This window comes from Schistocerca serialis, chromosome 4 (genome assembly GCF_023864345.2).
Source record: "Schistocerca serialis cubense isolate TAMUIC-IGC-003099 chromosome 4, iqSchSeri2.2, whole genome shotgun sequence".
In the NCBI taxonomy this organism is placed as follows: domain Eukaryota; kingdom Metazoa; phylum Arthropoda; class Insecta; order Orthoptera; family Acrididae; genus Schistocerca; species Schistocerca serialis.
The window spans coordinates 385050276-385122364 of record NC_064641.1 but is presented as its reverse complement, the minus strand read 5'-3'; the positions used below and the strand labels follow the sequence as shown (position 1 = coordinate 385122364).

The window sequence follows — 72089 nt, the reverse complement described above, 5'->3', positions numbered from 1 at the left end:
AGTGTTTTTGAGAACAGACAAAAATGTTCAAATCAGACTCCATCTGCATGTATTAGGCAGCATCATGAGGACATTAAAGTTGCCCCAGTTTGACGTACCTACAATAATTGCTTGTATATTATCAGGAAGGAGTATTCCATTCTTCTTCCTCTTCAGGTCTTCTTTTGCGTCTTCATAGGACCAGTCACCGACAACAAAGTCCTTGTGATGTTTTACCCACCCTCCCATGACACTGACTGCATCAGGTACTGACAAGCAGTTGGCGTATATAGAAAGATACACTTGTAAGGATGGTAATAGTATGTGTAGCCACTGTTGCTCCATCACCTAACCAACTGAGCTATATTGTCTACACAGAGAAATCATCTATATATTTTACTCATGAAGAGTAACTTTGTCATTCATTTTGTCAGTGACTGGTGAGGAGATGTTTGTGGCAATTGTCTGCTGCTGCATCATTATAGGTGTAGCATTGAAAATAATGATATTAATAAGTGTAATACTTGGACTACAATGAGAGAGGTATGAAATAAAACATAAACATAGTTTTAGATTATATATACATACATTATACATCAGATACAGTATCAGACTCATTCTATATCTTCTTCTTTGCTCCTGTACAGCGTTTCCCAAGCAAAGTTTTTGATATGCAATGAATTCAGCACGTACCTCCTTCAAACGAATGAGTGCCTCACAATACTCAGGTTTTTCACACACACGTTTAACCTGTTGCTCTTTTGATTCTGGGTTCGTGTGCAAACAAATGTACTGCTCCAAATCATCAACATGTACACTATGCACACGTAAGAAGTTTACAGAATCTTTGTATGCTGAGTCTATGTTGGGCAACCAATGACTTAGTCTCTCCAATGCAAGGTGTAGCACAGTAACCAGATCTTATAAATTCATAACTGAGGCATGCCCGATTTCACATCTAGTGCAGAGACATCATACCCTGTTGTAATAGGTAGTGTCACACCAGTAAGACGAATGCCTGGAGGGGCGGGGGGGGGGGGTATGAGTTGCATATTACTTTGTAATCATCTGCTGATTGATGTAGCACTCTGCACGATATATTTTGTCCCAGTCAAACTCAGAAATAGGCACTTTATTTCGATTCATTTTCACAGGCAAGTCCCAGTCATGATGTGCTTCTACACCCAAATGTACACGTTTCGTTCCACTGGGAGTTAATTTGTACATAGAACTGGATACCTTCTTATCCACAGCAACTGCATTCTGTGCCTGCACTAGCACAGGGATGTACTGCTAGGATGGATCATATGTCAGTGACCAGTATTGTCCTCCATCTTGCTGGCCAGTGGAGGTAGCACAATTGACCTATTTTCACGCCAAAATTTGAACTTCACACCATGGTGTCATTGTGGCATTACCACATCTATGGCCGCCATCTTGGATCCTCCATCTTGGCTAGATATGGCAACATAGTGGGCTGGTGCATCCCTTGTCCCACTATTGACAGCCTGTTCACTGCTGTTGCTGACTCATGCCAGTGTGAACTATCGTTTATTCTAACGCTGAGAGTCAATGACCTGGTATACCAACCAAGAATGTGGTCTTTACATATGGTTAGGCAAATGACAAAGTGTGAGTGGCAGCATAACAGTACTAAGAAAAGTATTCTTGCTGACAGCTACCGCACCGTAAACTATTTGCAACTCCTTAGAATATTACTCTTTTATCAGTACTAGGTAGATAGCCCAGCAGCATGGGGAGATCCAGATGACCACATGCACCATTCTTCATGACAACTACCACTATCTATATCATTTATAATTCATGCAGGCCTTATTACCTATGGACTCGCATCTGCAGTGACGGTTTTGTCGCTAGTTTGTCAGACATGCCACCTCAGTGCTGGGATTTCTGTCTCTTAAAACGCGTTTAAAATTTTTAAATAACAATGGAAAGCAATTTTGTGAAACCTGATAGACGAAACCTTCCTAAACTTCATGTATTTACGACTTACGCCCACATCATTTGGCAACAAAATCAGCCTGCGTCTCTCTTGATTGGAATTATGTGAATAAATCGCTGAATGCATGTTGGTTGTAACAGCCAAGCAGTAGGCATTTAGCCGTGACATTGCTCGGACGCACAGTCCACTGAGCAGCACTCTGTATGTGTGTTTGTTTACTTGCTGTGCGAGGTTCTACATTCGTTCTTGTGATTTAGAGCTCTCATTAGATATGCCGTTCTCTTACTGCCAGGCAATGGTGAAACTCACATTCGATAATTCCTACACAGGTCCAAAGGCTTATGAAATCAAACAGTCTTTGAGAGACAATATGAATGTCGATCCCCATGAGCTGATAGGCATCCATCTCTCTATCACTTCCAGTCCAGTCTGTCTCAAGATGAAGAACTAAGAAGCATGTGACAACCTAGTCCAACGTTCCACCAACAGCTACTGGTTTCACCATAGAGATGGTAAAGTCAGCATGGTAACCATGGACAACGTGGGTATGGGAGTGGGTGCTGTGTGCATATTCGAACTGCCATTTGAAGTCCTGGTCGCGCTTGTCACTGACATGTTATGGCCATATGGCATGGTTCTAAGCTAAATGGAAGAGAAGTGGAACACCTTGAAACCTATCGCATTTTCAATGGCGTCAGACAGGTATGCATCGAACTCTGCAAACACATGCCAGTGTCCATGTTCATCGGCAGTTGCCGAGCCATCATTATTTATGACAGACAGCCATGGACATGTGCCAGCTGTTTACAAGAAGGCCATGTCCAATAAAACAACCTCCAGCGCCACCTTGTCCAGCTGCCACGTCCAGAGCCAGTATAGACAGCAGTACTGCCCGCATTACCGATTATGTACATGGAAACGGTGCAGCCAGTGTGCATGGGGGCTGCACCCATGCTGCAGAGTCCCATGTGACGGCTGCCGGCGACGTCACTTTAACAGGGGTGCCACATGACAAGATTCCCTTGAAGGACATAACGCCTGCCACCACCACCACCACCATTGTCAAACCAGAAGCGTCAGTCCAGATGCCAGCTTCATGGCCAAAGGCACTGACCCCAGCACTTCGACGGGGTGGACATATGGATGTGGAAATAAAGGTTGCCAAAGCGCCATAAGAAACGCCACCTCTTGACAGAGGACGACCAGCGGGGTGGAGACAGGGAGCAAGCTGCTGACACTATCTCTGATGCATCATTGCCAATGGACCCTACTAGTATCACCCTATGGCAGGCATCTGACACGACAGACAGGACGGTGGCGTTGCACATCCCATATGTCCCCATGACTGAAGCCCTTCAGGCCAAAGACCCCTCCCCACTTGGTGACTGGGCTGCTGAAATAGAGGTAGAAGATGCACCAGACGCCATTGACACTCCAGCGTCACATTTGCCGGTGCCTCACTTGGCGAGAGCCTAACACCTGCAGAAGGGTCACATTAAACGTCCCTGCCGCCAGGATGGGTAGCCAAGTGGCCCCATTACACTGAGAGACCGCCATTTGCATCTACATACTCCACATTAAGATATCCCAATCTCACCATGTGGGTACAGATTATATTAATGGCATACACTCTGTCATCAAATTGCGAATGTTCCATAATATGCCCCAGGCCACTGACCTCAATATCACCCTCCTTCAAGAAGTCCATCTGGAGCTGCAATTGAGCATTTATGAATACACAGCTTACAGCATCCCATCAATCGACGGTGCTGGCGGAACCACCACCCTATTACACGACGGCATTGAGGCAGCAGACATCATGTATCTGACATCTGCCATCATGGTGGGGGCAGTCCATATTGTCAATGTATAGGTGCCCTCTGGGATATCATACCATAATGAAAGTGCCACCTTTTATTCTGACAAAACTGCTGTACACCTGAATGGAAATACGAAACACAACATCACTGGTGGCGACTTTAGTAGTGTCTTGGACCCATCAGACCAAACACCGCGCTGCACCACATGCTTGGCACTAAGGGCACTCGTGCGAGTTCTGGCGCTAAGAGACATGTGTCATCTCCTTTTTGGAGACCACTGTGCTATACACTTCACCGACCACTCTGCAGCTGCCTCGACTAGATATACGTCTCCAAAAGACTTTGAGCTGCTATAACAAGGGACACAGAACTGTGGCCCACAGCCTTCATCGACCATTAGTCTTTCATCTGCTCGATCACACTCCCTCAACAACTCACATACACTAGCCACGATCCATAGACGCTGAACGTTTCTTACCTGTACAAGGAAACACGTCGCCGAGAGATCACTGCTATGTGGGACCGTTGCCTCCGGAGTTTGCATTCTTCCACCTTACATTGGTGCCTCGACCATGCCAAGTCGGCCCTCCGCTTACCTGACGAAGATTCGAAATGAGAAGACCTAAGGCTGCCTCTACACTCCCAGTTTTCCACAAAAGTCCATATTAACTTTTCTCCTCCACTTGAAAAGCCAGAATTGATATTTCCCTATGCAATTTTAAGAAACAGAACTCTAATATCGCACCTAGTTGATATTTTTAAGCTACTCAAGTGAGTGCTTGGAGAGAAAGAATTCTGTTGTTTGTGTGGTTTTGCATTTGGATAACGCTAGTCCTCCCCCACAAAGAGAAGGAAAATATTAACAATAACTGCCCCATAGCTTTCCGAAGCGAAGATCGTCACTTCGCTATCTCTGGCCGAGTAAGAAACCCCCAGCTTTCTTGGAAGGTCTTTCGGCGAAAATGAGCCATCTAAATATTCTTTTAACGGAGGCAGCAGCTTGTAAAACAGTTTTCCTTGCACTAGTCCAGTGTGCTGCACTATTCTCAAAACCAAGTTCCTTAGAAAATGACCACAAGCAGTTTCCGATTCCAAAAACTTATAAAAATTACATGACCTCATGACACCATTGCACACAAAGCAGTGTGGCTACAGATTCTGCGAGGTGGCCAGCACTCAGGTTGCTACTCTCTACCATAGGCAGCCTCCCTTTAGAAATCAGTCCATCCCTTGGGCTGCCTCTGGTGCCTGTAAATGGATTCCCACACCACCTGGTATATTTCTCCACCACTTCCTCTACGGAGATTTGCAACTCATTAAATCAAGAACATGCAACTTAATACATGGGTCAGGAATCAATCAATTATCATCATTACTATACATCAACTACGTAAAAGAGAAATATGAAACATATTAACCCAACATTTGGCTGATACATTTCATCACCTGTGACACTGGGATAAAATAATTGTGTACCTCATGTCGCACATAGGATGATCCTGGCAGGACAAATCATGCATTTTTTTCTGTTGTAGGAGGCTATTGAAAAACTGGGAATGTGGCACACCAATACATCACTTGTTTAACAACACCTGATTCACTTAACCCTATTGCCACCAGTATTCATACATAATGCTGGTGTGTAAACCTCTAGGTTTTATTCCTGTTAACAAAAAAAGAAAACCAGCTTGCACATCTCTTCACTCCTTTAAAGAAACTTTACAGTGATTGTTACTTTAATTCACGGCCACTCTTTGATTCTTTACAATCATGAAAATTTATATCCCACAATCACTCTTTCAAACACTCTCATGATGGCTTCAGTGACTTCCAGACTATTCTATTTTTGTTGTGACAAGCCAAAATAGATCCAATTCGTTCATTGATTATACAATTTGACTTCTTTCTCAAGCAGGTTCAAATGGCTTTGAGCACTATGGGACTTAACATCTGAGGTCATCAGTCCCCTAGAACTTAGAAATACTTAAACTTAACTAACCTAAGGACATCACACACATCCATGCCCGAGGCAGGATTCGAACCTGCGACCGTAGCGGTCGTGCGGTTCCAGACTGTAGCGCCTAGAACCGCACGGCCACTCCAGCTGGCTTTCTCAAGCAGGCACATCCACAGTTGCACTTGAGCAGACCAATTCACTCCTTAGTTAACAATGCACCATTAGAAATTCTTCTCATTAAAACATTTAAAAAATTTTAAACATAGTCAAAGTAATTGGCATATACTTCATAAAAAGTATCTATTGTCTTTTACCTTTAATTTTCTAAAGAAGGTAGCAAACACAAACAAACAAGGCAAAGATCAAAGTTTTCAAAATTCGCTCAAAAAACTTGTGTTTAAACAGGAAACATGCTTATAGTCACACATTCTTTTTATTGAACACTGCACATAACATTTGAACATACTAATTGAATTTAAGTATTATTTCTTGTACAGAGATGCACATCTTCAGGATTTGATCTTCAAGAAACCTTTATGTATGTAAACTATAAGTCCATCTCCTATAGTGGAGAAACACGATTAGTGATGAAATGGATCACAAAAGTTTTCCTACATGCATCATCAAAAAGATATGTAACATTTAATCAGTGTTTTATTACCAATAAATGTAAATTCTTATTAGACATGCCAGAAGTTTTACAAAACAAGTTTAAAAACCTAACTAATAAAAGGTATACATGCACATGTGAAACATATTTCTGCATCACGAATTTTTGTCTGTCCAGCAGAAAGAGTAAAAGCAAGTCTAACATTTCCTTACACTCTACCTACAACCAAATAAAGGCTTTCAATGTTCTTCAACCAAATTTCGACACTTAACCATAGTCTACTAGCACAGACAGATGAACTACGGCAGGTAGTTCAGTTCAAAAGGTTTTATATCACAATTACCTCTTCTTGAATTAGAAGATTTGCATCAAGAGGTTGGTATCAAAGTTCAAGTTCATGGCAAGGTCCTCCGAGAGGGGAAGAAGAATCTTGTCGCTGTATTTCCAACAACGAGATTGGGGTTACTGGCACTGTCACCATAATAAGACATAATAAGAAGGGCCTCTGTGACCGGTATGACAGTGGTTGGACGCTCATAATTCTCAACAAGAGAGAAGTGTCATGTATGGTGTAACACTACTATGTGTAGTAGGCTGTACAACACCACTGATAGAAGGGAAAGGCTTCTGTGTCCTTTCATTAGTGGTTAGAAGCTCGTAATTCCCAAGAAGAGAAAAACATCATGTACAGTATAACTTTACCATGTGCAATAGGTAGTAAAAAGCGTTGATAGAAAAGAAAGGATGCTCAGATGATACATGACACAGCCATCATCCACATTACATTTATCTGCAGTGACATAGTTTAATGTACCTGCTCTCTGTTGCCAAGGTGGCTCAGGACAAGGGACCTTGACGTCTGCAGCACGCACCTCAATGCGTCTAAAGGGGTTGCAGTCCCCATAGGTGTAGCTCACCAATCCCTCATGAGCACACACTCCAGTTGCGACATGTTGCTCGTTGCAGTGAACGGGTTGCCATGTTCTCGTCCATTCAAAGAATCCACCAACAGAGGATCGCCTCCCCTTTGTGACTCTGCTCCTAATCCAGACTGGATGGCCCATGGATCGCTAAGCCCTTCTGAAGAAAAGTGAGAGTGCACATTATCGAATTCTTAGTGTGGCCAGTTTCTATCTCTGTGAACGCAAAGCAGTGGCCCTAGACCCGTTTGAAGAACTGATCTATTCATCATGATAGCTAGATCATTAATACAGAGTGAGTCAAAAAGAAAGGTACATGCTTTGAGGAGTGATAATATTGGTGACTTTGAACGAAAAACTTCATATGGGCATCTGGCCTACTTGGAAAGATTTTTGAGACAGAAAATGTTTAAGGCAGTATACTGCCATTGTTTACAAGGTACCACAGTATTATACAGGAACTCGAGATAGACAATATGATATGGAATACTTGTGGTCCATCAAGCTGGGAAACTACCTCAAACTTGTCTACAAAAACTACCTACGCTATAGCGCTCGCACGTCGCTCGAGATTTTCAGTACTCTCTCGTTTTCTTCATGCAAGCTATTACCATGAGAGAAAAAATGAATAAGACATTTCTTGTAGGAAGTCTAATGTAGCTAAATATTGCATGCTGCAACGTGTTCGCTAGAGGCCAAGGGTTTCTAGTTACACACGAAAAACATACAAAACTGATATTAAAGATGTTCTATCTTGGAAACCATTTGGAATTGGACGTATGCTCATATAAGGTTACTTGTTCAGAGACACCAGTACTATCAGCCCTAAAACCATACATCTTTCCTCCTGACTCACACGGTATACATATATACATAGAACTTCTAAAGGAAAAGGAAAAGCTACATTCTTGGCACTAATTACGGTGGCTTATCTGTATATGTACATCATATTAGCAAGCAACATAGTTGTCATGACAGTGACGTGACTGATGGCTTGACAGGAGTCTCAAAAAGCGTTTGGATTACAAACACATGTTCGTCATTCACAAAAAAATAAAAATTGAGTTCGTTAGCCACTCTGTTACCGAACTACTTTCTCCAGATTCAAGCCCCACACAACATATTTTAATATTTACAAATCTAAGCAGGATGATACTCAAGCTACAAAGGAAATTCTACATCCAAACCATATTCAAATCACGTCCATTGCTTCCATCTGATTCCCTACTTTCGTTCTCCTTCCTTGATTGCCCTTCTCTGTTACTTTTCCTAAAAAAAATGATCAAATGTGTGTGACTTCCTAATGCACCAAACTGCTGAGGTCATCGGTTCCTAGACTTGCACACTACTTAAACTAACTTATGCTAAGAATAACACACACACCCATGCCAGAGGCAGGACTCGAACCTCTGGCGGGAGGGGGAGCACAATACGTGACATGGCCCCTCAAACCGTGCGGCCACTCTGCGTAGCTACCTTACCTCACATGTGTCAATTCAGTCACCTCTCGTTTTTTCTGTTCCTCCTTTCGCTTTCTATCTACACTCCTTTCCGCCCCTCGGAGTCCCCCCTTGCGTTGGACGGTAGTGTCACCTTAGGCCAGTTTCGAATAATATTCTTAGGAAAAACAAGATACAAGATTTCGATGGTTTTTTACATTTAGTAGTAAATACGCCTGCTAATGACACTGAAAATTCTGATACTATTGTTTCAGTACAGGACGTACTAACCTCTTCGTGCTGTCGATCCCATGGCCCCTCTCGCTGGAGGTTCGAGTCCTCCCTCGGGCATGGGTTTGTGTGTGTTTTTCTTAGCATAGATTAGTTTAAGTTAGTTTAAGTAGTGTGTAAGTCTAGGGACCGATGACCTCTGCACTTTGGTCCCTTAAGAACTCACACACATTTGAAAATTTCTGTCGGTCCACAAATGTGGACCTTTGGTCATTATTTTTTTTTCTCCAACAATAGACGTGTTTTTCCACGTATAGGCCGATGGGCAGCGAGCATGGATCTTCTTCATTTTAAAACGAGAGCGCAGCACCATGCAAGGAACGACTCGTATGTTAGTTTACATTTTGGTGTGCACTGAAAATGACTGTTTCTACAAATAAGAAACGTATGTAAATAATTGTTATGCCCAAATATTAGACGCATAATCTGTATTTTTTCCTAAAGTGTGGTAAGTGTTCTATATGTTGAAAATTAGTTCGGATCTGAACAAATTTTGTTTGTTATTTATGAAATAACACATTGTATGAGAGTCCTCGTACACGGACCTGAGTTCATAATGCATATGTGCTAATTACAATTTGGTCTTCATAATGTAATACTCACATATAATACTGAAGTAACAGTCATTTTTATACTTTACAGAAATGCGTGAAATCTTAACGTCTGCCAGTACGATCCATGAAGTGGAAGAAGAAACAAAAGACCGCATATGAATCCTTGTGGGAGTAAAATTCATCTTACAGATTATCAAGAAGAGAAAGGAATTTTTGAATCTATCCTAGAATACGTTCCACCGTCATTCTAGGAAGAACATGCCCTACAAACAAATTTAAATTCGATTCAGAAACGAGAGCTTAGAAGAAATTTAGCTGGGATACATTTTGTAATGGGAGTTCTGGGTTATGCACAAAGTAAGCTTTACCGGCACATGGTACTCAGTTCTAGCTATTGCTAAGTGTATGACAAGAGTCAGATTCTACGAACTGAGTAACTACATGCATTCTGTGGATAACACCACTGAGCATCACGAGAAGCTTTGAAAGGTAAAACCTTTTCTCGATTGTGTGAAGAAGAAGTGCTTGGCCCTTCCGAAATATCATCATCTTTCCATTGATGAACAGATGGTGCCATTTTCTGGGAAGTGCGGCTTTCTGACTTATTTACCATCTAAACCTAAACTGTTAGGTTTAAAATGTCTTATTTTGGTTGCACCTGATGGTCTTGTGTTGGATTCCATGTTTATACTGTAGCAGCTACTGTGTCAACTGAAGATCAGAAAGAATATGGTCTTGGTGTAGCAGTTGTTAAGATGATGACTGAAAGTGTTCCTAGAGACAAGCAGCATTGTGTATACACTGCCAGATTTTTCACAAGCACAAAATCTGTAGACATTTTATTGGAGAGAAACATTTATCAGAGAGGTACAGTCATGAAGAACATGGTGGGCCAATTGTGAAGAAACTGAAAAAGACAGACTATCTCATCAGAGGGAATCAGAAGAATGTGCTAGTGAAGCTTACAAAATTTGTCTTATTAAGAGGAAAGATAGTAAAAGTGTGCTGCATTTTCATCATGCCTTTGGAAGCAGCCCTTCTACAACATGTAAGAGTTGGTCAAGAGAAGAGAAAAAAAATTAGATGTTCCACAACCAATGGCAGTGAAACTCTATAATGAAAATATGGGTGGTGTTGATCTCTGTGACAGATTTATGTCATATGACAGATGCTACATTCGCACAGGAAAGTGGCCTTTAAGCATGTTCAGTCATTTCATAGACCTTGTGACTGTCAATTGTTGGGTGATGTACTGCAGATAGTGTTCAAGCAATCAAATACCGAAACAACAGAGTATGTCACTGATGGATTACAATATTCATGTTGGCAAAGCTATGATTAATTACAAATCTGTTGTATCAGTGGCTAGAAGAAGAGGACACCCTTGTACAGTGAATTCCTCTGACAGTGAAGATGTAGATAAAGCAGAAAATGTAAACAAAACGCCAAGAAGAGCTCTGTCACAACCAATTGCAGAATGCATCAAAGTGCTGGAAACCTGGCTGCAATTCCAAGACAAGAGTCATGTGGATCAAATGAGAAATTTACTTATGTGTTGAGAAAAATAATTGTTTTGAAGCCTATCATAAAAATTAAAGATGTGTTCAGTGTCAGTACAAAATTATTACTTACCAGAAATTATTGTATGATTTTTATTTTCTTGCATTTATGGAATTGTTACAAAGGATCAACAAATATCTGATTAAAACCCTATTTTTCAAAAAATTAGTATTAATATACACATTTTCCATTTACATTAGCATATGTAGTTAATTGTTAAACATAAAATAAATATTTTGCTGAAAAAAGCTTTTGTTGAAGAAAGGGGAGAAAAAATACAAAGCAAGGACTAGTATGTTTTCACACATGTGAACCTCCATTTATGCACTAGAGAATAATCAAACAATATTTCTTTTGCATTTTTGTCATGCTTGTGTATTTGCTTTTTGGAAAAATTTCCTCTGAATTTTTTTTATGTCAAGAGTGAAGAGCCTAGTAAAAGAAGAAAGCACTTTAGAATATAGCGTAGTTACAAATGAAGAAACTGTTATGGTATATACCAACCAAATGGAATATTTGCTAGAGGAACTACAAGCCATTGTGGTGCCATCTGGTAGAGTTACAAAACAAATCATAATGAACATTTAGTAGATAAGCCACTTTTTTCTATTAACACAGGTAAGCTACGATGGTCAGTTACTGTTCACAAATTGTTAATTTATTTTCTTTCATATAACTTGCTAGTATCTGTAGTTAATAAGAGTGTGCCAGCTTCTGTCACTTTTGAAATTTTATCATCATCAGTTTCAAATGAAATGTTGCTACTTTCTTTTACTATTAAGAATTTATCAGTTCCCTGACTACTAAGAATTTACATGCATTCGCTATTATTAATAAGTTACTATCTTCAGTTATTACTGACAGTTTCTCTTTGTTTACCGTTAGTAATAACTTACGGCCAACAGAATGTGCTATCAAAATACCGTGTTATCCTATGAGAGTAACAACTACAATTCTTGACTTCATACTAATAATGACATCTTACATTAATGATATCTATGATAGTAGCTGAGGTTGATAGCTCATTAATTAGTGATAGAAATAAAGAAAGTAACAACAGACTATGAAGATCTTGACACTTACTTCACCTTTGATAATGTTATGTGTGAATTAAATACACAGATAACTTATATTTGAACATAACATTATTATAATAGATTGTGATTAGTAACATGAAGAAAATAAATGAGAACATTTAGTATATGACAGAAAATAAATATTTGTACCAGAGATGAATATCATATTTTGTACTTAATCAGATCACAGGCACTTTAGAATTTTTTGGTCCATACCCTTCTGGCCAGATGGTCTGACAATTGTGAAATTTTCTGTGTGATCTGCGGTTACTGGAAGGGATAGAAAAATTGTTGACTGCTAAGTGCGAGAAAAATAATTTAATAATTTTGAAAATCAAATATGCCCACAGTTTGAGGATGTTTCTCGATGGAATCGTTAGTCACAGCACACAAAAGGGATTTACATTAGCGACAGAGATACGAATAGGTTATTTCCTAATGCCCCATTTCATGATCATGGTTAGTTTCATGATCCAGAAAAGAATACCTGTCTCGTTTTAGATTGGCATGCAGGAGGCAGCGGGCTAACCTGGAAAAAACTGTTATTACTCTTATGTTTTGACCATGAAATTGGAAAGTTAAAGATTGTAAACTTTTGAAAAGGATGAGAATTATACTCGCTTGATTTTTATTCACCACTCAGGTGCCCATTTTGACACAGTTCATGCCAGGGAGGATTAATCCATTTTCACTTACCTCCTTTAAGAGCGTCGAAGAACAGCTAAACTTCATCGCCTTCTCTACAGTGAAAAGTGTCTCAGGGCAATAATTGTGTACACCGACTTCTTCACTTTAATTGTTATTATTAAATAATGAACAGCATACTCCCATCAGCCCAAGCTCTAGTCAACGCTAAAAAGGTAATGATACAAGAATACGACAAAACGAGATCAACCTTAATGTACGTACTGTTTTTCTGCAGAGATCATAATATTCCAAAAAAATGGTTCAAATGGCTCTGAGCACTATGGGACTTAACTTCTAAGGTCATCAGTCCCCTAGAACTTAGAACTCCTTAAGCCTAACTAACCTAAGGACATCACACACATCCATGCCCGAGGCAGGATTCGAACCTGCGACCATAGCAGTCGCGCGGTTCCAGACTGTAGCGCCTTTAACCGCTTGGCCACCACGGCCGGCCATAATATTCCACCTGGCACTGAGATTATTTATTGTAACGCTTCACAGCCCCATTGGGCGAAGTCTATACAGTTCACACTCATCGGCTGAGCCCAAAGATTCACTTCACAAAATGTTTGAAATGTTTGTTATATACTGTCTCTCACTTGTGCCAGAGTGTTCTCAAGGACTTTATAATCTTAGTATTCATTATTGTTCATGCTGCTTTGAGGTTCAATGACCCTACACGAGGTTCTTTCACATTCTGCCATCCCAGTGACAATTGCGTCATAAAGACATTTAAAACAAACAAACAAACAAACAAAAACTTGGAACGAGAAATGCAATGTACATGAACCTTATGCGTTTCACCGATCGCATTGGTGGCGTAAAATATCCATGTTTTATCATAAAAATTAAATCTAATCGTAGTATGAAGGAGTAAACTCTTATGTAATAACTTCTATGATATTAATAAGGGAGAGAAACGCTCCTAGATTGTTCCTCTCTTCCTCTTCCTTTGCTTGTTTCTGGTGTTAAGAAGCAGACATCTTCTAGCATGAAAGGAATTTAAGCTTTTATGCTATTAACCTTGTTAATATTGTATGTTAAAGTTCATGTGTGTATTATTTCGATGTACAGTGAGCTCTCTGTCATGTTCCTTGCATTGGTTTAATTTTTCTTAAGATGTTTACAACTCCACAATTACAGCAGCTACTGCTTCAAACGGACGCCATTACGTGTCAATCTAAAAAGCGAAATCATAGCGGAAGCGCAGATTGTGCCCGCTTTAACATTTAACAAACATTTTGTCACAGCTGTGAGCTGTAGCTGAGAGCAGCATTAGTTTTAAGATTTTACTTTCCAGCTTACACTGAGAGCCAGCATTCGACTACCAAACCGAATATGATGGTAAGAGGAGTATTCATCAAGTGTTGTGTAGGTTCACCATAACTTCAATATTTGAGTCCATGTTCTTTAAAGTACAAATACGCTGAGGCTAATTATCACTCTGTTATATTTTCATTCTCACGTAACATTCTTCGAAGTAAAAATCAGTTAACAATTTTTTCATATTGGACCACACAATTACATTTATGAGTGTTTTTAACAACATCGAACAAATAAATAAATAAAATAAATAAATAAAAATGCTCCTCTAGAACAGCCACTTCAACATATCAGTTTTTCCATTAATATGGTCTTTCGTTCTGGTCTTTCAACTGTAGTAACACACACAGTATTGTCTTTATATATAAAAACTCATTCTAACTTATCTAATTACATAGCATAACTTATCTCTTATCACATTAGCTTCATTACAAGATGATTTCTCTCTTTATCTTACACGTCTCTATCTTACACGTTCATATTTCAATAACACAGTAAAACAAATGTTAATTAAAATCCTTTGTAAATGTGACGGAAAAAAATACAAGACAAGATTCACACATGGATGTATGGTCTCTTCAGATGACTTATAGTGGATGTTAAAGTCGTAGGATGAATCAGGAATGGGTTGGGTATTTGGACTGTCCTTTGAGCCATCCATGAAAATGCCTTCAAAGCATACTTTTTTGGTACAAGAGACGCCCCACGGTACCCAGTGTTTTTGAGGAATGTCCACCTATTTCTCAAATGATATTCACATGAAACAGGAATTAGATAACATCTTATACTATGCATATATATACATATACATAAAAATACTATGTTCTCCTTTATTACATCATCATTTCATTTATGGTAATCTTAGGTGTGGAGTGTCCCTAGATTCCTCCTTTCGTGTCAATGTATGAGCTATTAGTGAGGATATATTTATCCCTTTCTCTCCAAATTACCTCAATATGTACATACATAAGTTTCTTTGTGAAGTTCACTTCTTATTTTTAAATTCACATTGTCTGTTCAACGACAAGAATGCTGGTGCATACATGAGTGCATATGCAACAATCAGTACAGTACTTCACTACAGCATGGCAACTGGTCTTCTTATCCACCACAGTTGAGCAGTGTTTGGCACACTTTATAACTATACATGTGTTACGAGCGGGGGTTGCCGAGTGCTTTCTTTCATTGTGATTTTATGTGCACAGGGCTTCATCAGAGAAGAGTATCAGGGTCTTTATTATTTACAAGACAATTTTTTGAGGTATTGCTCCTTCTCAGTATTATTCAGGGCGTAAGGAAAAATGTATTACACGAGACATCCTTGTGTTTCCAGCATACCGAAAGGTGAATCACATGTATATGCAAGTCATATGCAAAGCACGCCTTGTAAAATTGCAGTGCTCATTTTCCTCATCGTAAACGCGCTTTGCTTAATTGTTTGGTTACTTTCACATCAAAATTTCGGAGCTCCGTCAAGTGGTCAGAATCGTCTGAAATTTGAGACGTGAATGACTGTTTTTGCCGTGAATTAACAGTAGCGGCGGCGGGGGAGGGGGGGGGGAGGGGGGGACCACTGTATCTATATTCACACTGACCATGTTGTTTCAGTTATGTTTGTGATTCATGTCCCTTTCATTGTGTCTTTTACTTAGCGTTATGATAACTCGATGTCTTTGACTTGCAGCATGGCTCTTACTGTTCTGTAGGTTGGAAATTGTTTTTCTTTCCAGTTCCAAATTTTGAACCTGAGCACTCTTACAATTCTCCTAAAAATAAAGGTAAAATTGAACTCTTCTACACTATGTCGAATCCTGCTTACCCATCAAATATGGGATGCCTAGGAAACCTGCTGTCTCGGATCGCTAGGCAACAATTCAAGCAAATCGTATTAGTGAGATTTATTGCAAAAGGTAATCGTAGAATACTTAACTTTGTGTCAAACAGATGTGTCACAAGCGAAGCGCGACAGACAAAATAAACAATGTTCTTTGGTATATATAATTCGTAAGTCGCTGGTCTTGAAGTGCGTAATCTCGATGCTTCTGTAGAAGTGGGCCACAACCAGTTGGCGCGACGCTTATGTCCTCTTCACATAGAGGTCGCGTTGTCATTCTGGAGAGGGGTCGGTCAGCGTGCAGTTGGCGACGTCTTCTTCACAGCCCTCTCTACTCCCACGTTTCCTACTGGCTTGCTGGCACTTGGCTTTGCGCCCTAACATACTACAATCCAACATCATTTGTCACGTAAATGTACCAGTAGCAATTTTTTGTTTTACTTAAGTACTATGAGCACTAGTATGTTTGTGTTGTGATTTTGTTCTTTAAGCTTGTGCTTCGATCTGTAGCGTTATTTTCTTCTTATTATTTTTTGGTCTTAGTATTATCTACACAAACACTGTCTCTGATGTTAGTTTTCTTTACGTTTTCCTACTGGAAGTCCTTCTTCAGGTGCGATGTGTATACAAACATTTTTCGAGTAAATAGCTCCCATTGTGCGGTATTTGCGCAATAAAAAAAAGACCAGCATACATTAATTGCCATTTCTTTTTTTCCTTTGTAACAATGATGGTTTATAGTGTTTCTTTAGCAGTACACTTACCCACCAGAGAACTGATTAGCCCCACATCGCTGCTTGACATAATGAATCCATCACACCTTGGCACTTTCTATTAAAGATATTAATACTTGCCTTACCTCTTCCTCCCAAGGCATACTGGAGGCAGTGTATCCCACTTGTTCTTTTCCAAGTGTTTGTGCATTACATCTGATGATGAATTATTCAATGGAATGTTGTTAATGATTTTCTCAAAAACGCTAAGAAACTCCACTCATTTAATCTGTTTGTTGGTTGCGTGCATTCTCATGAATCTACTGAATTTGCGAAAAATTCTCGAGATAGCGTTGGACTGTGGACTAAATTTTGGGATTAAAATTTCCTCAACTTGCTGGTGCCTCAAAAACTCCCTCCATGTCTTGCTGGTAACATTTGATGCGATATCTGATAGCATAACCACAGGCTAACCGCCCCTTGGGGGTAGTAATCACTTGCAATGCACTTTATTGTGGATGCAGCAGCAGCAGATTTTGTAGCCAATAATTTAACAAATTAGAAAATACGTTATATCATTCAACTATTTCACTTTTCTCTGTGCAAATGCTAGGAATCCAGTTATGTCAATACATAATAGATCCAAGGGGTTTCTTGGGATGATTGGATGTAGCATTTTTTACAGTTCTGATTTGATGGCTTAGCATTCTGACAACTGATGCAGGTTTTTAATTTTTGCAATGTATGCCAAAACATGTTTGGGAAGTAACACCAAACACTAATTTTCTGCAGCATTTACGGGCACCCTAGTGTCCCCAGGTGTCATGTGTGTGGCAGATTAGTTTATTCTTGCAATATGCCTGTGTACATACACACCAAAGATTGTTAGTTGGGTTCTTTCTACAAAACAATACATCTCAATATAGTGCAAAGTGTAGTGAAATTTTTGCGTGATTCTTCTCATTCAAGCTCGATCTCATACTGTATTCTTCCATCAGGGATCCTCTGCTTGCAGATGAACCATGTTCCTACACATGCCTAAAAAATATTGTCTGTGCTTTGTGTCTTCCACTAACCTAATTCTAAATTCTGATGTTTGTTCTTCCAATTCCTTGAATAAGGTATCCTTCGTGGCGTGTGTGACAATGGATCAGCTACAACAATATCTTTGATTCTCACATGAATTATTTCAAAATCGTGATTGTAGTCCAACATGTCTACCAGCTGTGTAACAGTTGGCACAATAATAAGAAAATTATGCCCTGATGGTAACAGCATACCTTATTGTGTTTTCCAAATAAATAATAATTAAATTTCTTGAATGCCCAGAGAATGGCTAATGCTTCAAGTTCAGTTGTGGAACAACCTCTTTCACATTTCACAGTGTTCTACTTACGAAATTAATAATTCTATTATCTTTCACGCCCTCTCCTTATGGAGTTGGAAAATGCATGTACCTAGTCCAGAAAATGAAGTGTCAGACGGCACACAAAAAGCTTCTATCTTACCAGGGTGTTCCTACGGGCACCAGAGCATATTCTGTATTGTCAAAATTTCTCTAGCACTGTGGTGACCAAAACCACTGTTTGTCCTTTTTCAGTAACCACTATAGTGCTTCACTGCTTAACAGCTGGTCTGGGATGAGCTTTTGAAAAAATGAGCATAATGCCAAGAAACCCTTTAATTTTTTCTTGTACATGGGACTGGAAAGTTACTAACTGCAATTTGCTTTTCCAGATGAGTTGTTATACCCTCTCTCGAGATAACATGTCCAAGAAATTTTATTTCATCCTTTACAAATTTTGATTTTGCTAAATTAGCTGTTACACCTTTTGATGAAAATTTTCCCAGCGTCCTATCCAGAAATTCTGCATGTTCTAGCCAAGCAGACACAGCTACTAAGATATCATCTACATATAGTGGGATACTGCCAAAGTAGATTTGCGCCAAATATTGTGGCGAGAGCACTTGTTTCTTTACACCACTGATGACGCTCAAGCCAAATGGTAGAACACAGTATTAATAGAATCTTTCAGAGAAAATAAGGGGGTACATTTCCTACATTGTTTTGTCAGAGTTATTTACCAATGGGATGCTTGGTGGTCTGTAGTAGACATGTACTGTACTCGATACAATATTTGCAATTGTTCTTCTAGATTGTCCACCTATGTCCAACCGGTACTATCATTTTGTTAATCTCTCGTGAATCGAGCACAAAGTGTACTGTTCCATCTGCTTTAAGTACAGCTAGCAGTGGAGTATAGTGTGGAGCTAGTAATGTCTCCATAACGTTTCATGCTAACATACATTTAATCTCTTTACTTATTGCCTCCTGTTTTTCCTGTGGAATTGAGTATGTGCTCCTACAATTTGTTTCACAGGGTTTAGCCTCCATGTGATATTGATATGTTTTATTACTCCTGATTTCCTATCAAAGACCTATTTGTCCTTCAAAAGTAGTTCCCTTACCTCACACTTCTATTGTTAAATTTCTGTGCATTTGTATATCCTATCATCACTATCATTAGTGGTTATTTCTCCACAAAATTGTTCAGGTGCCTCATCAAGGTTCAGTTGCTTTGCTTTTACACACTTTGCTTGCATACTACGACAGAGTTTCCCATGTATTGCCTTTAACTTGATCATATCCTGCTAAAATCTAAATGGCATCTTCCTGTCTGTAGGTTAATCTTTGTGTTCTTTTCTCACTAAAGTTCGTATCTGTATATATAATTTTCAGTTAATCCTTCTACTACTCACAAAATACATTCAAATATCATTCCTTGCAATTGAACTTCAACTGGAGTCTGAATTTTAATCTGCTTTGATTTCCCTCCTATTGCTCCTACCACACAACAATTCTGTACCAGATATGTAAGCAACCATTTAATTTCATTAATTTCTTTGAACAAGTAGTGTGAGATCACATTCACAATCACTCCTGTGTCAACCAATTTGGCTATGGTTAGAATCCCTACTATTGCTTTAACACTAACTTGCAGAATCCCCTTTGACTTCATTGGACACTCACAATACTCCTTTGTCAACTCCTCTCTAGTATCAGCATCATTGTTATACCTTAACAGGTTAATATTGACATATGGAGGGTCCCTACTCCCTTCCATGGTCAGCATCAGAGGATGTAATGTCACCAATTCTAGTTTGACACATTTGTAGCCACTGAATGTGTATTATCAGCGACCTCGATTATATTCACTGCTGGACTTGGATTTCCCCATTGCAGCTCTTGGTTTCAATTTGGGGCTGGTTTCGATTGCTGGTAAGCGTGCATGGTTTCCTTCGTGGTATAGCCACTGTGGATTCTGAAAATACCGGTCTGTACAGCACTATAGGTGACTATTTGGTGGAGGTCCCCACTGACTTCTATTGTTCTGATCATTCCAGTCATCATTCTTACATCTTCTTTTACGATTTGAAGAGCTGCCGCCAGCTGGACCAGGCACTGACATCAGGCAGCTTGCTGTGTGTTAACGAATGTAGGATATTCGTCAAGTACTCACCCACGATTGTTGCCGTTATACTGCAGCCGGGTGGGGATAGCTTATCCTCCGCCACCACCATTACAATACCCATTCTGGTTGTTATTGTTACTACTAGTCTTCATATCTCCGTTTATAAGGTCAGTAGAACCGAGTAGAGAAAAAAATTTACTATGTTAGTTTATGGGACCTGCAGCAGGTTTCCTGTAATGCGAAATGGAAGGTTTCCTTTCAAAACGTGTAGAACATCACTAAGAGCCATGGATTCATCCCAGAAACGAGTCTTATTTCTGTTCTTCTCGAAATATATTCTTAATGTTCTCTGTAGTGCTTGACACAGTCACGTCGATTAAATATTTGGGCGTAACATTGCAGAGCGATATGAAGTGGGACAAGCATGTAATGGCAGTTGTGGGGAATACAGATAGTCGTCTTCGGTTCATTGGTAGAATTTTGGAAGATGTGGTTAATCTGTAAAGGAGACCACTTATAAAACACTAATACGACCTATTCTTGAGTACTGCTGCAGCGTTTGGGATCCCTATCAGGTCGGATTGAGGGAGGACATAGAAGCAATTCAGAGGCGGGCTGCTAGATTTGTTACTGGTAGGTTTGATCATCATGCGAGTGTTACGGAAATGCTTCAGGAACTCAGGTGGGAGTCTCTAGAGGAAAGGAGGCGTTCTTTTCGTGAATCGCTACTGAGGAAATTTAGAGAACCAGCATTTGAGGCTGACTGCAGTACAATTTTACTGCCGCCAACTTACATTTCGAGGAAACACCACAAAGATAAGAGAGATTAGGGCTCGTAGGCTCGTACAGAGGCATATAGGCAGTCATTTTTCTCTCGTTCTGTTTGGGAGTGGAACAGGGAGAGAAGATGTTAGTTGTGGTACGAGGTACCCTCCGCCACGCACCGTATGGTGGATTGCGGAGTATGTATGTAGATGTAGATGTATATGTAGATGTAGGTGCCTGGTGATCTATGACTCTGTACTAAATACTTCTTTTATTAGTCTTTCCTGCACACTGCGTGACCAATATTTTGCAAGAAATGCATTTTCAACTTGTGCTAATGTGACAGCTCTCTGCCATCTCAAATGCTCAAACTGCGGCCTCATCTTGTATAAAGCTTGATACGTACTGTATCTGTAGTTGTTCTTGCCAAGCTTCAGGCAATGCAGTTCTAAAAGCAGTATGAAAATAAGTGGATGAACACATTTCGTTTCTGTGATGGACACCTGGAATTATTGGTTTCTTAGAAGACTTTCTTCTATAAGTCTACCCAACATTTCATGTAATAGCGTTTGGTGGTACTATGTTTGTGCTAGTTACTTCTGCACACACATTTGCATAAGAAATTGGATTGTGGCATTCATCATAACTTTTACCTGCATAGCTACTACCATTCTTTGCTTGCTCCTTAATGGTATTCCATTCTCCTTCAAATTTCTCCAATTGTGTTCCTTTTTGAGTCTGCACATGGACCTTCCACTTACGTAGATCCTGTATAAACGTTCTTTGTATCTGACCCAACTTAATTTATATCCTTAATGCTGACGTATTCTGCTCTCTGTACACATTGGCAATCGTTTGCTCAGCAGCCTGCTGTAGCTCTGTCACAACCTGTTATGAGTTAAAGTCTCTTTCTTTCGTAAAAAATCATCAACTTGTTTTTCATGTTTTATTGCTATGTGATTCACTTGTTTGAGTAAATTTTCAAATGTGGACTGTAGTGTTGTATGTTTTAACTGCATTCTATCAAAATAGTTTGTCGGATTTTTAATGTGTTTTCTGGTATGTCTCTTGCTATAATTTTCAGTGTTGAAATGCCATTAGTTATTCCTTTATGTTTTCAAAGTTTTCAGCGTCTGAGTAAGATTACTAACATCATTAGTCAAAGCCTATAATTTTGCTGAAGTGTAGTGGTGTAGCTTTGATTGTTTTCGTCAAATCTTTTATCAAGTTTTTCATTGTTTTCATCAAATTTTTGATTGAAAACAGCGTCTATCCTTTGATATAACTGTACCAAAGGGTCAGGTTTGGGATTTGCTTGTCTGGAACTAGTACTGCTCACCTTCTGTGATGTTGTATCACTTGGTGGTGAGGCAACATCAATACTGCAACGATCGACATTTTCAATATTACTCTCAGGTATAGTATCTAAAGTGTTCTCTTCCTCTGAACTTTCCATGATTGTTGTTTCAAACAGTTTTAACCATAACAATGTGTATGACTTTCCTAAATTACATAACCTTCCCTTTTTTATTCGTCTTATGTTCACTATGTAAGCAGTCCAGAGATGATGTTTAGCTGTAACTCACTTCTGCTACTGAAAAATATTTCTTTCCAGAATACTTGTGTAACACTAAGCATGTTTGCATCTTACTGCAAGAATGTTTCCGCTATCTTGTGAAACTTTACACCAAAAATAATAAATTTCGAAACTACTAAAAAGAAACCAAATTCTGTGTATAGCACACAGTGGGCCTCGTAAAAAACAATTCTACCCTCCACATTAAACTTTAAGGAGAGCTACGAATGACTACTGATGTTTTCTACCTGATGTGCTGCTTTGCTATTGTTTGTAAAATATTTCAGAATCGGATTTTTTCGAAAGTTTTCTGTTCTGGTTTTATTGTCTCAGAATTTTGGAAAACATGTCCTTGTTATTTTTGTAAACATGCACAAGCCTCCACTGGCCACCGCTGGATTCGAACATGGGTTCTCTGCTGGGTGTGAGGAAGAGGATGGGGAGTGAGATTGTCCATGGATGGCTCCTTAAGCTAGAATAACAACATTTATTGGTCAACTGCAATACATTGTTTGTTGCCCCTCTGGGTAAGGTTTTCTCCCACTCATAATATTCTCAGCAGTGATGAAGATGGTCGATGGATGCTCACGTGTGTGCCAGTTGCTGAGACTGTAGCTGCATTGACGCAACGGGAATCTGCTGCCTCGGCAGTGGCGCTATGGCATTGCTAGGTCATGCTGCAGTTGCTGGATACATGCACCATGTGTCTCTGTTGTGATTGTGGTTGGTGGAGGGGGTGTGGCGGAGACAGCAGTGGGACAGGTCAGTGCCCTGTCTCAGCAAACATCCCCGGCTGTCACCCTCTAGTGTCAGCAGACCAAGGTCCCTGGCTCTGGCCCCAGTCATGGTGTTTGTGGAGGCAGCATCCCAGGATGATGGCGACAGTGTGATACCACAACACACCCCAGGCAATGACTCCCATTACAGGCGGCTGCTTGCTGACATCGTTCTACAATAGTGACAGTGATGACTGCAGTGGTGGCGTCACTCTGGCGCCTTTTAGGCGACGACCTGCATCACGACAATGACTGCAATGACAGTGACGAGGCCGCGTGGAGTAGTCGTGCGGTTTGAGGCACCATGTCACGGATTGCGCGGCCCCTCCCGCCAGAATTTCGAGTCCTCTCTTGTGCATGGGTGTGTGTGTGTGTGTGTGTGTGTGTGTGTGTGTGTGCATTGTTATTAGCATAAGTTAGATTAAGTTAGTCTAAGTAGTGTGTGAGTGTAGGGACTGATGACCTCAGCAGTTTTATCCTTTAGGAATTCACACACATTTGAGCATTTGAGTATTTGACAATGACGACTCTAACCTTGCGACGGCACTGAGTGACACATTCTCTGTGTCACTCCAACGCCTCACGATGGTTGATAATGGTGAACCAGCTGCTGGTCCTTAAATATGGCTTTCTGCCACTGATGTCTGCTGTACTTCCTCCCAAATAGGTCAGAGTAATATTCTGGTGTTGCCCAGCTGGCTGCCCTCAATGTTGAAAACCAGGCCTGCGGCAAGCTGCTTCTTGTCACAACCTCCCCTGTTTGGTGACACAGCATTCTCCTTCATGTTGCTTAATGCGGCCTTCCACCGACCTACTTACATCATGGTACCGTACCACTGAGCTGCACATCAGAATGAAACACACATACGACATCTGGCTCCCAATATTCCTTCACAATTTAACTAATCTGATTACTGTAAAACTCCTTCCTTTAATTAACTTAATCACTCTAACTGTTTGCCCCTCTACATATGGTTCCTGATGACAGAATAACAACCAATGTACTGCAGCTGGTCAATAAATGTTATTATTCTGTCGTCAGGAGCCATCTGTTGGCACACCCCACCACTATCTTCCTCAAGTACAGCAGAGGATCCATGTTGGAATCTGGCGATGGGTAGTGGAATCCTGTACCTGTTTACACTATAGTTTGCTCGGTGCAATGGGCTCAGTTGCATATAGCACGAAACAAATAAACATTTATGCAACGATAGTACAGTTGCTTCATACATATGTATATAGCAAATATGATAAATATATATTTAATTATTTCATGCAAACGGTCGCTAGTGTAAAATCTCCTTCTGTGTGACTTGCGTTTACTGAGGGGGATAGAAAAAATTTTGATTGCTCAGTGACAGAAAAACAATTTAATAATTTTGAAAATCGGATGCACCCAAAATTTGAGGACAATTCTCGATGGGATCGTTATACAGAGCACACAAAAAGGATTTACATTAGCGAGAGAGATACAAATGGGTTATTTCCTAGTGCCATATTTCATGATCATGGTTGGTGTCACGATCCAGAAAAAAAATACCTGTCTCGCTTTAGATCAGTGTGCAAGAGGCAGAGGGCTTCTCTAATGAGCTGACCTGGAGAAAAATATTATTTCTTTTATGTTTTGACCATGAAATCGGAAAGTCAAAGACTGCGAAGTTTTGAAAAGGGTGAAAATTATACTCTCGACTTTTATGTACCACTCATGCACCCATTTTGGCATAGTCCAAGCCAGTGAGGAGTTAATCCCTTTTCACTTACCTCCTTTTACAGTCTCGAAGAACAGCTAAACTTCTTTGCCATCTCTACAGTAAAAGGTGCCACAGGACAACAATAATAATTATGTACACCGACTTCTTCACTTCAATGACTTTTATTAAATAATGAATGGACATACTCCCAATATCCCAAGAACTACTCAATGTTAAAAAGCTAAAAACACAACAATGACAAAACAGGATCAACCCTAACATATCTACTGTTTTTCTGCAGAGATCATAATATTCCACATGATATGAAAGTTATTAATTATAGCGCTTCACAAGCACTCTCACTCCCATGCATTTGTGTAACCGACTCACAATTAATGGCAAGAGATATTATAGATGACATTGACATAAGACATAATTTCAGATTTATGACAATTGTTATGAACCCTTACCAAGTGATAAACGTACCCAGTTTCAAAATTTTAGTTTACTACCTGATCTTCAAACTATAGTGGGTCATTTGAGTAAATAAACATTTGACAATGATATGATTTAGGAAAGTAATTTTGAAGAACTTTTATAAATAACAATATAATTTTCTTTAACTGCTTGGCATTGCTAAAGAACTAGAACTTATTGACTAATCATAGTGATAATAATGTAAACATTAATTAGAAATAAATGAAATGCCAATAGTTGTTTAAATGTTACAGGGAATACAACATCTTCTATGTTTGCACTATGAGAGTCATACAATACAATCCTGGTTAACCCAAACTACAGGAGGGAAGTCATTTTGAATAACAATTTTTTCGGTTAAGCTATGATCATCTTCTCTGCACTACACTACCTTGTATTGCAATTACAGGACATATTTTTGAAAGGTCATATGCATTCTAAAATCTCTTTGTAGCTTACACTAACATTCTTTATTAAACTTAAAATTACGTTTATGGGACTATGGTACAGTATGTAATGGTTTGGAGCAAATCAATAGTTTATTCAAAAACTCGGTATTTTAGATTATTTTTTGTTTTTGTCCACATGTTCTTGAGCATCAATGTCCCATCATCGATTCATTAGAAGTACGGCAGCCAGTGCTGACTCACTGGATTGTTCAACAAAGCTTATGGCAACCTATAAAAATAACAACACATGTACTATAACAAATCTTATGGCAATCTACAATAACAGTAACACATTTATTGTAATTTCTATGTTGTACTATAACCAGTAGGTTTTTGAAAGATAAATTCTTAATATAGAAATACTACCAGTGCTTGGAAACCATTGTCGACTGTCACTCTGTCATCCATTTCATCTACTTTGGGTTCTTCGACTGCATCAACATTTGACTGCAACACTGTTTCTACAGTTTCTTAGTTTGTGGTTTCTTATGCACCATCCATGACAGCCCATTCATCCATGTCCCATTTATCCCAGTCGTCACATGCAGAAATTCTTTTTACAATACCTGTCAACTTTTACAAATTTTCTGATCCATTTTCTTCAATTTCGTCATACAGTTTTCTCCAGCACTTTTGATGTGTTTCTGCTTTCACATTACCCAAGGCTTGTGCATAGCAATTAATTATTTGTTTCATGTTTACTACCTTCAGAGCATCATTTACGTTCTTGTTTTGCATGTCACTATCTTGCAGTATGGTTCTCAAAAATCTCCCATGGTAGTGGTTTAAATGTCACTATTACACCCTGTATCCAGCGCCTAAATTAGAATGGTATTGCTTGGGGCAATGAAACAGGCAACAACATAAATATTTTTTTACCCCAAAAGGATGTGGAGGAGCAAAGATGGCTTTTTTTTAGGCAGACCTCTTGCAGTTAAAAAGTTTTCAACTTTCAGTACAGACTGATGACTAAACCATTTGGCAAAAAGTTCCCAAGACATCCAGGAACTTTTCTGGGCTCTATAAGAAAACTGATAGCTCATTTCAGGCCGCATCCTTCAAGGGTCAAGATTTTTTGACTTGCTGATACACAATGGGGACAATTATCAGTACCAGAAGTGTTTGATGCCAGAAGAACAGTTATCCATTCTTTTTTTTCATTTTCTGTCCTGGGAGCAGACGTTTCTTTCGAGTAGCTAAAGATTTTGTAGGCAAAATCTTGAAATTAACTACCACTCCATCGACAATGTAAGTTTGGTCCTTGGTGTAGCCTAGGGTGTATTCTTCAATACACTGTTTTGAACACATCAGCTATATCTGGAGCTGCAGATATCGTTTCTTCACATACATTCAACTACCAAATGCTGTATCCCTTTTTGAGCCTGTCCAACCATGCAGAGCGTCAAGAAAAATCTTTTCCTTCCTCACCTATCAACTCAGCTAGAAGAGTAGTTTTTTCTTGCAGTATCTGACCAGTCAAATGCATGGGCTTTTCTCATTGTTGGTGAGCAGAAAGATAAAGAACTTCACCTACTCTATCAAAGTCAGGTGTTTTCAGTGTTCTGCTATGAGGTTTTCTCACAGATTGCTCCAGAAATTTAGATTTCGACTTCACCCATTCTGGAACGGTGGAAACACCAACAGCATAATTAACCACAATAGTTTTCAACAAACTTCCTTTTTCAGCCACCTAATTACGTGATTTTTGACAGTGTACTTGTAGCATTGTTCAGACTGCTAAATCGCTGGGTGGGGCAGAAACTCAAGGGCATGTGTTCACCTCTGCATGTGTTCATCTCTCCTTGCTAACAGTGGTCCAGCACATTCTCGCCTCTAATTTATTTCCCTGCAGTATAGTTTTCGCGATTTTCATATGCGTTTTGGAAAACCCACCTTTTGGTTAACCTGAATTAAGTTAATAGGGGTTTTACTGTACATTTTAGTGAAAGTCCCCCTACAAGTTTAAGTTAAGACTGTTAGCTAAATAATTGTTATTTATCCAGCAACAGCACTTTATTAATTGCCAAAAACAGGTGAAGTTTCATACTTATCCCTACTGGGTAGTAGTATTATCAATGTTAACGTGTTTTGTATGAGCTAATTTGTACTGTTCTCAATATAGTAAATCCTATAGTTAGGTTTGAACATATTTTTTGTAAATAATCAAACTCATTACTTACCCTGAGTCATCTAAAGTACTTGGGATTAAACTAGATGTACAGTTTGCTATCAGCCCTTATTGTAATTTAGTCCAAATATAGGATGGTAGGAACACTAAAGTGACTAGCATACAATTTTTTTGGATCTACTTTTGAATAACAAACTCAGGAGAATTATGTATATGGAATGGATTATACCAAAATACTATTCAGATCATCACCATAGGCAAATACTATATTACAGTAAGTAGGACTGAGATAATTTGAATGTAGCCAGTACCTCAAATTAAAATATATTTGTTACAACAGGTGATCTGAATGTGTGGGAATATTATTACATTAACAAGATTAATCCAATTAACAGAACTCTTTAGTTGAAAACTATGATACAAAATATGTACAAATTCACCTAAAATATTGAATTTGTAATCTTTAAGAAACAAGACACATGGATACAAAGGTTTTAAATAGATAGACAAATATCTTGTAACCAGAAAAGGGAAATGTAGCTGACAGCAAGAAAGATTAGTGACCCAGAAACTATCAAACATTATAAAAACTACTGTGCTATATTAAGAAAAGTTATTAAAAAATCCAGAAGTATGTGTATCATGTCTGAAATCAGCAACTCTGATAATAAAATTAAAACAATTTGGAATATTATTAAAAGAGAAACAGGTCAACCAAGAACACAGGAAGACAGTATTACCATCAAATTGAATGAAAATGTTATGAACAAAAAGTCTGAAGTTGAAAATATTTTTAATAATCATTTTCTAAATATTGTGGATATAGTAGGATCTAGGTGTTCATTAGAAGATGCTAGGCTGTTAATGGAAGAGGCCATACCTATGTAATTCGATACAATTGAAATCTCACCCACTTCTCCCTCTGAAATTAGGAAAATAATAAAGTTGCTTAAACGCAAAAACTCACATGGAATTGATGGCATTTCCAGCAAAATACTAAAAGCTTGTTCTCAACAGACAAGTAAGATTCTCAGCCACCTGTGTAATACCTCTCTGGAACAGGGCATTTTCCCTGATAGACTGAAATATGCAATTGTTATACCTTTGCATAAAAAAGGGGATAGATCTGATGTCTACAATTACTGTCCATCTCCCTTCTAACAGCTTTATCCAAAATTTTTGAGAAAGTAATGTATTCAAGAGTAGCTTCACATATCTTTAAAAATGAAGTACTAACAAAATGTCAGTTTGGTTTCCAGAAAGGTTTTTCAACAGATAATGCCATATATGCTTTCACCAATCAAATTTTGAATGATCTGAATAACTGAACACCACCCACTGGGATTTTTGTGATCTCTCAAAGGCTTTTGATTGTGTAAATCATGAAATTCTGCTAGACAAGCTCAAGTATTGTGGCATGAGTGGGACAGTGCACAAATGGTTTAATTCGTACCTAACTGGAAGAGCGCAGAAAGTTGAAATAAGCAGTTCTCATAATACGCAAAGACCAGCATATTCCTCAAACTGGGGAACTATCAAGAATGGGGTTCCGCAAGGGTCAGTCTTGGGTCCTTTGTTGTTCTTAATATATATTAAAGACTTGCCATTCTATATTCATGAAGAGGCAAAGTTAGATCTCTTTGCTGATGATACAAGTATAGTAATCACACCTGACAAACAAGAATTAACTGATGAAATTGTCAATAATGTCTTTCAGAAAATTACTAAGTGGTTCCGTGTAAATGGACTCTCACTGAATTTTGATAAGACACAGTACATACAGTTCTGTACAGTAAATGGTATGACGCCATTAATAAATATAGACCTTAATCAGAAGCATATAACTAAGGTAGAATATTCAAAATTTTTAGGTGTCTCCATTGATGAGAGATTAAATTCGAAGAAACACATTGATGATCTGCTGAAAGTTTTGAGTTCAGCTACTTATGCAATAAGGGTCATTGCAAATTTTGGTGATAAACATCTTAGTAAATTAGCTTACTACGCCTATTTTCACTCATTGCTTGCATATGGCACCATTTTTTGGGGTAATTCAACACTGAGGAATAAAGTATTTATTGCACAAAAGCGTGTGATCAGAATAATAGCTGGAGTCCACCCAAGATCATCCTGCAGACATTTATTTAAGGATCTAGGGATATTCACAGTAGCTTCTCAGTATATATACTCTCTTATGAAATTTGTTATTAACAACCAAACCCAATACAAAAGCAATAGCAGTGTTCATAACTACAATACTAGGAGAAAGGATGATCTTCACTATTCCAGATTAAATCTAACTTTATCACAGAAAGGGGTGAACTATACTGCCACTAAAGTCTTTGGTCACTTACCAAATAGTATCAAAAGTCTGACAGATAACCAACAAGTATTTAAGAAGAAATTAAAAGAATTTCTGAATGACAACTCCTTCTACTCCATAGAGGAATTTTTAGATATAAATTAAGAAAAAAAGAAAAAACCAAACAATAAAATTAAAATAAAAATAAAAAATAAAGAAGTTGTTATATTAACTTAATTATGTTATTAAATTAACTTAATTATGTCATGTATTGGAAGATTTGACTCGTTCCACATCATTACGAAATATCATATTCATGATCCATGGAACTAGTATTAATCTAATCTAATCTAATTAATTATTGTAAAATGAATGAAAAATGTAATTTCTGTAATATAGTATTTAATGTTCGAGTTCAATTACTTAAGAAGGAACAATAACATACTTATTCATTTACTTGTATATGGGGTGGAAATTGTGAGAGTCCAGAATTTTTATACAGGATGTTACAAAAAGATATGGCCAAACTTTCAGGAAACATTCCTCATACACATATAAAGAAAAGATGTTATGTGGACATGTGTACGGAAACGCTTAATTTCCATGTTAGAGCTCATTTTAGTTTGTTCTTCCACCTACGCTCAATGGAGCACATTATCATGATTTCATAAGGGATACTCTACCTGTGCTGCTAGAACATATGCCTTTACAAGTACGACACAACATGTGGTTCATGCACGATGGAGCTCCTGCACATTTCAGTCGAAGTGTTCGTACGCTTCTCAACAACAGATTCGGTGACTGGTGGATTGGTAGAGGTGGACCAATTCCATGGCCTCCACGCTCTCTTGACCTCAACCCTCTTGACTTTCATTTATGGGGGCATTTGAAAGCTCTTGTCTACGCAACCCCGGTACCAAATGTAGAGACTCTTCTTGCTGGTATTGTGGACGGCTGTGATACAATACGCCATTCTCCAGGGCTGTATCAGCGCATCAGGGATTCCATGCGATGGAGGGTGGATGCATACATCCTCGCTAATGAAGGACATTTTGAACATTTCCTGTAACAAAGTGTTTGAAGTCACGCTGGTACGTTCTGTTACTGTGTATTCCCACTCCATGATTAATGTGATTTGAAGAGAAGTAACAAAATGAGCTCTAACATGGAAAGTAAGCGTTTCTGGACACATGTCCACATAACATATTTTCTTTCTTTGTGTGTGAGGAATGTTTCCTGAAAGTTTGGCCATACCTTTTTGTAACACCCTGTACATTTAAATTCTGAATTTCTGTTCATAAAGTAAGAGTTGTGAGGTTCTCTGTACCCTTGTCATCTTACATGAATGAGTAACTACATATTTTATTAACGATAGGGTAAGGGGGAATGTTTCAGGAGGAGAGCAGGTCTGCATTTTTTAATATTATGTTATATGTTAGTACAACTACTTGTTTGCATTGTATTGTTATGTGCTTCAGATACTCTTTGGACAGAATGTGGTGTTTGAAGGTCATCAGAAGACGCCTTTACATCACAGCATGTGTGACACAGAGCTTCCAAGTATGTACGGACAGTGTAAGAAGTGCCTTGGAATTAGAGACGTTGAAGGTCATCAATGAAAACTATACACAAAAATGTGTAAGTAAAAACTTGCATAGGAAAACTGTGAGTTTGTCTTAGTATTGAAAATTGTATTCAGATACATAGGCAGGCAACATGTTGTTCAAACTAACACAATTAATATACACAGTTATTTAATCCTGTGAATAATTATTTGCAGTTTATGAAAGGGTATAATAATGAGGAACATATTCACAAGGCAGATACCGGAAAACTGTACATAGATTGTATACATTTTAAAATTGGTGGTATTCTTACATGCTTCTGAGTAGAAGTAAATGATAGCTGTTTTTTTAGACTTGTTATTTATTTTGTTGTATGAGTTTATGTATTCTGTGGTCGTTTGTTTAGAGTGAGTTTATTTTGTGGCGTAGTTTTCCACCACAAGAGTCACTTGTGGCCACTGTAACCAGATCCAATCTCTGAGCAAAGCAGTTTTCAGCAACAGCAGCTTATCATTTGTTCACAGAATGTATACATTGTTTAATATAGCGGTATTCTTACATACTTCTGAGAAGAAGTGGACAGTAGCTGTTTATTTGGCTGGTTTTAGTACTGGTATTTATTTTGTTGTAAGAGCTGTATTTTTGTTTGTGTTGAGTGAGTTCAACTTCTTAGGCTAGCTGAAGATTGATAGAGAGTGAGCCTGTAGCATGAGCATGATGGAGGAATTCGGGAATTCGCGACTGTTCACAATCAGGTGGAAGCTGTGCTGGCCACAGTCGAAACACTTCACGCTGCTGCCCTTGGTTAAGGTGTCCTGGGGCATCTAGATAATTACTTTGGCATCTCTGGAGAGTATAGAATCGGCAGAGGTCCCTGGTGCCGCTTCACCTTCCAATTTGCATGTCCCAGACGATGAGTCTCTCTCTGGGTGGAAGGCAGAAGTGGGTACCAGCAGCTTGGCTGAAAATAAATCTGAGCCAGCACAGGATGCCTCGCCTATTGAGATAGTGGCCAGTCTTCCTGAGAGGTCCGGATAAGTGCAGAGGGTGGGATTCCTTGTCATTTGGAAATATAATGTTGGGTAGGTGATGGAGCACCTCATGGAAACAGTGGACAGCTCAGCAAAGAGGCCATTGTCCTCTCTGTTTGCTTGCTGTGCGAGTCTCATCACAGATGTGGAGGAGGCTCTGCTAGCAGCTGCAAATCGCTACTCATGTAGACACAAATGACATCTTCTGCCTTGGTTCAGAGGCCATCTTTGGTTCCTGCAGGAGTTGTTTGGCGAAGACAGCTAGCCTCGCCTGTGTGGTGGAAGTAGCGTTAACGTTTTGTAGCTTAGTTCCCAGAACCAATCGTGATCCTCTGATTTGGAGCTAAGCAGAATACTTAAACCAGAAGCTCAGACTATCCTGAGATGATCTTGGATGTTGATTTCTCGATCTGCGCTATCAGGTGGATAATTGTTGGACACCCTTAATAAATAAGGTGTGCAGTACACGCAGGAAGCAGCTGCTAGGTTAGCGGTATATATGTGGCATGTACATATACCTTTTTTACGATTGCGAAATTCCAATACAAGCCCAACAAGATTTGCTCTGATTCCAGACAGGCTGGCATTCATCACAGCAGTTTGGAGAAAGAAAATGTTAGTATAGTAACAGTTAAATGTAGGAGCATCTATGGAAGAGTTCTGGAACTAGCCTTGCTTATAAACGTTAATAATACACACATAATACTAGGAAAAGAAATCAGGTTGAAACCAGATGTCAGTAGTAATGAAATTCTAATTTCCGATTGGAAATGTGTATTGTAAGGATAGCTCGAACACTGGTGCTAGAGGTGTGTTTATAGCCATAAGTAATACGATAATTTCAAATGAGATTAGTATAGATTGAATGAAGATAAGTATTTATGTTGGCTCAAACATGGTAATCGGATGTTTAACGGACCCATGCCTCTGGAGCAGTTGTGGTGGAACATTTGGAGGGAAACTCGAATAGAGTTTCGCATAAATTTCCTGGTCATGTCGTAGTATCAGGTGAAGATTTCGTCTTACCAGCTACAGACTGGAGGACAAGTGATTAGGGAAAGGGAATCGTGCGAAGTTGTTTTAAATGCCTCTCCCGAAAATTACTTTGGACATTTAATCTGAGGACTTAATCGTGAAGATAACATCTGAGATCTTCTGGAAGCAAACATACTCAAATTTTCGACTCAGTGTAGAACACAAAATCAGAGATCATAAGGCCGTTCCATCATCGCTAAATATGCCTATAAATAGGAATACAAAGAAAAGTGGGAAGATTTTCCAGGTTAACGAGAGTGACGAGAAACAGATTTCAAATTACCTGAGCGGTCAGCATGAAAATTTCTTCTACAACACTAACAACGTTGAGTACAGTACGTTTTAAACAGTTATCTGCCTAGTAAAGTTATGAACGATGGAAAAGACCTGCTGTGGTTCGACAGTCTATTTAGAAAGCTGCTACAAAAGCAAAAAGGGCTTCACTGCAAATTTAAATGTAGCTAAAGCCTCACAGATATACAAAAACTGAACGAAACCAAAATTACTGGAAAGAGAGCCATACCTGATGCGTTCAGCGATTTCGAAAGAAACATTCTTTCTACCGACTTGACAGAAAATCCTAAGATGTCCTGGCTTCTGTTAAGTCAGTAAACAGGTTGAAGCCATCTGTCCAGACACTCTGTAACCATAATGCCACTGAAATGGAGGACTACACAGAAAGACCGAAATACAAAACGTCTTTTTCCAAAACCGTTTCACAGAGAAAGATAGCACTGTAGTACTTTCTTTGAATTGTAGCATGAACAACAAAATGACTGATATCGAAATGAGTAACCATGGACTAGAAGAGCAACTGAAATCGCTCAGTAAAGTGAAGACCACTGGAAACGGCAGAATACCAATATGATTCTGCTTAGAGTGTGTGAAATAACTTGCCTTCTGCTAGTGCAGTGTAGTGTAGTTCTGTGTAGGAGTGATCTTGGATGATATGATTTTGGATCATATTAAGTGCTCACATATTCTGGAGACCGAAAATCTCATCTGCAGGAATAAATGTGGGTTCTGATAACAATGGTCACGTGAAGACCACTTTGCTCTGTTCATCCATGAGACCCAGAAGGCTGTAGATACTGGAGCCAATGTAGGTGCCATGTTCATTGACTTCCATAATGCACCAAATACAGTTCTGCACTGCCTCCTAACTAACCAAATGCGAGTTTATTAAATATAAGATCAATTGTGTGGTTGGATTGATCACTTTCTAGTAAACAGAACATGACATGACAGTTTCAATGGAGAAAAGTCTTCAGACACAAAAGTGACTTCAGATGTACATCAAGGCAGTATTATAGGTCCATTGCTCTTCACAGTATACATAAATGACATAGCAGACTTTATCTGAAGTTCCCTGAGGCTTTTGTGAACGAGGCCATTGTATAAAGAGAAGTCGCAAACCAGGAAAATACAGGAAGACCTTCACAGAATTGATACTTGGTGTGGGGAGTATAAATTTCTCTGAGACTGTTATTGATAATATCTTTGTAGACAAATGTAGGAAAAAAGTCGTACCACAAAACCAATAGTTAATGGGCTCTCTAATCATGACATGCAGCATCTTGTGTTAGATGTTGAAACTTGTCAGGGTAAAAAGTCTATTAAATCTGAGTACAGGAGGGTAATAAATCACTCAAAAATTTAAAATTTTAGGAGATTGCTCAAAGATAAGAACTGGATAGATATTTACAGAATTTCTGACTCAAATGGAAAATACAAAGTATCCTTTAATAAAGTTACTTCTTCTTTTGAACATTTTCCCCTGAAGTTAACTCAAATCAAACAGAAATCTAAAAATAAACTATGGATTACACACGGAATGAAGATATCATGTGGGACAAAAAGGAGACTGTATGCACTATCTAGGAACAGATCTGATGTTAGCATTGTATTGCATTAGAATGAATGCTCTAAAATATTGAAGAAAGTAATATAGAAATCTAAGCAGCTTTATTATGAGAAAAAGATAATTACATCAGGCAACAACATAAAAACTATGTGGGATATACTGAAGACAGAAACAGGTGGGACCAAAAAGGTAGTGGAAAAGAGACGTTGGTAACAAACACATGTATTGGTGCAAACTTCCTAAACAAGTACTTTGTTGCTGCTACTGACAACTTGGGGTTATCAGGTTCAGTAAACAGAGCAATGGAGTATCTGAGGCCTGTCTTTGCAAATAACTTCAGTAAAATGGAAATGACATACACGCCTTCCAAAGAAGTAATATTCATCACAAAATCCTTAAAATCTAAGTATTCTAGTGGTTATGATAACATTTCAATGAAGTTAATCAAAGGGTGCTCATGTGAGTTACATTTTCTCTTGTGTGACCAATCTCTTATCAGTGGAACATTTCCAGACCAGCTAAAATATGCTGAAGTCAAGCCTCTTTACAAGAAAGGTGATAAGGAGATACCATCAAACTATCGATCAGTTTCACTTTTGCTGGGTTTTTCAAAAATATTTGAAAATGTTGCGTTCAGGTGTCTCCATAAGTATCTGACCGCAAATAAGATATTATTCATGGCACAGTTTGGGTTTCTTAAGCGTTCTGATATAGAAAAAGCTATGTACATTTGCAGTGGGAATGTACTTAATTCCTTAACGGCTACTGGCATTTTCTGTGGCCTGTAAAAGCCTTTGACTGTGTGAATCACAGCATTCATTTAAGTAAATCAGAATATTATTGGTGTCACCAGCAGTTCTGTGAAATGGTTGAATCTTATCTAGCTAAAAAGAAATAAAGGGTGTCGTTGTGAAGTATCTGTGCAGTAAGCAGTAATTCTTCATCTGGTTGGGAATTAATTACATGTGGTGTTCCTCAGGATTTCATCTTGGGTCCGTTGCTTTTTCTTGTATCCATTAATGGCTTCTTGTCTGTTACACTGCCAGAAGCTTGTTTTGTTTGCAGATGATACAAACACTCTCAGGATTAAAAATCCTGATAAGTAGCAAATTAAGTACACATGTGGAAATGGCTGCTAATCAAATTTTCATTGACATTATTAGAAGCTTTAAAGCTAATTCACCGTCATTACATTTTGAAAAGACCTACTATATGCAGTTCAGAACCCGTAAGAGATTTCCTTCCAGCATTTGTATAACATATGAAGACGTTCAGATTGAAGAGGTTGACAGTGTTAAATTTCTGGGGTTACAACTCAGTAATAAATTCAGTTGGAAAGGGCATACCACAGAATTGCTGAGCACCTAAACAAGTCTGTGCTGCAGTGAGAACAATGTCAGATGCAGAAGACATGAATATCAAAAAACTTGCATACTTTGCTTGCTTTCATTCTATTATGTGATAAGGGATCATATTTTGAGGTAACTTGTCAAACCGAGCAAAAGTTTTTAGAGTGCAAAAGACTCATTTGTGGAGTAAATTCGAGAAAATCATGGTGAAACCTGTTCAAGGAACTTTGTATTCTAACCACTGCTTCTCAGTGTATTTATTTCTTAATGAAATTTGTTGCAAGTAATATATCTCTGTTTCCAACCAATAGCTCAATACATGGTATCCAACACTAGGAATGAAACAATCGCCATAAAGACCTAAAATCACTTACCTTGGTCTAAAAAGGGGTCCAATATTCAGAAACACACTTTTTCAATAAATTGCCAGCATTCATTAAAAGCTTGGTTTTAGATAAATCACAATTTAAACAGAGTTTGAAATACTTTTTGATAGGCAACTCGCTCTACTCTGTAGATGAGTAGTTTAACATGGACTGTTTGACCAGCTTAAGTAACAATGTCTCTTAGATTTCAGTTTTGAGAACACTTGGTCGCAACAGTCAAAATTAGCTATTTTGTGTATGATAAATTTATCAAAAATTTGTAACTCTGTTTCATTCTGACAGTGTATTAATTGTGTAAATATCAGCAGTTCCAGATTACTTTATGCATTCACCTATTTTGACAATCTCCTGACTTATGATCAAGGTAGTGAGTATTATATTCAAATGTTTTTTGTTTTTTATGTTTCACTTTCTGATTTGTTCCACATCCTATGAGAATCATCTCATTTTTGGGTCTAGGCAATGAAAACTGAATCCAATTTACTCTAATCTCGATGTAAACAGATGTAACATATTGTGCACACATAGACTGAAAGACCCATTATTGTATGATTACATAACAGCAGAACAATCGCTGGAAGCAATTATTTCCATAAAATATCTAGAGTATGTGTATACAGTTATTTAAAGTGGAACGACCACATAAAACCAATTGCAAAAAAGGCAGTTGCAGCAATGAATTTCATTGAAAGAAACCAGAGGGAATGTAGTCCATTAACGAAGGAGCTACCTTACAAAACCCTTGTTCAATCAATACTTGAAGATTGCTCATCAGTCTAGGAATTGTACTGCGTAGGATTGATAGAGAAAATAGAGAATATCCAAAGCAGCGCAGTGAATTTCATTACAAGTTCATTTAGCAGGCACAAAAGCATCACAGAGATAATCAACCAACGCCAGTGGCAGGCAATGCAAGAGAGGCATTCTGCATCATAATGTGCTTTACTGTTAAAGTTTCGAAAGTGTATCTTTCTACAAGAGTCGACCAATACACTGCTTTGCTCTATGTATATCTCGTGATAAGACCATAAAGATAAAATTAGAGAGTTTCCAGCTCACCAGAGGCTTATTAACAGTTGTTCTTCCCATGACTGCCACAGGAAAAAGGGGGGGGGGGGGTGAAGTGACAGTGGTATAAAAAATACGCTCCACCACACACCGCAAGATGCTCTGCGGAGTATAGATGTAGTGATATGTATGTAAATAATGATTTATCACGAGTTGACATGGCAGAACCCTCTCATAGCTAACTCCTCCCACATGTCGACAGTTTTAGCCTGTACAGAGTGGTCAAAGTGAGGTTATGAGAATTTAAAGTTTGTAAGATAAGCTGCTGAAAAGACGAACAACAGGAAAGGTGTTGTACATTCATTTCGAAACATCGACATTTATATGCTAGAGAAATTGTGTATGTAGAAATGCATCAAACAATATTTACAGGCAACACATAAAAACTGTTTATATTGTTCATTGTGTTTTTTTCTAAGTACCGCATAACGTCAAAACAACTGTGTTTTTCTTCTTTGGTAGACATGATTTTTACACTATTAACAAAAGGTCATTTGATTGAACACTGACTGGGCTGAGACACACAACAAACCACAATCACACTGTGGTTTGGTGAAGTGAAGAAGTGTTTTTGCTACGTTATTTGTGGAAAATACTTGTCATAGTTACGTGTGCATCACAACACCTCAGAATGATGCTGGGAACGGAAGTGCTTGCCACACTAAAACGTAAGTAAAAACGAATATATGCGCGAAAACATCGCGACAAACTAAATTACATTCTAGAAGATAGGTTAACACCCAGCAAAAACCTTTCTCATAAAAATCGTTTGGTTGCAGATGACAAGCTACCTGTAGTAATTAACACACAAGTGATCCAGAAAATTCATGCACACCAGATGTAAAGGTATTTACAAAAAGAAACGATCTGTTGTTTGAACGAAAGAAGCACATAATTTTATAATCATTTAACAAAAATGTTCACATTGCAGAATAAATAAAAATGACAACCCACTGATGATGGCACAGTGGTGCCAAAACACGTTTGGGTACTGAGAGAAAACGGTGTTTTGCATAACGGACCTCACATCCAACAATTTTAACTGTGAACACAGCCAATACAAGGAGCTGCAAAACAAAATGATGAATAGGCAGAGTAATGTTCACAGTTTTGTGCCACCTTGATGACTGTAGTTTAAAGCTTTTTCATTTGTACAAAAGATACAAATCTAAAGATTAGAAAATATTTACAATTTATATGACACACATTAACACTGAATATGTTACTGACTAAGGTATTCTACCGAAAATCATCCAGATTTTTGGAGCAGCTAGCTTCTATATAGTTTAAGATTGTACATATTCATCAACTCCATAGTACATTTTATTTAAAAGACACATTTTTAGAGCCGTTTTACAATTCATTAAATTTTTTTGTGTCTTAATGTGTTGTGGTATCTCGCTCTAAAGTTTCTTCCCTGCTGGTAAAGGCCCCTCTTGTTTAACTTTTGTTTTTGCATATTCACTATGCAGTTCCATTTTCTATTGAGTATTGTACTTACGAACTGTTTCATTTTTTTGCATTAGTTGGTCTTGAGTATCTGTTTTTTTTTTTAATGAAACATCTTACTTCTAAAATGTATGATTAGCATGGAATGCCAGAACACATCACAATGCAATGTCAGTGCCTAGTTTTTCTCCGGAATGAACGAAGTTTTGACGTTGATGGCGAAAACTGATGACTGAATTGGCCCTCACGTTTATATATTTTTTTGAATGTGTAAGAACATCAATCATACATGAATATTAAATAGTGGTTTACATGTTTCTCTTTGCTGTCTGAATAAAACTGTTCTGGTGACTTTTTTAAATTTGAATAACTTCACTCAGAACTTTGACCCTAAAAAGTAACTGATTAACACGGAGCCCCAGAACATGCCACAATGCAATTGCAATAGCGGCATTCACACAGTCCGTCAATACCACAGAACGGGACGGAACACAGCGGAATGAAAGAGCCACGTTTTCTCCGAAAAAAATAAAGTATTGACGTTGATGGGGAAAACTAATGACTACTCTGGCCTCACGTTTATATAACATTTTGAATGTGCGAGATTGTCAATCATACATGAGTTTTATGAGAATAAAGTTTTTGTTTATTAAATATATTTTTATTAGTTACATTTTTTGTGATCGATCGATGAACTAATGCTTAGGCCGCAAAATATGAACTGATAGTACCAAGAAAAAAAATTCTGGCGCAGATGATACCTTTTTGTAGAAAAACCAAAAGTGTTACGTCTTTGGTGATGTTTTGTGTATTGAAACTTTGACACAACAGTGTCAATGTGACGTACCAACATGTGAAATGTGTTCATCGTCGGAAGCTGTTCGATGTAGTTGGTGTTAGCGCGGATTGTGGGATCAGAAATTGTTCGCCAGAGTTCCTTCTTAAATTGTCACTATTTTGGCTGCTGTCTAGTTTTCCATTGTGTCTTTTGTTAACTAAATTGTTATAGATAGTGTTGTGGGAAATTTTTCTTTGAAGAGGAAGTTTTTAATCAATCTGAAAGTGGAAATTGTAACATGTGGATTACATTGACGAGACCTGACAAGAGGAAACGAGAATTTTGATACTGTTTTTACATATTAATGTCTTGAACAACTGACGCAAACGTTATATGCTGCTTTAATTAAAGTACGAAAATATGTCTAAAGCAAGAGTTCATGAAAAGAATGGTACCGCTGCTGTTAAACAAACTGAATCCGTGTGGGTTAGGGCGTTTACATCGAATTCGGAATGGCCAGATAAGGTGAAATAACTTATGATTTAAATTATTGTTGTGCGTTTGTTGTTTACAGATCCATAATAGTGAGTTCTTTCAGGAGGAATTTTTAGACGTGATCTATTGGGGAAGACAAGCCCTTGGAATCGTAATTGGATTGCTTTGGGGGCTAATACCACTGAGAGGATTTATTGGCCTGTTTTTGTAAGTTGCTTTGTCAGTTTTGTAATAAATCTTTTTTTCAATATGCATTACCCGAATGTTTAAATACGTTGTGTCTTTTGGTGTGCCTTCAAATATTTCATTGCTGTTACAATGACAGTAACAGTAGTATATCATAGTCGTTTACCTCATTAACATAGAGAGACTGAAGTGTTGCCAGCAGTATAAATCGACAGAAATATCTCATGTTGTGAGATGTTGGTTAACATTCAGTTTGCTGTGTATGTGCTGCCATCTGCTACTCCTTGGTGAATATTGCTGTGTGAAGCACTGAGGCTGAATCCGTTTGAAATATCAAACAACAGCTAAAACACACAAATATGAAGGGTAAAGAATTATCAAGTCAGTTGAAAAGTGTAGCCATCTGACATCTAGGAGAGGGGTAAGGGGAGATTTAGTGGAATGAGATGTTAAATATATGCTATTTTAAAAACATTTGTAATACTGTCCCTTCTTCCCACAATAAGTCTAGCTGTACGTATATTATTGACATAACATTTATCCCCTATAACTGTGGAAGTTAACACCATGATATATTTTCAAAATTTCTCTTTAATGTATGTCATTCACAAAGTAGTTGTTTGCTGTCTGATGGTTTGTAGTGCTTCAGACACATGCAGTGGAGGAATTTAGTAACTGAAAATTGACAAAGCGTAGAACTAGTTGCACATTATGTCTTCAGTGGCTGCTGGTACAATCTCATCATGTTTCAATGAGATCCCTGTTGCACATTTCTGTTCTTCCCATTACTTGCTGTGCATTCCCCAAGAGGTTCCATTATTTTGTCAGTTTGACCGCACTTCAGATTCGTAAGTGGTAAATATGTAGCAAGCTGCAATCGTGTTCTGCATGTACTCACCCAAAAATCATATCATATTGACATCACAAGGTAGCATTGTAGTTTGCAACTTAGAGTTACATAATTAGTGTGGCTTTCTGAAAAAAATTCAACTTACATTGTTGTTCATATTCCACTTTAAATTCTGTTTCCACTTCAGATATTCAATTCACATTGCATTAAGATTGCTTGTGTTCTGTCTAGTGACATCATCAACATGACTTTAAACTGAGCACTGCACTGTGGTGGTCAAACCAACATTTGTGTTAAAAACAGATTTACATGCCCGTTGCTGGTTGCAAGTACCCAATAAGGCAGCGAAAGAGTAACAGTGTATTTCCTAGCAATGACTGGAAACAGTTGTAGCATCCTGTACGTAACTTAATGAAGGAAAGTCTGTTGTGTGCAAGGAGGAGTGTCCAAAATTTCTGAAAGTTCACATTATATTTGTGATTTCAATTATAATAATACTAAGAAGAAGAAAAAACAAAAATTGTGAGCCACTTCATGGAGCCAAAATTATAAAAGAAAGTAAAGTGTAAAACATGTGTCCACTGGTCATTGTTTGTAACTGAACCACTACTTCAGCTGCTCAGAAACATTTCCAAGATGCTTCTCTTGACATCTTATACTTCGGTTAGCCATGTTTTCACCACAACCTTAGCACCAAAACACGTAGTAAAGAAATTGTCAAAGATGCAACAACAGCAGTTTAAGGCACTGTCAGAATCCAGTATTCTAATGTCAAATGATTTCAGTTTTAGCTTTCAAATACAATTTGTCTTTTCACACCTCTTATTACTTACTTAAAGATATCCCCTCCTTGCTCCTTGGTGGCACTAAACAGTTATCTTACCATTTTACATACTGTAGAGGACAAGAGCCTTTGTTTAGCCATTGTGTGTGCTGTATGTGTTGTTAAATGTGCGTGCATGCGCGGTTTACTGCTTTAAAAGTAGGTCTAAGGCCTATACTGTTACTCAATTATTGTTTATAAAAGGTCTTTCTTTAGGGTAAAAAGTGAACACATTCATTTAAATATTGTCTAGAATGTGGAGTTCCAAAGAAGACCTAGAGTGCACTTTCTTTTGATGATTTGTCTTTGTATCAGCAAATTTCTGAAAACATCCAAATTCAGTTTTCAAGACCAGCTATTTTCTCCTACCAACAGCCTGTCCTGAATTTGAACAAATTTTTGGGAATTACTGTTATTGCTTAGTCAGTGCTCACAGATATGGTGATCAGTGTTACTAATTACACACGAGAACACACATGCATAGTACACAGAATATGTAATTGCAGAAATAACATGAAACTAATGACACAACTGTGGGAATAAAGGAGTTTTGGGCAGGGACAAATTAAGTACGATAATTCTAATAGTGAAGACTTACCAAAACAAAAACTAATGAAACCTACAAACATATCATCGATCTGTCATCGAAAAACTTACCTGTCCAAAAAACAATGCACTCCAATATACCTACTTATGAAAGTAAAGCAGTCATCAGTCTGAATGATTGTTTTGATTGCTGTACTAGACATGGTAGTGTTGGAGATTGTATGCTGTTGCCTTCCTCTGACCTTTCCACTGACTTAACCAGCCAGTAGTGGGTGCCGTAATGTGCATATTGAGCCATGGTGCAACTCAACGTTCGTCACAGCAACAAACATTGTGCAAGGTGAAAGAAGTGACATAAGAATCGTAAGACTGGAACAAACCCAGGATCTTAGGATTTGAAATCTGGTGTTTTAGCACTGAGCCACCAATACTGACCAATATCAGCAAATAATTAAGATCATCAAGTAACAACCCAATCTACAAAATCATAAAAAACTACTTCAGCATCAGTTAATCCCCACATCTCAGTGCACACACACACACACACACACACACACACACACACACACACACACACACACTCTCTCTCTCTCTCTCTCTCTCTCTCTCTCTCTCTCTCTCTCTCTCTCTCTAGAAGAAACAAAATTATGGAACCCACCTTATTATGTCTCACATACTTGACAGCAACTTTGGTCAATTTCATTCGTTCACTGCAGTGCTACCACTTCACACATTCTGCTACTATGCTATACGACTGCAGAAATTTAATTCTGATGATCATATTGTCACCCGTAGTGACAACCAATGTACGACTCGTGTATTTCGATGTAGGATTCAAAACTAGTAGCAGATGAAAAACAAAAATAAAATTTTCAATCATTAACACCAAGGTGAATTAACAGTTCCAAAACTGAAAACAAAATTAATAGCTTATAACTAACGACATTAAAATAACTGTCTGACAAGCAAACAAAAACAGACATATAGAACAAACAGCCCCCCCCCCCCCCCCATAAACCATGGGGAGGCTTGCGTGCCTCAGCGATACAGATAGCCGTACTGTAGGTGCAACCACAACAGAGGGGTATCTGTTGAGAGGCCAAACAAATGTGTGGTTCCTGAAGAGGGGCAGCAGCCTTTTCAGTAGTTTCAGGGGCAACAGTCTGGATGATTGACTGATCTGGCCTTGTAACACTAACCAAAATGGTCTTGCTGTGCTGGTACTGCGAATGGCTGAAAACAAGGTGAAACTACAGCCGTAATTTTTCCCGAGGGCATGCAGCTTTATTATAGGGTTAAATGATAATGGTGTCCTCTTGGGTAAAATAGTACCCCATTCGGATCTCCGGGCGGGGACTACTCAGGAGGACGTTGTTATCAGGAGAAAGAAAACTGGCATTCTACGGATCGGAACGTGGAATGTCAGATCCCTTAATCAGGCAAGTGGTTAGAAAATTTAAAAAGGGAAATGGATAGGTTAAAGTTAGATATAGTGGGAATTAGTGAAGTTCGGTGGCAGGAGGAACAAGACTTATGGTCAGGTGAATACAGGGTTATAAATACCAAATCAAATAGGGGTAATGCAGGAGTAGGTTTAATAATGAATAGGAATGCGGGTAAGCTACTACAAACAACATAGTGAACGCATTATTGTGGCCAATATAGATATGAAGCCCATGCCTACTACAGTAGTACAAGTTTACATGCCAACTAGCTCCACAATTCACGAAGAGATTGATGAAATGTGTGATGAGATAAAAGAAATTATTCAGATAGTGAAGGGAGACAAAAATTTAATAGTCATGGGTGACTGGCACTCGATAGTATGAAAAGGAAGAGAAGGAAACGTAGTATGTGAATATGGAATGGGAGTAAGGAATGAAAGAGGAAGCCACCTGTTAGAATTTTGCACAGAGCATAACTTAATCATAGCTAACACTCGGTTAAAGAATTCTAAAAGAAGGTTGTATACATGGAAGAAGCCTGGAGATACTGGAAGGTCTTGGAAATTGTAAGACATTTCCAGGGGCAGATGTGGACACTGACCACAGTCTATTGGTTATGAACTGTATATTAAAGGTGAAGAAACTGCAAAAAGGTGGCAATTTGAGGAGATGGGACCTGGATAAACTGAAATAACAAGAGGTTGTAGAGAGCTTCAGGGAGAGCATTAGGGAACGATTGACAAGAATGGAGGAAAGAAATACAGTAGAAGAAGAATGGGTAGCTTTGAGAGATGAAATAGTGAAGGTAGCAGATGATCAAGTACGTAAAAAGACAGGGGCTAGTAGAAATCCTTGGGTAACAGAAGAAATATTGAATTTAATTGATGAAAGGAGAAAATAGAAAAATGCAGTAAGTGAAGCAGGCAAAAAGGAATACAAACATCTCAAAAATGAGATAACACAGGAAGTGCAAAATGGCTAAGCAAGGATGGCTAGAGGACAAATGTAAGGATGTAGAGGCGCATATCACTAGGGGTAAGATAGATACTGCTTTGGAGAAAAGAGAACCACTTGCATGAATATCAAGAGCTCAGATGGAAACCCAGTTCTAAGCAAAGAAGGGAAAGCAGAGAGGTTGGAGGAGTATGTAGAGGGTCTATACAAGGGCGATGTTCTTGAGGACAATATTATAGAAATGGAAAAGAATGTAGATGAATATGAAATAGGAGATATGATACTGCGTGAAGTGTTTGACAGAGCACTGAAAGACCTAAGTTGAAACAAGGCCCCGGGAGTAGACAACATTCCAGTAGAACTACTGACAGCCTTGGGAGAGCCATGCTTAACAAAACTCTACCATCTAGCGAGCAAGATGTATGAGACAGGCAAAATACCCTCAGACTTAAAGAAGAATATAATAATTCCAATATCAGTTTGGATTCCATAGAAATGTTGGAACGTATGAGGCAATACTGACCCCCTACGACTTATCTTAGAAAATAGATTAAGGAAAGGCAAACCTATGTTTCTAGCATTTGTAGACTTAGAGAAAGCTTTTGACAACGTTGACTGTAATACTCTCTTTCAAATTCTGAAGGTGGCAGGGGTAAAATACAGGGAGTGAAAGGCTATTTACAATTTGTATAGAAACCAAATGGCAGTTACGAGAGTCGAGGGGCATGAAAGGGAAGCAGTGGTTGGGAAGGGAGTGAGACAAGGTTGCAGCCTATCCCCAGTGTTATTCAATCTGTATATTGAACAAGCAGTAAAGGAAACAAAAGAAAAGTTCGGAGTAGGAATTAAAATCCATGGAGAAGAAATAAAAACTTTTAGGTTTGCCAATGACATTGTAATTCTGTCAGAGACAGCAAAGTACCTGGAAGAGCAGCTGAACGGAATTGACAGTGTCTTGAAAGGAGGATATAAGATGAACATCAACAAAAGCAAAACGAGGATAATGGAATGTAGTCAAATTAAATCTGGTGATGCTGAGAGAATTAGATTAGGAAATGAGACACTTAAAGTAGTAAAGGAGTTTTGCTATTTAGGGAGTAAAATAACTGATGATGGTCGAAGTAGAGAGGATATAAAATGTAGACTGGCAATGGCAAGGAAATCGTTTCTGAAGAAGAGAAATTTGTTAACATTGAGTATAGATTTAAGTAAGTCGTTTCTGAAAGTATTTGTATGGAGTGTAGCTATGTGTGGAAGTGAAACGTGGACGATAAATAGACAAGAAGAGAATAGAGGCTTTCGAAATGTGGTGCTACAGAAGAATGCCGAAGATTAGATGGGTAGATCACATAACTAATGAGGAGGTATTGAATAGAATTGGGGAGAAGAGGAGCTTGTGGCACAACGTGACTAGAAGGAGGGATCGGTTGGTATGGCTTATTCTGAGGCATCAAGGGGTCGCCAATTTAGTATTGGAGGGCAGCGTGGAGGGTAAAAATCGAAGAGGGAGACCAAGAGATGAATACACTAAATAATAAATTCAGAAGGATGTAGGTTGTAGTAGGTACTGGGAGATGAAGCAGCTTGCACAGGATAGAGTAGCTTGGAGAGCTGCATCAAGCCAGTCTCTGGACTGAAGGCCACAACAACAGCAGAACAAAAAGTAACATACAGCTTTAAAAAGAGGACTACACCTATTCATCACTGATTTTGTTTGAATTTGTTGTACATGCAAGCTTTGGCAAGAGATGAAAGAGACAGAACTGGAGCTCCAGGTGGTCATGCATTTAGAAAAATAGCATTTTTGGTATTGGTTGGGTGAAGTACAAGCAATTTATATTAGCATAATTTCCAGGCAGTGGTTGGTGGAGTGGAAAGAGTACAGAACAGTAATCCAAAGATCGTGGAGTCTAGTCCCTACATGGAGCCTTTTTCTTAACTGTCAATTTTTATTTTACTGCACTGCAAACAAACCAAAACATGCACCACAATATGCTATCTCTTTCTTGAAAAATTATTGCCAACAGTCTATGCATGTCTACAAGAGTACTGGTTCTTTTGGACTGAGGATTCAAAAGAACAGTGGCTGAGTATGCAGCAAAAAGGTGGTGGTCATCATTACTTCATAAAAATTCTAGGAAACATACAGTAACACTAAGCAAATAATTTTTGACTGATTTGGTGAAACTCTACAGGTAGAATTGACAAATTTCTTCTGTTAATTGACTTGTGCAGAAGCAAAAAAATCAACAGTTATAGGAAAAGATTTCTCAAGATGGAGGAGGATTGCCATCATGCAGTGTTAAATGATTTCCCACCAACTGTACTCTGCTAGTGCAACCCTGTGGTGTATACTTCTATCATTAGGTAAAGAGTGTGATGAAAAACCTTCAAAACTCCTCTACCTGTTCGAGAAAGAAAAAGAAATCACATCCTGAGAAGACTGCATCAAAATACATTCAGTTGTACATCTCCAGCTATCCTTACCAATACTTGGCAAAATGATGTTTTGTGATATTTGCTCTTATAGCAAATGGGGGCAAATCTTTATGAATGTGAACCAAGTTTGTTTTTGTATAGAAACTGTGAAACAATGATGATGTTGCAAAATGCAGTTTTGATAATGTTAAAGAGGCCAAGAAAATTACATCCCCTAGTAGTGTGACGAATATCACCCCAGCATATGTAAATCAACTTTAAAATACTAAAAGTATCTAATTATATGCTCGAATTCTTAAGTACAACCTATAATCCTGGTAATTTATTTCCAGTCCCAAATTTTTATTGCCTTTTATAAAAATATTACCAAATACAGTACATTTAACATTATTCTGATTTATTTGCAGCGATGTAAAAGTAGAAAATAGACAGCACTTTCTGCATAATAACTCAGCCTCACGACCCTCTGATTAGTGTTCTCTGTCCTTTCTGCTGTGCCCATCGCTATCTGGAAACTACACTAATGTAAATGGTTGACGTATCGCCTGACCCGCACAAAAAAACATGCTCATTTGGAGCTCCCGCTTCAGTCACTTTCATTTCTGGCCAAGCACTGCATAAACCATAAATTTGGATGAAATTGGTGGTGATCAGTAGCCGCTGCCCCCATGTAAGTCCAATGCCTTGCCAACAACACCTACATAAATCTCAAACACATGGACATCAAAACACTATTTGTGCCACCACAGACAACAGAACACCATCTTCAAGCATTATGCATTCCAAATATGCCGTGCAAACATGACCTCACACAACACAACATAGCTAGTTACAGGTATATAAACCGAGGGGCGATACTGGAACTTCAGTTGACCCCTTTCCACAGTTCTGTTATTAATAAGTGTGTTGCTTGTAAATTGTAAGTGTGTGAGGGCAACTCGAAATAAATTCATCCTTTTTAAGCGGTGTCATGTCATTTTCTTTTCCAGGTTTGTGCTGATAAATGCTGGCCTCATATACATATATTTCACAAATTTTCAAAATATAGATGAAGAGGAGTATGGTGGTGCTTGGGAGATAACCAAAGAAGGGTTTATGACTTCCTTTGCTGGATTTTTGGTTAGTATTTTTTTGTTACATTTTTTTTATTACTTCTGCAGAAGATACAGCTTAATTGTACAAGTGTTGCTGTTTTTGGTTGCTTGTTTGCTGGTTTTTAATTCATAGTCCAGTTTTAGCTGTCAGGTTTTTAACTAAGTGCCATAAGAAACCCTTGCTTTCGTAGACAGGATCTGTCATAATGCTGGATGAGGGAATTGGCAAAGAATGATGCTCACTTTTCATGTAATTACATTTTATTCTGTCATTGCTTCTATTGTTCCATCAATTCAACAGTTTCTCAGTCTCTTTCCATGATTTAGATGGGTAGTTCTGGAATGTAGCTGTTTCTTAAAAGCTCCACCCATATTGTGACTATTGTTGGTATCTTGTGACTTTTAAGATTTTGGTGATGGGGAAGGGTGGAGTTAATTAGCTAGTAAGTACTGTAAAATGCCTCTGTCTTATTTCTTCCCATCAATTGAGAACCTAACCTACACTAACGTCAGAAAAATAGGTACAGTGAAAAACAAGAAGTCAGGTCAAAAGTTGCAAGAATCAATAGAGGAACTTGGTCTGCTAGAGCCACAGCGAAAAAAAGTCAACTAACAGCAGGTAACATTAAAATTCTGGATTGGTTAATTTGATGCTGTTACATGTTAAGTTATGTATGGAAATGTTTAAGGCAGTATTCTTGCAAAGAGGTTTTTGGATACTAATTACTTGAAGGAATTGGTTAGTGTGATTTTACTTCCTATGTGGTGAGTGACGGAGTTGTTCACCTACCTTGTGCTCAACCAGTACACCCAAAAAGGGGAGCTTGCCTTGTCTCTCCATTGTGGTAGTGTATATATGTTGTAATGAACTCCATTCTTTGATTCATAAATGCTGAAGAGCCGTAATGTAGTGCCCAGTGTACCACATGTTGAATGTTGTTTGATCTGTCACCTGTTTCACCAGTGGATAATGAGGGAGCAATTAGGAGCCCCACTAACTATAAAAATATGTTGGATATAATGGCAACAAACAGACCTGACCTCTTGGAAGATGTCCACATCGAAATTGGTATCAGTCACTGTGACGCAGTTTTGGCAACAATGGTTGCCAGTGTACAAAGGGCAGCTAAAACAAGCAGAAAGATACATATGTTCAGTAAACTGGATGAAAAACCAGTAGTGTCATATCTCAGTGAGGAACTTGAAACTTTCATCACAGCATAGGAGCATGTAGAGGAACTATAGCTCAAGCATAAAAGAATAGTTGACCACACACTGGATAGATATATACGTAGTAGAACAGTTCGTAATGGGAGGGAATCTCCATGATATACAGTCACTGTAAAGAAACAGAGATTACTGCATAATAGATGTAAAACAAAGTACAAGGCTATAGATAGAGAGGTGCTGATTAAACATGTTTGGCTGTCAAGATAGCAATGTGTGATGTCTTCAGTGACTACCATAGCAGAGTATTGTCAAATGAACTTTCACAAAACCCAAAGAAATTCTAGTCGTGTGCGAAGGCCCACAGTGGCACCAAAGTTAGTGTCTAGTCCCTATCGAATGAGATAAGAACTGAAATTTAGGGTAACAAAGCAAAGCTGAAATGCTTAACGTTGATTTCAAAAGTTCCTTTACAAAGGAAAACCCTGGAGAATTGTCCCAATTTAATCTTCGTATCACTGAAAAGATGAATGAAATAAGTATTGGTGTCAGTGGTGTTGAGAAACGGCCAAATTCGTTCAAATTGAACAAAGCTACGGGATCTGATGGAATCCGTATCAGATTCTATACTGAATTTGCTGCTGAGTTAGCACCTGTACCAACTATTCCCTAGAACAAGAAACTGTGCATAGTTCCTGGAACAAAAGCACAGCTCACACCTGTTTACAAGAAGGGCAGTAAAAGTGATTCGCAAACTACCGTCCAATATCCTTGACATCCATTTATTGTAGAACCTTAGAATGAGTTCAGACATACTAAGGTATCTTGAACAGAATGACCTTCAATGCCAGCAAGCATAGATTCTAGAAACATCGATATTGTGAAACTCGGCTTGCACTTTTCTCACGCAACACACAGAAAGATTTGGATCAAAGCTGTCAGGTAGATGCTGTATTTCTTGACTTCCAAAAAGCATTTGACTTAGTACCACACATATGCTTATCGTCAAACGTACTATCATATGGGGTCTCAATTTGTCACTGGATTAAGGATTTTTTTTTATGGGGCGGACGCAGCATGTTATCTTGGCTGAAGAGTCATTGTCGGACATAAAGTAACTTCAGGTGTGCTCAAGGGAAGTGTGTTAGGTCTCTTGCTGTTCATGTTGTATATTAATGACGTTGCAGACAATATTAATAGTAACCTCAGACATTTTGCAGATGATGCAGTTATCTATGATGAAGTCATGTCAGAAAGAAGCTGCATAAATATTCTGTCAGATCTCAGTAAGATTTCAAAGTGGTGCAGAAATTGGCAACTTGCTTTAAATGTTCAGAAATGTAAAACTGTGCACTTCACAAAATGAAAAAACATAGTATCCTAGCGCTATAATATCAGTGAGTCACAGTTGGAATTGGCCAACTCATTCAAATACCTGTTTGTAACACTCTAGGGATATGAAGTAGAATGATCACATACTCTCAGTTGTGGGCAAAGCAGGTAGCAGTCTGGGTTTATTGCTAGAATACTGCGGAAGTGCAATCAGTCTACAAAGGAGATTGGTATGTAAGCAATCATGTGACCGGTTATAGAATATTGCTCCAGTGTGTGGAACCTATACCATATAGGACAAACAGGGATATCGAAAATATAAAGAGTAGCATGAATGGTCACAGGGTAGTTTGATCTATCACAGAAATACTGAAGGAACTGACATGGAAGACTCTTGAAGAAAGAAGTAAACTATCCCGAGACAGTCTATTAATGAACTTCCAAAAACAGTGATTTAAATGATGACTAAGAATATACTACAATCTCACATATATTGCTCACATGGGGATTGTGAGGATAAGATTAGAATAATTAATGCACACACAGAGGGATTCAAACAATCGTTCTTCCCACACTTCATACGTGAATGGAATGGGAAGAAACCCTAATAACTGGTGCAATGGGATGTGTCCTCTACCATGCACTTCATAGTGGTTTGCAGAATGTAGATGTTGATGGCTGTAACAACAGGTCTAAGAGGAATTGCTTCCATATAAAGTCCATAAATTGTGGGAGGTTTGCAGCACATGGCATTATTATTTTGAATGATTTGATTGATGATGGATCAGATGTAATTTGTTTGATAATGTTCCTGGTGACCCAGATTCTTTATACAGGTTCTGTCTTCATGAATGAATGTGGCAGAGCTTGTTGATGGTTGCAGAGCAGTAGACCTGCTTCATCTTCATACATGAAGACAAAAATACAGTATTACATTTTGGCCGAAATTTTACAGAATTGTACTGAATTTTGTTGTTTTATTTTCAAATGTGGTTATGAAATGCAAGCCAGTTGTTAAAAGTATTGTCTTTGTTCTCTTGGGAACCTCAAAAGGCCCTTATATATGAGTGCCTGACTATTTTGCAGTTTCCGAGTGTGCTGTTAATAATGAGTAACCTTGAACATTAGTGCACATTTATTAAATGATTTGTAAATGCAGGTACCATGTGAAAGTTCTAACTAGTAATACTACTTTCATTTTAAGGTAGTGCATTAACTGCACTAAAATTTTCTCTAATAGCCAGGTGTATCTGCTATCACTGAGAGATATACTGAAAGTTCTTAAAGTTATACATTGATCAATGTCCCCAAGTATCTATAGCAAGAAAATGCTTGCCTAGTTTTGATAAGGTCAATTGTACATGAATACTCCAGATGCTATGATTTTATCCCCCCCCCCCCCCCCTTTCTTCTCTGTTCCTTTTGTGAGTGGTGCGCAGGAAGAATGGCAATGGATAAGCCTCTGTATGAGGCTTGAATTACTCTTATTTTTCTGTCATAGCATTTCAAGGCATGCATACAAGCACAAGTAATATGTGGCTGACTCTTCACGGAATCTGCACTCTTCTTACAAAAAATCTCTCCATGATACACTACACTTATCTTTTAGTGTCTGCCGCTGGAGTTTTATGAACGTCTGCATAACATCGTCGAGCTTATTGGATAAAGCTGTGATGAAACACACCTTTTTCATTGACTGTTTCTTCTATCACTCCTACCTTTGAGGGTGAGGCTCGCAAATAGTACTAAAGAATAATTCAAATAAGCATTCAGTAAACTATCTCTTTCATTGGTGAAAAATATATATAAAAAACAAAGATGCTGTGACTTACCAAACGGGAAAGTGCTGGTAGATAGACAGAATAAAAAACACACAAACACACACACACACAAATTTCAAGCTTTCGTAACCCGAGGTTGCTTCATCAGGAAAGAGGGAAGGAGAGGTAAAGACGAAAGGATGTGGGTTTTAAGGGAGAGGGTAAGGAGTCATTCCAATCCCGGGAGCGGAAAGACTTACCTTGGGGGGAAAAAAAGGACAGGTATACACACACACACACACACACACACACACACACACACACACACACACACACACCCATCTGCACACATACAGACACAGGCAGACATATGTAAATGCAAGGTTGGGCAGAGATGTCAGTCGAAGCGGAAGTACAGAGGCAAAAATGTTGTTGAATGACAGGTGATGTATGAGGGGCGGCAATTGAAATTAGCGGAGGTTGAGGCCTGGTGGGTAGCGGGAAGAGAGATGGGAACTTGCCCTTCAATGTATTCTCTCTTCCCGCTACCCACCAGGCCTCAACCTCCGCTAATTTCAAGTTGCCGCCCCTCATACATCACCTGCCATTCAACAACATCTTTGCCTCTGTACTTCCGCCTCGACTGACATCTCTGCCCAATCTTGCATTTACACACACACACACACACACACACACACACACACACACACACATCCATCCATCCGCGCGCACACACACACACACACACACACACACACACACACACATCCATCCGCACACATACAGACAAAGGCAGAGTGTATACCCGTCCTGCTTTCCCCCAAGGTAAGTCTTTCCGCTCCCGGGACTGGAATGACTCCTTACCCTCTCCCTTAAAACCCACATCCTTCGTCTTTCCCTCTCCTTCCCTCTTTCCTGATGAAGCAACCTCAGGTTGCGAAAGCTTGAAATTTGTGTGTGTCTTTGTGTGTTTTTTATTGTGTCTATTTACCAGTGCTTTCCCGTTAGGTAAGTCACAGCATCTTTGTTTTTTATATATATATTTTCCCACGTGGAGTTTTTCCGTCTATTATATTCATATCTTTCATTGGTGAGGTATATTTTAGTCGCATATTTCCAATTAACTGCATGTGATCTCTCCAGATTATTACTCCTGGGTATTTTGCACTTTCCAGTGACTGATGGTCAATTATGTAATTGAACTGCACCACCTATTTATATGCGTATTTATCTTGAAGGTCAGGAGCCTGTGTCTGCACAAAGTGTCTGCGCTCTGTAGGTTTCCCTGCATTCTACAACTTTTCAATATACAACAATCCACCAGATCATTTATGTACTTCATGAACAGTAATGGCTCTATAACACTTACTTGAGGTATGCTGTAAAGGTACTTCCATGTTCAACAGAAATGTCCTTTCAGAAGTTATAATGTGTTTGCAAAGAGGTTTAGTTGGAATTTTAAAACTTCTTTTGTTTCTTTAATTTTTACTTTAAACATGCCAATTGTTAAATTGATAGTGTTGAAACTGGATACCCAGATAAAAGTTCAATACAATGATATGTACTGCAGAAAAAACTAAAAAAGGATTGTTATATGAAAATACATAAGTAAACAATAATATTTTTGTTTAAATTACTATCATAGCCAAGATACATAAGAAACACTCACACACACAAAGATATCAAACTGAAATTTACTATTTGTAGTACAGTGCAATGTTATATCATTACATTTCCTACACTCATATGAGATGTCCTTTTTTGCCAGCCTCAGATGTTAAAAACCATTACTTACTACCATCTTCTTTGTCCTTCTCTATTTCCTTCTACAATGGCAATGCAATCATAGAAGTGTTTTTCTCAAAGCCAAACTATTTTGCTGTCCTGTGTAAAAAGTTTTTTTGGTGACTCTCCAGAAGACAGCAGACATTATCTGTGAAGTCTGTTTGCAGTGCTTTTCATTTTTGCCATCATGTTGTATAGTATACAAGTATTTAATACTGACATTATAGTTCAGTGAAAAGTTAGTTTTTGTCAGCACTTCACTGTTTGTATTCCAGGGCCCCGTGTCATAGACATTAACTAAATAGGTCAAACCCCCCACCCCCAACAAATGCTGCAGGTGTTATTTTATCCATGGATCTCCATGTTATGGTCATCCGCATTTTATCTGTGTTTTTTTTTATATATATATATATAATTGTCTCTTACCTTTCCAGCACAAGGCAAGAATCTAAGATATCCTTTAACACTGTTGACAGTTCTGTTCTGTTCTTAACTAAAACCCAAATAAGACCAGTATTAGCTTCAGCTAATTCTGTAGTCACATTGTTGATTAGGGGAATCAGTTTAACACCCTGAGTTCTTCCTGGTCGCTGTCTCCATTGTGCAGGGTTTCTAGTCCTACCACTGTCGCATCACTCACAATCAAGGGGGTGAGTAGCGACAGATCCATATTTCCTATCCAGGAGAAAGGACCCACAAGAGAAGATAGTATTTGAGGTACTGTTGGTAAATAAAGCCTTAATAATGTTATAAATTCCATCAGATTTACCTTTCCATTCATACTCTTCAAATCAATGTTTAATGAATGGCAGAGGGTGCTTCCTATTGCAGCAGTTGTCATTCAGGTGAAACATGGATAATTGTTCATAAATGATGCAATTACTTAAAATGAAGTACTGTCTGAAAAAAAACTTTACAAATATTAAGTCTGGTCTTGATAAAATTTCAGAATGGTGCCAAGATTGTTCAGAAATGTAAAACTGCAACTTCACAAAAAGGAAAACATAGTATCCTTTGACTACAGTGTAAAAAAGTCACAGTTGCTATCAATCAATTCATACAAACACCTGTAAGTCACACTTTCAAGTTATGTGAATTGGAATGGTCACATAAATTCAGTTGTAGGCAGACTTTAGTTTACTGGTAGAATATTTGGTAAATGCAGTCAGTGTACAAAGGAGATTGCATACTAAACACTTGTGACCCATTCTAGAATATTGCTCAGGTGTGTGGGATCTGAACGAAATAGGACTAACAGGTGATATTTAACATATACAGAGAAGAAGAGCAGTACAAATGGTCACAGGTTTGTTTGACCTGTGAATATGTGCACAAAGATGCTAAAGAAAACTGGCAGACACTTGAAGATAGATGAAAACTATCCTGAGGAAAGCCTACATGCAAAGCTTCATGAACCAGCTTTAAACCTTTATGTTGGCAAAAAAGAAAAAGCCTCAGTTAACAGCAATGGAAGACTGTATAATGTCTGGCTCTTACTTATTTCCATTCTGCAACAAAAATCAAGAATTTCTGTATATATCTGCTGTAGTTGCAACTTTCCATAACTTGAATCTAAAACAACGCAGCAGCTTATTCTTAGACCTCAGATTTGCTAGTTCTGCCTGCATAAAATTTTATCACTACATTGTCAAAGAAACATTTCTCTCTCTCTCCCCAGTTCTTCATGCAGGAAATAGGTTTGTATTTTAAGATCGTGTGCAATTCCCTGAGTTGAGAAAAAAAGGTCAAAACCTTCTTTCAGTAACTATCAGCTACCAATATTAGTAAACTGCCACTCTCAGATTTATAGCATTTTTACAAGGGAACATTGAATACGCAGGTGAATTTCCAGTACATATAGCGGTCATCCAGAAACCACAAATAAAACATAAAAAAGGAAAGCATCACTTAGCAGCTAAGAACCTATGTCTATCTGAAATTTACAAATAGCCTTAGAGTTCCTGGAGCTGCTACAGTCTGTAACTACTACAGGTATGACATAGGTTTCAAACAAACATTACCATGGGCGAGTATACCTTGCTGTGTTCAGTGACCACTAGGCTCTTGTACCTGAATGAGTATGTAAGCCTGCCTTCCAGCTTCATCATGCCACTGCATAGTACAAAACTTCTTCATCAAGGCAATTGATGAGGGATGTGTTACTCATTATGTTGTCGAGGTGTATCCATAGCAGGTTTCCCTCATTGCCCTTTAACCCAAGAATGATAGAGACTGAGTTTAAAAATACCAATTGAGACCCCCCCCTAGGCCTAAATGAACCGTCACACAGAGCTCTGTCTTTAATGATTATAAATCTATGTAGCAGTCAAAGTGCACCAACCTCCCATCCCATTCCAGAATGAATTTTCATTTGGTGGCAGACTGTGTGCTAATTTTAAACTTCCTTGCCCCTGTAGATTAAAACTGTGTGCCGAACTTGGCCCCTGACTTGGGACATTAATTTTCTTCCTACAGCTTTTATCAGTACCCCAATCTAATATGATATTTTCTTCAATGCCCCTCCAAAGCTTCTCTTTTTATTGCCATTTACTCATATGAATTTGCACCACCCATCATGTTTTTCACTGTATATGGTTACCAGTACTGTCTGTCACCATCCATGTACTTAATTTTTTCTTGGTCCAGTCAGATTAATGTTACCATGACTTATTTTGGAAATTAGCGTGTGATAACACCTTGCAGAATGCAGGTGGCAGCACTAGCAGTGGAGGGTATATATAGGGCATTGGTGGATGCTAGAAACAGTGCAGTCATTGTCATAATGCGGAAATGGAGTGAATTATCTAATGGATGTCCATAATGGCATGATCATTGGCTTTTGGGCCAAGGGAGGAAGCATTTCCATTATGGCTAAGTTTGTAAAGAGTTTGCATGCCACTGTCATTAATGTATACCTTGAATGGCAAAATGGTGCTATCCAAAACTGGCACTGAGACAGCTGTGGTGCACCATGGGCCATTGATGACAGGGATGGATGAGTATGGAGATGCGTACAGGTGAACAGACATGCAATTGTTGTGCAACTGACTGCCTAGATGAGCCAAGAGGCTACTAACAGTGTCACCTTCATAACTGTTCAGCAAATGTTGCTGCGTGTGGGCCTCCCCAGTGGGCACCTGGCTCATGCACCCATGCTGACTGATGTTAGTCTGCGATGAAGGCTGGAATTTGCATGCCAGTACCGCAAGTGGATGTCCACTGAGCGGCGACAGATTGCCTTTCCTGTTGACTGAGATGCCGTTGGCGTGTACAGCGTGAAGCATCTGAAAGCAAACACCATGCAATTGTAGTCGGAATTGTCCAGGACAGAGGAAGGAGCATTATGGTCTGGAGAATGCTTTGATGGCATATCCTGTGTGATCTCATCATTCTGGAAGGCACAGTGGATCAACACAAGTATGCATCTATTCTAGAGAACCACGTCCATCCCTACATGTAGTTTGTTTTTCCCTGACATGATGGCAGCTACTATCAAGACAGTACATGTTACACAGCTCATGGTGTTAGTGCATGGTTAAAAAAGAAAGAGGATGAGTGTATCGTACTCCTCTGGTCACCAGACTCCCCAGATTTAAACCCAGTCAAGAATCTGTGGGACCGCCTCAATCAAGCTGTTTGTCATGGATCCTCAGCCGAGAAACCTATGGCAGCTGGCCAGGGCACTCGAGTCACCATGGCTCAGCTTTGCTTTTGGTACTACTGAGGACCTCATTGACACTCGTCTTGCATGTCTCAAAGTAGTCTGCACCGCAAAAGCTTTTGACAAGTACTCACATTCATGCGACTGGACAGAGTAGATATCTGAATGAGGCACTTTACTTTTCCAATCTCCTTCTAGTCTTCTACCCCTGTTGCTCATACTCTACTGCTTTGCAGACATTTCACTTGTTGCATAGTGTAATGGATTGTACCACATATCACTAATATTTGTTTGATGTGCCAACATTAATTATTGTTTATAATTTCTTATTTACATATTTGTTTATTTTCTAGGTGACGTGGATCATAATTTATTCAGGGTTAAATTTTGACTGATTGTATTTGTGTGAACATTACTTTAATGTTCTGGGAATGTTGTTACAAAATAGTGAACTAGAAAAGTACACTTTGCAGCTGTTTGGCCTGTAAAGAAGTATGTAAGTTATTTATCTTGTTAATAAAAAGATGTATGGTGTCTGTTTTAATATATAATTACATGTATACAGAAGATTATTGTCAGAGGTTCCTGTACAGTTGATTTAATCTGGGTATATGCTATTTATCTACTTTATGTTGTAACTTTAAATTGTTATTTGAATGAAAGATTTTAAGAAAAGTGAGAAATGCACGAACACCTGCACGGACAGCTTCACAAAAACTCACTGTCGAAACCAACAAAATGGAAATACTTCTCTCCATATAGTAGTGAAAACAAATTGAAAATCGAATTAACAACTCCACATTTTAGTTCCATTATTGGATATTTTATAATGTGAAACTTTCTTGGATCTGATGGTACCCAGACAAAAGTGTTTCATCAGTATTCAAAAGTTAATAATGAATAGGAAAACCTACAATACACACTGGTTGTTAACAAAGACAATGGACTACAGTCTCTGACAGTTTTTAAGTTTTGAGTTCCATAATGGGGTAAATTATGTTGGGAAAAGTCAACAGAGAGTGAACCAGTCTCACATTTTATAGAGATATAAAAATAAATTTATTCTCTTATAGTGAAAAACAAAAACAATATTAACACACAAACAAAAGTTTATTCTAGGTCTGTAACTGGATACCATTGTGAAATGGAATACAGTGTTACTATAGTTGTTGCAGAAAGCTTTCTTCTGGAAGAATACTCGTAGTTGCACAACACTATTACTTAAAGCAGATGCTGACTGTTTATTCCAGTGCAAATCAGTTTGTGTAAATCTATATTTATTTTATTTTATGTTGATGTTTATCTCAAATACATGAAACAGATTTCAAGACAATATTGTATCATCTTCAGGTATGTTAGGCGCACTTCGTGAATCATATGCCATAAATACTTAACTGCTGTTCCATCAAGGGAGGTGCCTGTAGTGCATCTGCCACACAGTTGAATAATATGTATCAAAGACACTCCTCTCACTGCATTAAAACATGTGTTCTAAGACCAAATGAAAGAAATTTCATTTTGACACAGAATATGGTTTGTTACCAAAAAGTGTGGCAGCACTTTATAGATTTCTCACTTGGTGGAAAGACGGTTATGTTACATGCAGCATTTGATTCAAAAAATATGCCTAACAGGTGTCTGAAGATTAGACAATATTGTCTTGAAATCAGTTATACATATATAAGATAAAAATCAAGGAAAAATTGCAGCTGTAAATAAATTTACTGTCATAAATAAAAACCAGCTGATAGCTCTATGGATAAGCAGTACATAGCCAACTCCACAAAAATAGTTACTGATTACATAGATTCATTGGCTCAGTTACTATAAATAAAAAGGGATTAGCTAGAAAGCAAAGAACTAGATAATGTACCCAGTACTAAGTTTGTTCTAGGACAGAAGGTGATTCCTTCATAATGAATATTTTGCTTTTTATGGATGATACAGGGTGTCCCAGGAGGAATAGTCAGTGTTTAGGAATGTTACAGGAACAAAACACAGAGAGAACCTACAGAACGTCGTGAAGAAGTTTCGTGATCATACTATTGTAATAGGGGGAGACTTCAATCTACCAGGTATAGAATGGGATAGTCACACAATCAGAACTGGAGCCAGGGACAGAGACTCTTGTGACATTATCCTGACTGCCTTGTCCGAGAATTACTTCGAGCAGATAGTTAGAGAACCAACTCGTGAAGCTAACGTTTTAGACCTCATAGCAACAAATAGACCGGAACTTTTCGACTCCGTGAATGTAGAAGAGGGTATCAGTGATCATAAGTCAGTGGTTGCATCAATGACTACAAGTGTAATAAGAAATGCCAAGAAAGGAAGGAAAATATATTTGCTTAACAAGAGTGATAGGGCACAAATCGCAGAATATCTGAGTGACCACCATCAAACGTTCATTTCTGAGGAAAAGGATGTGGAACAAAAATGGAAAAAATTCAGAAACATCGTCCAGTACGCCTTAGATAAGTTCGTACCGACTAAGGTCCAAAGCGAGGGGAAAGATCCACCGTGGTATAACAATCATGTACGAAAGGTACTACGGAAACAAAGAAAGCTTCATCATAGGTTTAAGAGTAGTCGAATCATAGCTGATAAGGAAAAGCTGAACGAAGCGAAAAAGAGCGTAAAGAGAGCAATGAGAGAAGCATTCAACGAATTCGAACATAAAACATTGGCAAACAATCTAAACAAGAACCCTAAAAAGTTTTGGTCATATGTAAAATCGGTAAGCGGATCTAAATCCCCTATTCAGTCACTCGTTGACCACGATGGCACCGAAACAGAGGACGACCGAAGAAAGGCAGAAATACTGAATTCAGTGTTCCGAAACTGTTTCACTGCGGAAAATCGTAACACGGTCGCTGACTTCAGCCGTCGCACGGACGCCAAAATGGAAAATATTGAAATAAACGATATCGGAATTGAAAAACAACTGCTATCACTTAGTAGCGGAAAAGCATCCGGACCAGACGAGATACCCTTAAGATTCTACAGTGATTATGCTAAAGAACTTGCCCCCTTTCTATCAGCAATTTATCGTAGATCGCTGGAAGAACGTAAAGTACCTAGCGACTGGAAGAAAGCGCAGGTCGTTCCCATTTTCAAGAAGGGTCATAAATCAGATGCGAATAATTATAGGCCTATTTCGCTTACGTCAATCTGTTGTAGAATAATGGAACATGTTTTGTGTTCTTGTATTATGACGTTCTTAGATAATACAAATCTCCTTCATCATAACCAACATGGATTCCGCAAACAGAGATCATGTGAAACTCAGCTCGCCCTATTTGCCCAAGAAATTCACAGTGCCGTAGACACTGGCGAGCAGATTGATGCCGTATTCCTGGACTTCAGGAAGGCATTTGATACGGTTCCGCACTTACGTTTAGTGAAAAAAAATACGAGCTTATGGAATATCGGACCAGGTTTGTGATTGGATTCAGGATTTCCTAGAAGAAAGAACACAACATGTCATTCTTAACGGTTCAAAATCTGCAGATGTAGAGGTAATTTCGGGAGTACCGCAGGGAAGCGTGATAGGACCTTTATTGTTTACAATATACATAAATGACTTAGTTGACAACATCGGTAGCTCCGTGAGGCTATTTGCAGATGACACAGTTGTCTACAAGAAAGTAGCAACATCAGAAGACTCGTACGTACTCCAGGAGGACCTGCAGAGGATTAATGCATGGTGCGACAGCTGGCAGCTTTCCCTAAACGTAGATAAATGTAATATAATGCGCATACATAGGGGCAGAAATCCATTCCAGTACGATTATGCCATAGGTGGTAAATCATTGGAAGCGGTAACGACCGTAAAATACTTAGGAGTTACTATCCGGAGCGATCTGAAGTGGAATGATCACATAAAACAAATAGTGGGAAAAGCAGGCGCCAGGTTGAGATTCATAGGAAGAATTCTAAGAAAATGTGACTCATCGACGAAAGAAGTAGCTTACAAAACGCTTGTTCGTCCGACTCTTGAGTATTGCTCATCAGTATGGGACCCGTACCAGGTTGGATTAATAGAAGAGATAGACATGATCCAGCGAAAAGCAGCGCGATTCGTCATGGGGACATTTAGTCAGCGCGAGAGCGTTACGGAGATGCTGAACAAGCTCCAGTGGCGGACACTTCAAGAAAGGCGTTACGCAATACGGAGATGTTTATTATCGAAATTACGAGAGAGCACATTCCGGGAAGAGATGGGCAACATATTACTACCGCCCACATATATCTCGCGTAATGATCACAACGAAAAGATCCGAGAAATTAGAGCAAATACGGAGACTTACAAGCAGTCGTTCTTCCCACGCACAATTCGTGAATGGAACAGGGAAGGGGGGATCAGATAGTGGTACAATAAGTACCCTCCGCCACACACCGTAAGGTGGCTCGCGGAGTATAGATGTAGATGTAGAAAGTTTGAAACAGAAAACTTCACAAAGACATATGCCATATTCTGAATGGTTTCTGAAATATAACACATTTAATGTACACTTGTCTGTGGGCTAGTGGTGTGCATGTATGTGTCGTATGCAACCAATCTCTTTGACATATGTTTAGCCCAGCCAGCCTCATTGCTTTTGACCTCTTTGCTGGTATTGTTTTTCTGCCAGTAAACTAGCCCCTTGAATACACAGTTGTTCATGGTTTGTTGAGTGAACTATTGCAAGGGATAGAGTGAATCTGAGAGAAGGAATAGTTAGCTTTGTACATGTGTTGGCAGAAATGCCACATATGCAGATTTGGAGTATGTTTACGGCTTCTGGAATGGTGGTGCTCCTCCTGCTGTCGAAGAATACTGACAGTGCTTTTCAATACATGTAATTCGTAATCATTGCATGTTTACCAGAGTTTTCAGCACACACAGTGAAACGCCTATCCTTCCAAGTTCCCATTTTTCTCTGGCCATGTTGCTCAACAACTTGTGCAGGAAAAGCAGTATTCTGTTGAAATGGTGCAGCGTAGTCCTACTACCAATGTACAGTGACTTTCTGCATGTATCAATGTCACAATGTCTAACATTACATGGGGAAAACTTGTATCCATGTCACATACAATGTCTGCACAATCTTCACATTGGCGGCAATGCCACACAACATGAATTTTGTTACTGCTTAAATGACAATTCTCAATTGCTTCTATAAATACTATTGGCTGTGATGGAGTCACGTTTGCACAAAGTGGAATCAACAAAACTTATAATAATAATCATCGATGCTCACAGGAAAATCCACATGCTGCAGTGGAAACCAATTTCCAAATTTGTTTTTAGATCAGTGTTTGGTGTGGTGTGATTGGTAACATGTCAATAGGTCCAGTCATTTGAGAAGGAATGATTGGCAAAGAATTACTTCCATTTTTTGGAAAATTAGTTACCGTAGTTGCTCTATTGGTTGTGGTAGTATAATTAATTGGCCACCAAAATTGCCAGACCTTACGCCGTTAGCTTTTTGTTTATGAGGTTGGATGGAGTCGTGTACAAACGGAAGGTGAATATACGAGATGAACTGTTGGATTGTATCATAGATGCTGCTACCCTTGTAGGGAAAATGCAGAGTGCACAAAGGAACTGACATTGGTAGTGGGAAATTCATAAACATTTACTTTGAACTGTAAAGCGCAGTAATGTGATGTGTACAATAATGCTTGGACGTAAATGTGTTAACAAATATGTGTTTTTAAATTGAGACTTTGTAAAATGCATGCTACAGAAAATAAATAACAATGCACACTAAATGTGTTCAATCTCGGCAACCATTCAGAACAGGGGACATGCACATATGAAGTTTAACGCTTCAAGTGATCATTCGTGTCGTCCCTGGGACGCCCTGTATAGAAGATGTGTTAGTTAGAGTACCTACATTGAAAAAGAGTGCAGAATGGATCCTTATCGATTAAAGCAGCTAATGCAACCCAGCCTCAAGTACTCGATCTTGTATCAAGCTGGTGCTCCTTGTCACTGTTCCACCCACACAAAAGCCTTAAGAACAAAGACATGTTTCACAGAGATCTAATGGAATGTCACAGTATTTATTTAGTATGTTATGTACAGAGAGGTGTAAAAGAGAATCAGTTGGACACAAGGCCTCCATATTAGCATTTAAACAACACATCCTATTGACAAACATAAAGGTTATATGTTGATATGATGTTGAACCCAACATCCTGCAACCCATGAGGTATTTTGGTTGTATCATTCCACTGTGCAGAACTCCACAAGATAACCAACCTTGTAAACAGTCAGTGTGTAGAAACTGCCCAAACCAACACCGTCCTCAGTAACAGGTGTTTTTTTGAAGGCTTGAATATGTAACCTTCAGTGTTCTGTCATGCATTGAAGCCTGCAAACAATAAGCATGTCTCGCTGACATTATCACAAATTTTGCAGAAGCTACAGCTAGCATGTCCCCCATTCCAAGCTCTGAATTACCAACTATTCATGAGAAATGTTACTCTACCACCCCTCTTAAACTCCACTCATACCACCCCTGTGTTGATAAAGCAGGAGACCCTATGTCCTCGAATAGCATCACTGGAGAAAACACAGTGTGCCCATCCTGAATTGTAACTAATCCACACACAAATAACAAGGGCATGGGCCTTATAAAAGAATCAGAGAAATATTTAAAAGAAAAAATACAGTAAAAGGGAAAGATGTAAACAAAAAACCACTTTGGTAATAATATTTACCCTTGGATCTCCACCGACACTAGAACAACCTGTAATTATAAATTTTACGCTTACCCCCAGGAAGGGTGGGAACAAATAGTGACTTAACCCAGCCACCCACTGTCACTGCTCCAGCTCCCACTCTCTGAATGATAATATAATGGAACTACCATTGTTATTACTATCACTTGACTGAACTTGAGCAGTTGATGTTCCACTTTCAATCATTATTTGAGCAGTATGCTGAACTGTGCATGAAGCTATCTGAGGACAGAGAAGAGGGTTGTTCACACGTTTGTGGAAGAAACATTGCTCCTCATTCGGACGTGTCATATACAATGTAGTTTGCATCTGAATTGTTCTGGCAAAATGCTACTGTCATGGCTAATTGCCAGAAGCACATAGTCTGACTGAAGCAGTATCCAACCTATCCCACTGGCTTACCTATATAAATTTAGAGTAAATTTATCTAAAAGAAAAACTGTGGAAAAAAGTTATATTTGCAAAAGCTAATATAATATGGAACAGTGAAAATGGTGGTTAGAGGGGCAAGTATGGAAGGTACCCCATCTACCTTTTCTGCACATTTTTCCCTACACATCTTCTCGCTGCAACAACAGTCAGGAGTAAGCAGAAGCCTTCATCAGACCTGCGACAGTGTGTAAACTTTCCAGTCAAAGAATGGTGCCAAGGAAACTGTGTGACACATTCATAATATGGCTATGCAGGTGGTCACTTGAAAATGGTATGATTACCAAAATTGGCTAATAGCACATTATGGCAAAGATTTTAGAGCTAGAAATGGAGAATGACATAAACAATTTATTATGACTGTGGCACCATACATCAAAAAATGTTTTGAAATACTGTAGTAAAATGGCCAGCCATGGCTCCAGTCGTGTGCATTTCCAAATTAACGTATTCTCATATGATTATAAGGTATATTGTAGCAAAATGCACTATTACTGCTCTCCTGTTAAAATATATAGCTATTTCAATTTTGATTGTGTAGGTGTTACAGCATTCATTAGCTCTGCACGTCAGTTTTAACATCAGTACAAACCAAAAACTACAGGTCTTCTGCTCCTCAGCTAACAGTACCAAAGAATGAAATTTTAACTCTGCAGTGGAGTGTGTGCTGCACTTCATATTGGCAAATTTTGAGAGGCGAGAGAAAAGGGAACAGTGATAGGAAACGGTGCTTACAGCTTTGAGGGAAGAAAAGAACAAAGAGCATAACAGTAAATATAATTTATTGTTGGTTAATTGTCGTTTTCTGTAGAACTTAGTGTATTTGAAAATTCAGTGTCAGAGGACTCAATTGAAGCTATGATGATGCTTTCAACATCATTTTTGCCGTTGCCTTCCTTCCAAAAGCAATTTTCTTGGACATTTTTGTGTAATCTATGCTCTTAATTCTGCCTTCCACCATTTAATCCTCAGTGGCTTCCTCAAGTAAATTCTCTGCATCTATAATTGGCAGTCTCTGAAGTAACCTTCTCTTTGTCCATATATTTTCTATTGGTATGTATTGTCAGTGGCAAGGGGGAATTCTTGTAGTCTCCTAAGCTATTTCTGATGCTAAGCTGTTTTCAAATAGGTTCCCAAAATTGAAGAAGTTTCCTCTTACAACCACTGCATAATTTCTTCCTCTCCTCTGTTTGGATTAGGAATTTTCAACCCCCTTTTTTTTTCTTTTTTTTCCATAATGATCACACAACCTCCTCTAAATCACATAACTCTCAAAACCAGTGTTTAAGCACATCACTTTTCATCTCCTCATGATCATTGCTAGGTTTGTTGGGTGTAAATATGAGGCGTATTTTTTAAATAAGTACCGTTTTGAAATTAAAAAAAGAAGTGCTAAGATATCTCAATAATTTTATTCTTACATGAAAGGCTATACCTTAATCTACTTTTCTACATAATTTCCATCAATATTGAGGCACTTGTCATAACATTGTACCAGTTTTTGAATACCCTCATAGAAGTCTGCTGCCCGACTTGTTAACCACTGCATCACCACTGTTTTGACTTCGTCATCGTCTTGAAGACGCTGACCGCCCAGGTGTTTCTTCAAGTGCAGGAACAGATGGTAGTCACTGGGCGCAAGATCGGGGCTGTACGGAGGATGATCTATAGTTTCCCATCGAAAAGATTTGATGAGATCTTTGGTCTGATTCGCCACATGCGGATGGACATTGTCTTGCAGCAAAACGATGCCCTTGCTTAACTTGCCACATCTTTTGTTCTGAATTGAACGGCACAGATTTTGCAGTGTCTTACAGTAAGCTGCTGCATTGATTGGCTCATTACGAGGCAGAAATTCCACAAGCAATACTCCTTTTCTGTCCCAAAAAACTGTGCACATGATTTTCTGGGCAGAGATTGTTTGCTTAAACTTCACTTTTCTGGGTGAATCTGAATGACACCATTCTATGGACTGTTGCTTTGATTCTGGTGTGACGTAGGCCACCCACGTTTCATCGACCGTAACAATTTGGCTTAAGAAATCATCACCGTCGTTATGGTACCGCTCAAGGAAAGTCAATGCACTGTCTAAACATTTGGTTTTGTACACATCTGTTGACATTTTTGGTACCCAACTTGGGCACAATTTTTGGTAATTCAACTGCTCGGTCACAATGCCATACAAAACACTACAAGAAACATCAGGAAAGTCATCCCACAAGGAAGAAATCATAAATCATCTGTTTTCTCTCACCTTATTGTCCACTTCGTGCACCAAACTTTCATTAACGACCGAAGGACGCCCACTCCGTTGTTCATCATGCACATTTGTGCGGCCATCTTTAAATGCTCTCACCCACTTTCGTACCATTCCATTACTCTTAATGTTTTCTCCGTAAACTGCACAAATCTCATGATAAATATCGATCGCTTTTAGGCCTTTAGCACTAAGAAATCTTATAACAGCCCTTACTTCACAGTCAGCAGGATTCATGATTATAGGAGGCATCTTAAACACTCAGTACACAACGTAAACAAGGAAGAATCTGATTGCAATGGCGTCAGTGCATAGACAACAGACGTAGGTACCCAGTGTACATGCGCAGAACGCCAACCGCAGCCCTGCGGCCGCGGTGTGACAAAAAGGTACTTACTTAAAAAACACGCCTCGTATTAGCTTTGCACAATTTTTATGCAGTTGTGCTGTAGTGATTGTGCATGTCAGCCATTGCCCTTCAAATCCAGCCAAATATTTCTAGACACAATTGTAATTGTACGAGGTCTAATTGGGATGGATCACAATGTTTTTCCTTCCTGATGCTGTGCATTGTTGTCAGAATAGATAAATATTACATCTTTTCATCAGAATGTGCCTTCTATCATTGCTTTTTTTCTGTTTCTGATTGCTAAAGATTTCAGGATTCTTCTAATTGAATGGTAGTTCGTTTTGAAATCAGTTTTGTTGTCTTCTGGGACACTCACTGCAATCACAAAATTCCATTCAATGAAGTCCAGTAAACAGTGCCATCCTGGTGGTAGCCCAAATCAGTGACTCTCATGCCATGAATATCTTTCATTAGTAATTGAAATTTACCATCTTGATCACAGGTTTTCATTCTTCATGCTTGAGCAACGTATTCTTTGTACATTTTCCAGTGAAATGCCACACACCTTTTCTGTTGCAGCTTGAGGTGCTGATAAGATTTCATCTGTTCTATAAGATTTTCTGTAAAGTCAGGAAGAAATTCATACACCTTGCATGTGACTCCCTTGTTGTATTAACTATTTAACAAGAACAGCGATAGTACATGATGAAATTCATAGCTCTCTTTGTAAATAAACAATAATTATATGCAGCAAAAAATAAATGATCAGTCAGAACAAAGTGAAAAAGCTGTGTTGGTGGTGGCATGAATGAAGTACTGCGATGCACATCTGCTGGGTAATCATTGTTCCTTGTTGTGCTATGTGGATAGCAGATGTGGTGGAAATGGCGCTGTGGGAACAGTGCGTGCTGGCAGTGGTGGACAAAGCCACACTAGGCCAAAGGCTTTTCATTGTGACTTAGAAGAGGAGGAAAGACTAAGAGGTGAGGAAACTGACATCCCCTTCCCAGCTGTCAAGTTACTCTACTCTCTAGTTTAGCAAACTAAACACTCCAACTTTGCAAAACCACTTATTAAGGAAAATGCATTTAGTGACATTCATAAAAACAGCAGAAACCTAGTTAGTGAAAATGGTGTACTTGTCATCTCCTTACAGTAAAATAAAATGGCAGACAGAAATTCATCCAAGGTGCAGCGCATATTATTTTCTGTAACACAAAGGACAGTCACAGTTGTTTATGTTCAGCTTTTATTCACTGCAGTAAGGTTTCCAACAAGTATTGAACGGCATATTAAAACAGCCTTGACATCTGTTCTTATCTTCAATTACCCTCAGTGATTTACATGTAAAACAAATAGTCTTTATTTTGCCTGACCCTGATAATCAAATTTTAACAATAAAATATATTGATCAGCTAGGTACAGATATTAGAACAAAAGTATTGTCTACTTAATTAGAGGAAAAGCTGTAGTCAATAGTTCAAACTCCCTTACCACTGTGAAATCCACCACGCAGTTTTTTTAAGGGGAAATCTTGCACTACGCTCAAATGAAACACTCAACGAATAAAGCAAAAATTATTTGGATTATTATTAAACACGAAACAACCCAAACAGCTATCAAAATGACATTCAGTTACCAGAAAATAGCTCTTGGAGAAAATAGTGACATGTTCATATGACTCTCCACTGGCACAAATACAACCCCAAGGAGATTACAAAGTTCATGTTGCTAAAAAGTTGTTATTGTGCTGGATACCATCATGGTTTCATCAGAAAATTTAAAATGTTATGTTGGCTTGATAGGACTGTAATTGAGTTATCTTTGTAATCAGTCTGTGAATCAAGGCACATGAATTTGGACATTAGCAAACCACTGCTAATTACAGACCCATTTCACTCTTTCCTGTCTTTTCAATTTTTATTGAGAAATTGGCCTATGATAAAGTACTGGCTTACCGTATTTACTCGAATCCAAGCCGCACTTTTTTCCGGTTTTTGTAATCCAAAAAACCGCCTGCGGCTTAGAATCGAGTGCAAAGCAAGGGGAAGTTCTGAAAAATGTTGGTAGGTGCCGCCACAACTAACTTCTGCCGTCGAATATATGTAGCACCACACAGGCATGCTTTGTAGGCACAAAGATAAATACTGGCGCCAAAACTTCTGCGTCAGTAAATAAATTTTTTAAAAAAGGTGGAAGACGAGCTTTTTTTTTCTCCGCCCCGAGTTTCGACCACTACATTTTCATACATTATCCATCGAAGTAAATACAAATTCCGAATTGTTCATCTTCGAATGTAGCAGAATTTCAATGTACTACGAAAATACGACTGGCAAGACTGTTTGGGATGTTTGTCAATATGGCCAACTCTACGTTCTGAATTTTTTCCTATCTGTGAGAAGAGATGGTTGCTAATAGGAACCTGATGAAATGAGAATCACATGCAGTATTCTCTTCACCATAAGACTAATACGAATATAAACATTTTGCCGTGTATTCTTTCGTGTTTGCTGCTATCATTTAAATCCTGTCTGCCTAATAAACTACAAAACTAGAGTGAGACAACAGCAAACGCGGAAGAATATACGAATCGTGTCATGTTTATATTCGTATTATTCTTATGCCCAATAGTGATACAGTCGGAAATGAAGCACGGCAACTGACTAGATTTTTAAATCTAAGATGACTCTAATTTCTGTGCAGAATTTGATGTACTAAAGAAGCGGGCGCAAAGGTTTTCAAATGGAGAAAAATTTTCGCCTAACTCTCGTTCAGAACATGTTCTATCATACGCAGTCTATTACTTGGTTCTTGTTGATCATTATCAAAGAAAGCAGCAGTGTAAGTAACAACAAATAAGTCTCTTACCATTGTTTCGCTAATGAGACGATTCCTCT

General features: G+C 38.5%; 1 protein-coding gene across 1 annotated transcript; it reads left to right on the top strand.

Moving 5' to 3' along the window:
• The first annotated feature begins 40930 nt into the window (after nucleotides 1-40930).
• LOC126474881 (respirasome Complex Assembly Factor 1) lies at nucleotides 40931-59976 on the top strand. Its single transcript, XM_050102372.1, has 4 exons — nucleotides 40931-41413; nucleotides 41487-41590; nucleotides 49616-49745; nucleotides 59779-59976. Exons 1-4 carry the CDS (start codon nucleotides 41309-41311, stop codon nucleotides 59818-59820), a joined length of 381 nt encoding a protein of 126 aa, XP_049958329.1. The 5' UTR covers nucleotides 40931-41308; the 3' UTR covers nucleotides 59821-59976.
• The last annotated feature ends 12113 nt before the right edge of the window (nucleotides 59977-72089 follow it).

What these genes read in the sequence shown, in the direction of transcription:
- LOC126474881 (XM_050102372.1), top strand. Translation starts at nt 41,309, where the DNA reads ATGTCTAAAGCAAGAGTTCATGAAAAGAATGGTACCGCTGCTGTTAAA. An exon ending in ATTCGGAATGGCCAGATAAG is followed by an intron (nt 41,414 to 41,486) that starts GTGAAATAACTT and finishes GAGTTCTTTCAG; the next exon opens with GAGGAATTTTTAGACGTGAT. An exon ending in CTTCCTTTGCTGGATTTTTG is followed by an intron (nt 49,746 to 59,778) that starts GTTAGTATTTTT and finishes TTTATTTTCTAG; the next exon opens with GTGACGTGGATCATAATTTA.